The sequence below is a fragment of the Zea mays genome, chromosome 1, assembly GCF_902167145.1.
Source record: "Zea mays cultivar B73 chromosome 1, Zm-B73-REFERENCE-NAM-5.0, whole genome shotgun sequence".
Classification (NCBI taxonomy): domain Eukaryota; kingdom Viridiplantae; phylum Streptophyta; class Magnoliopsida; order Poales; family Poaceae; genus Zea; species Zea mays.
Window position 1 is genome coordinate 188716471 of NC_050096.1, and position 71826 is coordinate 188788296.

The following is a 71826-nucleotide window of genomic DNA, read 5'->3' on the forward strand; positions in this document are numbered from 1 at the left end:
TTGATAAGTCACTTTAGATTAGATCAGATTTAGGTTAGATTGGTGTGACTTGTTTGACTAGATAAGATCTTATTTATTTTAGGCTAGATCATGGTTGTTACACTAGCGTGGGATAAATATGCTTATTGGGGTAAGATGAATCCATAAGGATAAGGTAGAATCTTTTGAGGTCAGATAGATCTATTAGGATAAGATAAATCTATTAAGTTAAGAGAATATCTTTTAAGATAAGAAGGATCTTATGAAGCTAGATATATTTTAATGGAGGATATTCTTAGTTGATCTGGTTATATTATGATTTCTTATGCCTTTATGTATATGCAGATGGAATTGTGGACATTACTCCACAACTCATCACACTCAATCAAAAATCCAAATCAGACAAATATCATAAGAACAAACATTCAAGTGCATAGATAAAATAGTTTTGTTTTTATTCCTATGAGTAGGTCTCCTATTCCTAAAGGTCACTTTAGGCACAGGATTTCAATGTGTGAAATCCACATTGGTCTTTAGAAGGAACAGGTAAGAATAATCAGAGTAAAGCGGAAATAGATGAGAAAAGATTTAAGGAAAGTTTAGAAAGAATCAGAGTGGCAAAGGTAAGTAAAGAATGGTTGTCCAGTTCTATCTAGGTTTCGTCCTACAGTCAACATTCCTCTGATACCACTTCTGTCACACCCGGATTTTAGGGGTCCAAAACCCGGGCGCGAACATAATCACCAGGTGTGCTGGGACCAAGTCTCACACATATGATGAATCATGGCACAGGATCGAATGTCACATCTTTACTACATAACAGGAGTTCTATACAAAATAAATAATTACATTATAAGGAGACAACGGTCCAGCAACCCAAAGTTGACTGGGAGACGACGACCTAGATCTCTCTCACGAACTCATCGCAGCATCCTCCATGCGCCTCATCCTGCGGTACCTGTTCTTGACCTGTGGGGGGTGTGAGACAGCAAGAGTGAGCTCACATACGTTCATCGCTCAACAAGTTGTGGGGAATAATGTGCATGAACTCGCCAAAGGTGGGAGCTCACGTGAAGTGTAAGGCTTACCAAAGAGTATGGTTAGAGCTGAGCATTGCTTTTAAAGTTGGTCAAAATTTTATTAGCAATTACTAAGTATAAGTAAATACCAACCCAATTAAATAGTAGAACAGAAGTAACAACATCACCTGCGATGCAATGCATATGACAAATTGAATTTAAGTTCCATAAATTAATCATGTGAGGGTCCGAGCTACTCATGACCGTGAGCACGGCTAGTATACCAGTTTTACACTCTGCAGAGGTTGCGCATCTTTACCCACAAGTCATGTTACCCATCTGCCAAGGGATCGCAACTTCCCATACACCTCTACCGAGGAGGCGAGGCAGGGTAACACTACGAGGCCTTTACAAAGTTCCACTAGCTTCAGAAAACCCGCTACAGTTTATAGGAAGCTCCAATGCAGGAATCCCTTGCAGGACCGCCATCGCAGCAAAATCCTCCCGAGGGCCTCCCTACACTGACCACTCCCCTACTGCCATTGCCCCTTTCGGGTAAGGTAGTCCTCCACTAGCTTTCCTAATTAATCAGCCAAGGGCGTCCCATTATACCCTTGTGGTAGCACTGTTTTCCCGGGTGGTCGCTCCATGTTCCAATTAACATAATGATCTTACCATGAACAGTAAATAGCAACTGATAACAAAAGTATGAATAATATGTATCTCAATGCCCAAATCCACATATAGCACTAGCAAGTACTACCCAGAAAGTTTAGTGGTAAACAAGGCATAAAGATAGACAAACTAGGGTAACCTATTAGGTCCCATCAAAATTAACCTATGCAGATCATTATGATTAATTAGAACATGAGTGGGTAAAAAGAAATGATCAAGGGCACAACTTGCCTGGGACTTGAGATTCCAGGTACCAACTTGCTCTTCAGATGACACGTGACCTCACTGCTATCGTAGCAATACAAACAAACATGTATAGGCGAAATTAACATCACACCAAACACAAGAATAAACTACATAATAATAATTTACATGTTGTAACGAGATCGTGGGTTCGAAAACTGCTAAATTCGGAGTTATGGTTACGAAGTTATGAATTTCCGAAGTTATTAAGCACCTAGAATAGATTAATTTTAAATGAACAATTTTAATTCAAGTTTTATGGTAAAACAGTGTTACTATTTGATAGATAATATTAAAACAAAATTATTACAACTGGAATGAATCCATTTGTAGCCAAAATGAATTAAATATGGATTTCACAAGTTTCTAGTATTGTTTTTGTATTAAAAATCATTTTCTAAAATATATTATGAATTTCCTCAGGCTTATGGACTGCGGACACCATTTTCCAGAAGCCCAGGGGGCTCTGCATAATTTCTAGGACTAAACGGTAATGGTCTTAACACTAACTTGGACAGCGGGTTAGTTTAAGAAAAGCCGAGGGGCCTACTTGCAACATCGCACGGCCGAAAGGGTACGGGCCAACTGGGGCCGCCCGATGAAGGCTCAAGGGCCCAGATTAGATTCAGAACTTTAAGCGAACCGTTAAGCGTTGGTGGCCGCCCGATCCGAGATCTACGGATCGGATTTAAAATACCCAAGGTGGCTTCGAATGCGCCCGATCCCCATCCAACGGTCCGGATCGACCTCACGCAGAACGTTTACTCAGATCCAATCTAAGCCTTTGATCTACCGATTGGTGGTCACGATTTAACGCAGCAGGAGGTATACACGACTCCAAATCTGGTGCGCCCGTTGAGCATCCAACGGCCGAGGTCGAACCAACCTCCCATTGTCCTGAGTCCGGTGCCGCCGACGACCAGCGCGGTGGTGCCATCGCCGGTGAAGGTCAGGACACGATTCTAGCGCGTAAACTCTCAGAGTATCGGTGTTACATGCGAAGGAGACGATGGCGAACTCAAGAGAGGGGCACTTACCGACTGTGGTGATAGAGACGAGGTCAGCCATGACGATTGGCGGCACCCGAGCTACGGTGAGCAATTCACCGAGACTTGGTTACGCCCCGAGTTCCGATGCCCATTGTAAAGTCTCCACGAAGCTCGAGGATGTCCTTAAACCCGAAAGCAAGAACGCGACGACCGTGTAGGCTTGATTATCCTACGGCGGATCTATGGTGGCGGCGGCGCTCTCGAGGGTTGATGGAGGATGGCTCAGGGGAGATGCCAGGGCTTATATACAAGAGGTGATCTCGCAGCCCGCCCTTCAACAACCCGAGCATTGCGCGAGAGATACGGAAAATCCATTGGGGTTGGGGGTGCGGCATACGGAGTCCGAGCCATGAATACACGCGTTCGGTTGGGTTTGACGGAAGGAAGAAGATACGCCGGACAGACGGGGCCCACATGCCAGCGATACAAACGCACAGCGTGTAACGATCCCGGCCCAAGTGGCCCACCTGGCGGTGAGGGGTACCGAGTGTGAGTGATAAGCCGCAGCACAAGCGACCAGAGGCTGACATGGTGGATCCCACATGTCACAGGCACGAAAGAAAAAGAAAAGGGGAGGGAGTAGAGTGGGCTGGCGCAGGGGAACTTAGCGCAGTGGGCCGAAAACGGCCCAAGGGTTAAGAGAGAGTTCACCCTTTTATTTTCTTTGGATTTCTATTTTCCTTTCTTATTTCCATTTCAAATCAGACCAAGTTTTACATTCTGAATTTCAAATTTATGCACAGAAAAAAAACTCCACATGATGCACAATTTCTACATATTATTTCTTTATTTATTTTATTATTATTTTAATTAGGTAATGTTTTCAACATGAAGTACACACCACATTATAGCAATATATTATTATTTGAGTGTGTGGTCAAATTAAAGGTATATTCAGAAATTCTTCATTTGTTTTGTTAGCAACATTTTTTTTTCCAATGTCTAATCTCTATTATGATTTATTTTAACCATCGTTATTTTATTATGATCATTTACCTTTTAAAAAAAAGTGAATTATAAAGTTTAATTATTTATCAAGGGTACTTTGCTTAGATTTCTTCTTTCAATCCCAAATTCAAAATTTGGGTGTTACACAAAAATGATGTATCCATACATTATTTAAAGAATTTGCAACGAATGCGACATATTTTACATTATACTAAGACTTACCCACAGATCTTGCTTCACCCACTCCGCCTTGTTATTGAATTCCCGGCCGTCCCGGTCTACTGCATCGGGGGCGACGGCGTAGTGGTCGAAGGTGTAGGCTGGACCCGTCACTCTGGCGTACTCAACCAGTCCAGGGAAGTGTTCCCTGCACAGCAGGCCGAGAATGCCATTGGGGAGGCGACGATGACCCCCAGCATAATCCACAACCGTCCAAGACCTATCCAAGTGATAAATAAAAAGTATTAGTTTATATTATGATTTTGAACACATAATATGAACAAGAATGAAGAACATAAAGTTACATGCCTCTCCCCATCCGGCCGAATCAGTGGCCGCCTGTCCCGAAGTATGGGACGCTGAGGGAGACTCACGGGACCTCACAGGTAGATGCTCCTCGAACCTGAGGCGCCAGAACCTGAGGCGGTCTGCTAAGCTTCGTCGTTGTCCTGTTGCTGGTCGTTGTCATCCTACTGCGCCGCCTGCTGCTGGACAAGGTCATCCTGCTGCGCCGCCTGCTGTGCCTCGTCCTGCTCTGCCTCATTCGCTATCCTGCTCCTCCTCCCCCTCCTCCTCAGCCAACTGCCCTGTAAGGAAAATGGACCCCGGGCCATTTGGCTAATTGAGTTTTGGTGTTTGATGAACAACACAATCCATGAACTAATAAGTTTTCTAGTGTTTGTGTTTGTAGTTCACAGGATGCAAGATGTACTTGGACTAAGGAATTGAGGAAAGCAACACCTCAAAAGAAGACATTAAGAAGATCCAAGAAAAGTCCAAGTGTGCTGCTGCGGACTGTCTGTGCGAGGCGCACCGGACTGTCCGGTGGACTATGGAACACCAGCCCAACGGCTAGTTCCAGGTGGCACTCGGAGAGAAGACCACTGGACTGTCCGGTGTGAGCACTAGACTGTCCGGTGTGGAAAAGCCTGCGGCGCCAACGGTCACCTACTCTGACAGAGCAACGGCTAGGCGCACCGGACAGGCTATAGTGCGCTGTCCGGTGCACCACCGGACTGTCTGGTGTGCCGCAGAGAACTGCAGCTTTTGTCCAACGGCTATTTTGGAGTTGGGGCCTATATATACTTCACCTAATCAGCCATTTGAAGGTGTGGGAGCCCAAGCAACATACCAAGGCATATAGTGCATATTTCCAAGAGCTCAAACACCCAAGTTCTTAATAGAATCACTCGGTGATTAGCTTAGGTGCTTTGCGAAGTGCTTAGGTTAGTTAGACCGCTTTAGCGCTTGCTCTAGGTGAACCCTAGTTAGTTGAGTGAGTTTAGACAAACCACACAACCCCTCGGCTCTTGCGTGAGTCGTTGTAATTGTACCGAGTGGGGCGAGAGTCTTGCGAGACCGTGACAACCGCGTTTGTGTCACGGCCGCCACCGTGTACCAGAGGGAACGAGGCACGCGGCGTTTCGGCCGGAAGCTCGATAGTGGAGACGGCGGGGAGCGTCCGAGAGGAGCCGGAAGAGGAGAACCACTTGCGCGTGGAGAAGGCCTGTGGCTCTCTACGGAGTTACTCGACCGTGGTGCTTGGCCCTCGCGTGGGCTTCCCTTTGCGTAGGGGCACCAACGAGGTTTAGTCGGGACCTTGCGTGGTTCCGGATACCTCAGTAAAAATACCAGCGTCATCCACGAGAGTTTGCTTCTCTACTTTGCTCTTTAAGTTTCCGCATTTATATTAAGCATTTAAGTTTCAATCTTGTATTCATACTTATTTAGTGTAGATTGAAACTTAGCCTTTGCGATAGAGATAGCAACACTTAGACAAAACCTAGTTTGCACATTCTAGTTTGATTATTTGCATAGGTTTTGATCTAGGGATTTATTTGTGGCCTAGTTTAGTGAAAGTTTTAGAAGTCCTAATTCACCCCCCCCCTCTTAGGCGTCACCCGTTTCCTACAAGTGGTATCGGAGCCCGGTTTGGCTTATTTGAAACGCTTTAGCTTCACCGCTAAAAGAGCCGACGCTTTTTAGAGGAAGGGATGGATACCCATAGGCCACCACACTTTGACGGCACTAACTTCCCATATTATAGTGCTAGAATGGCTTGTTACCTGGAGGTCGTTGATCTAGGTGTTTGGAGAGTCACTCGTGACGGGATGAAACCCCTCAAGAATCTCGAGAAACCCACCACGAGTGTGGAAAAAGAAATTCATTTAAATGCTAGAGCCAAAAATTTCTTGTATGAATCTCTTAGCATGGATATTTTTAATCAAGTATTTACCTTGAAAACTGCTAATGAGATTTGGCTAAAATTGCATGAGCTCCATGACGGCACATCCAATGTCCGTGAGCAAAAACATTGCCTAGTCTTAAATGAGTATAATTCTTTTGTTATGAAAGATGATGAGCTTGTTAGAGACATGTATTCTCGTTTGAATCTAATTATCAATGAGCTCAATTCTATTGGCATTAATAAGCTAGGTGATGCGGACATTGTGAGGAAGATTATCTCCCTGCTACCACAACAAAGATATGGGAGCATCATCACCATCCTTCACAACATGGAGGACTTGAGCAACATGACCCCGACCATTGTGATTGGGAAAATCGCAGCTTTTGAGATGTCGCGAAAAATGAGTCGGGGAGAGGAGCCAACTTCCTCAAGACCATATGCTTTTGCATGTGATGAAAGGAAGGGCAAAAAGAAGGCTCCCACTCCAAGTTCCTCAAGTGAAGAAGAGGAAGAAGAAAGTGATGATGATGAAGATAATCAACCATGCACATCATCATCCGAGGACGAAGAAACAATCCGACACGTTAGAAAGGTAATGAGGATGATCTGCAAGATTAATCTAATGGGTGTGCCCCTGCAGGTCGAAGATCTTCTCTTTAACATTGACAGGAAAAAGCAAAGGAAGAGAGAATGCTTCGCATGTGGGGAGAAGGGCCACTTCAGGGACAACTATCCAAATATGGCCAAACCCAAAAAGGAGAGGAGCAAAGGCAAGGCGCTAACAAGTGTTAGAACTTGGGATGATTCTTCAAGTGAAGATGAACCTCCAAGGACGCGCAGCCACCGGTCCTCATCCCGGTCATCACACAAATGCCTTATGGCAAGAGGTAACAAAAGCATTCCATCCTCTAGCGATGATAGCAGTAGTGATGATGAAGGTGAGGGAAAGCCCTCCATAGATGAGCTTGTGCAAGCCATTGAATTTTTTCAGGATGATTGCACTAAACAAAAAGCTCAACTCAAAACCTTGAAAAACAAGTTGGTTAGCTCTCAAAATGATTACAAAGGTTTGCTAGAAAAATTTGAAACTTTTGCAAACTTAAATAGTGAGCTACCAACTAAAATTGAGCTATTAGAATCTAGTGCTCCATCCACTGCTACCGATGATAGCCTTATTAAAAAGAATGAAAAACTTAAGGCTAAGTTAGCTAGCTCCCAAGAAGCTATTGAAAATTTGTTAGAGAAAATGGAAATTCTTAGCATACACAATAATGAGCTAACTACTAAGCTAGAAAATATTGGTAGCACCCCAGCAGCATCTTTAGTTGAAATACCTGAAATTATTAAGAAAGATGCTTCTACCTCCTGCTTTGATTTAATTGATGATTCTAACCCCTGCAACCAAGTCGTTGTTGAGAATATTGTTGTAGAGACATGTTCGGATGAGGTTGCAAAGGAAAATGAACAATTAAAGCAAGAAGTGGCTCGCCTTGGCAAGGCTTTGTATGACAAGAAAGGCAAAGCCAAACAAATCCGACCTCCACAGGATAACACCACTGTGGGAGTGAACAAGCCTGTAGAGGGAGAAACTGTGATTTGTAGGCTATGCCACATGGAAAGCCACAAGTCTTTCTAATGCAAGGCGATGACCGGGGATAAACAAAGGCAAAAGCTCAAGCAAAAGCCATCAAGCAAAATCTCCAGCACCCACATCAAAAAGGTGAACAAAAAGGATGCTACACCATATTTGATCAAGAAGAAAAAGAATGGAAAGGTGATAGCAATCAAGGCCAACAAGCAAGCCAACAAAGGAAAGGAGGCCAAACGCATCTGGGTGCCAAAGGAAATAATTTCAACCATGAAAAGCACCAAGAAGGTTTGAATCCCAAAAGGGAAGTGAGGGGACCGAAGGTCATCGGGAAATTTGGAGACTTAGCAAATTTGGGATGTATATCATGGGATACATCATATTGCATCAAGTTTACTTGCCAAGTGGGTTAGTAAAAATTTTGGACCCAAATTTCCCACCCATGACTAAGGTAACTAGATTTATTGTATTTCTTGTTTTTAGATATGCATATCTATTTACCTTGTACTAGTTTACCTTTCTTGCCTAGTATTACATTTGTTATTTACCTTTGTTTTAAATTATGCATACTAGGTGAATCATATGGTAGGATTGCTTGTTTTCAATTCATATACTTAAGCAAACCTACATGGTTTAAAATGTTTAGTTAAAAGCACAGCACATAGCTTCTATATCACTCTATAGTAAATGATGCATCAATTGAAAATTTTGACTTCTACAAGTTGTATCATTTAACTTATATGTGCCAAAGTTCGGATTATAGATAATTTGCCCCTCGATATCAAATCAAAAGTGCAAGTCTCCTACAAGTATTCAAAACTTGTATGCACACCTTCAGGGGGAGGTTACTCTATAATCTAATACTTTGAGACTAACACCTTTCCAAGTCTATTTCATGTGATAGTCTCATTGTAAGGAAAATGAGGTCCCCGGAGAAAGACAACAATCTTCCACTATAAAATCTCCAAGAACTCTCATGTCTCTCAAGCTCGCCATTGAATTTCAATCGGTATCTTTTGAGACTACATCTAGTATCATTTGCATGTCATTTCCAATATTTGATTAGACTATATTTCATATCATATACTTCCATATTGCTAAAAATGCATAAGTAGTTAACTCATATTCTGTTACCTATGCATAAGGGAAGTTAGTCTTTTCAAATCATGTCTTGCACCTCTAATTTTCACATGCTTTTTCCTAATGATCTCTGTCAGGGGGAGCTTTTCTTCATCTCTAAAGGGGGAGAAAACTCTTTCTAAAGGAGAACACTCACTTAGGGGGAGTAATCTTTTGAGGACAAGCTTTTATTTACTTCCTACATGCTTTTAATGTCTTCCTTTTCGGTGGTTGATGCCAAAGGGGGAGAAGTTTAGGGACCAAAGCAATGAAAACTATATCAAACACCAAACACCACAAATTTTAAAATTTTATATCTACAAATGGTTTCTCAAGTGGTTTTGGTTATTTGGTCCTAAAATAGGAAGTAAGTGAATTATGGAGTTAGGGGGAGGCTTAAGTCCATAATTTCACGTTGTGGGGTCAATCATGCATCCTAGCAAGTAGATTGCATATTTTCATTCAAATACTTGTATTATTTGCTTATTTTGATTGTGTTGTCATCAATCACCAAAAAGGTGGAGATTGTAAGGAAAATGGACCCCAAGCCATTTGGCTAATTGAGTTTTGGTGTTTGATGAACAACACAATCCGTGAACTAATAAGTTTTCTAGTGTTTGTGTTTGTAGTTCACAGGATGCAAGATGTACTTGGACTAAGGAATTGAGGAAAGCAACACCTCAAAAGAAGACATTAAGAAGATCCAAGAAAAGTCCAAGTGTGCTGCTGCGGACTGTCTGTGCGAGGCGCACCGGACTGTTCGTTGGATAGAATGGATTCGAAAAAATCGTACTTTTCTTATTTTTTTTATTTTGAGTTCTTTCTTTTGTTATTCGAGTCGAAGAAGTATGAGAATTTTAGAACTACTCAAAAACGACCAATCTTTTCATTGGCATAACTTATTTGTTTATATAGTTAATTGTTTTTGTTACAGAAAAATAGATTAATTCATTAAATTAATTCCACATTTTTTGAGGTTAATAGTTTATTTGTTGGGAAAGAGTGGATCCTTCTCATTTCAGGATTAATCATCTTGAGTTCTCTGTTGAAAATGGAAATTCAATAATAATAATAAATAAGTCTTAAGTAAACTATTTTATTCCTCTTTTTCGAACTATGTTTCATTCATATGATAGAATATGGGTTTAAATAAATTGTATCTTTGCAGAGTGTTCCCCGATAAATACTTATTTCTTTTATCCAATTTTCTCCATAGATAGTGTGACACCCCAGTGTCACCTAGGGTTTCTCTTAAAAAGCCAAACCAAGAACCATTATTTCATGTGAATCAAAGTAAGCATGAGCATCAAATTAACTTAAGTAATAAAGAATTCACCAAGTATATACTTAAAAGTGTCATGATCAAAACAATTGAGACTTTTGAAAGATAAGAATGTGCAACCCTAATTCAAAACCCTAAGTAAACCCCATGAACAAAAATTCAAGAAGATGTGAAAAGAGGGTGAAAAGTTTAAAATTGTGAGTTGAGCCAATTATATAAGTTAAAGTATATTTGTTAAGCAACAAGAAAGATTGAGAAGGCTTAGCCAAAACAACTCAAATAAATCCCCAAATCAGCCCTTGATCAATGAACCCTTAGAGAAATTCAGATTTCTGAATTTCTGAATTTCAGACCTCTTCTCAAAGATCATCTGTGTTCTCTGCTTTTCCAAACTCAAAGCCAGAAGATTCAAATATCAAAGTCGTGCCAAATTACCTTGAACACATTCTGGGAAAGTTTGAACTCAAACCAAATTCATTTGACACGGTTTTGGCGCAGCTCAACCTCGGGACCAGGCATTCTGACACTGGCACCTTGGTGACGCTACAACTCCCTGTCCCTAGCCTAAAACCGTACGTCGTCCATACACAAAAGACAAAGCTTGGTCTGGTGAACAAATCCCTTGCAGTGATCTTGCCCAAATTCGCGAAGATTTGCTCCCAATCGGCGCTTGAACAGGGGCAGAGGCAACGGGAACACGTGTTCGACCGCGGCTCACACCCCTGGTTCACGCCCGTTCGCGCACCGCGCCTTCCCAGTGCACGCCCGCGCGCACTCGCCGGTCCACGACCGCCCGTGCACCGCGCCGTGCCTATAAAGCCTTCCCAGGCGCGCCCCACTTCGCCCCGCACTCACCCTCACCGGCCAGCCACTTCCCCTTAGCTCCGGCGAGCTTAATTCCGCCCGCCATTGCCGCCAGAGCTTCAGCCATCGTGGCCAGCCCACCCCAGCCATCCTCTGGGCAAGCCAGTGCTTCGGCTAGCTCCGCCAGTGGCCCGTGAAGCTTGCCAAGCCCTCGGACCCGACCGGACTTCACCGGAGGCCCGAGATCGACCTCACCGGACTTCGGTCTTCCGCCACCGCGCGTGGACCGAGCTATCCAGTGAGTCTCCGCCCAATTCCTTTCGCTCATGTCTTCTCTGGCATCCCGTGGACCTCCCTGACCTAATTGATTGAACTACCTCGCCGTGACCAGGCCGGTCTCCTCGCCGCCGACGAGCATCCCCGCCTGCGCGCGTGGACCGACCGACTCCGGCCATCTCCGACGGCGTTCCGCACACCGTTGTGATCCCCGCGACCTCCCCTTCACCCTCGACCACTTCACCGGAACAGTCTCGCCGCCGGTAAGCCCCTCCGCCCTTTTCTTTGCCGCGGCTACTGTTTAAGGTAGAAGAAGGACCTCGGGTTAGGTTCTGTAGAACCCGAGGGGTTTTCTGTAATGTCAGCGACTCATGTGAATAGTAACCTAAGGACTGATTCGCGAAGGAAACTTAGAAAACCCGCCAGGGACCCCAGTGCAAAGTGGATTTCCATTTAATCAATTCTGTTATTCTTTTCAAAATGACCAGAGAATTTAGAAAATCCATAACTTGATGAAATCTTAATAAAAAGTTGTCAAACCAATTTTGCTAGCTCCGGAATATTGTAATCTGTCATTTAAAAATAGTGAACCCTATGCTTTCTGTTCTAAATTTTAGAGTTTAAAATTAAAATCAGAAACCCCCTAAACCTTGTTTAATTAAGGAAAATTTGTTTTTCTTTTGTGCTGAGCTTAAGAAAATTTGTAGATGTTTATACCTTATTTAGACACTGTTTAAAAATAGTAGGAACACCAGCATTGGAAAATATGATGTAGTTATTCATTTAAAGCTATTTTGTCCAAAACTTAGAGAAAATCAGAAAGGCATTAGAAATTAATGAACAGTGATTAATAATATTTTTCCTAGTTTACTTATGCAACAGAGAACCTAGGAAAAATACAGAGACCATTAATTTGGACCAGTTTTTAATTAAGATGATTTAATTAACCTTATATGGACTGAAAATCAATTATTCGAATTGCCAAACTATAACCAAAGTGATTAATAAAAATCCAGTGAACTTATAACCACCAGTGCCCCACTACAAAAATACAGAGCACCCCAGCCCAACTCTTTAAGTAAGGAAATTAAATGCAAGGTGATAATAAGGCATTTTCCAACTAAATCATGAACAACCCCAAATAATGTGATAATGGGCAACCAAAAATTAGCTAAGTCCATGATGAGACAGTCCACCAGAGAAAAATGCAAACCCATGAAAAAGAAGTAAACTCATGCCTTTTGCTAGTGATTAAAGAGAAAGACCACTTAATTCAAATAATGCAAACCACCCCTTCCCTTAAGCAAAAAGAAGCCAAACTTCAGAATGATTGCTCTTGCACAAAATACCAACTAAGAAAAATGAGAACTCTGTTGTTTGATGTTTTTCAAATATAGTGGTAGTAGAAAGCACCCATTTGGCTAGAAACTTGAGAAAACCATAGGAAAATAATTAAAAGGTATTAATGACTAGAAATTTGTATCAAGTCATGTTATAATACCTAAAAGCCAGCAAAAATGAGTTTTAAAGAATTACCCACTGTTAAATAATAGTTGTAGTTCAAAGTACCCCTTCTGCCCTAAAATTTGGTAATTTTGTCCAGAGAAAACCATTTACTTTCTGACCCCCAAATTTTGAGGCAAAGAATCATACACCAGTAACAAGCCACTGTAATTTTTGCAGAATTTTTGGAATTTTATAAAAGCAACTTGTAGTTCAAACCCACTCCAAAACCCTTAAGAGAATAAAAGAAAAGGAAAGAAGGAATAAACCTCATCCCAATAAACCTAACTTGAGAACTTATCAATTCTCCCTAAGACTTAAAAGAAATTCAGTGGAACCCCAAAAATAAACCTACCACTTACCTTAGCTAAGTCTAACCCAACTTACCAAGTATACCACTAAAAGGGTTTTACATAAGTAAAGTTAACTTGTTTGAACTCAAAAAGATCATACACCTTTAAAAGTTGTAATTTCTAAAAGCACATATCATATCATGCATATATCTTACGCATTGCATTCATTAGATTGTAATCTTGCCGACGGAGAGTACGTGCTCATCCCCGAGCAAGGACCTGTCCAAGAGGAGGACCAGGAGCAGGCTTCAGAGGCTGCTATTGAGGATCTCCCCGCAGCCCCAGCAATTGAAGGCAAGCCCCGGTTTTATGCATAACCATGTTATTATATGCTACTTTACTACACTTAATGCTTGTAGGATTGCAATGTGCACTTAAGTGTAGGAGTTGCCTGAAACCTCTAGTTGCATGAACTTAGGATTCCTTTTTGAGATGAATACTAGTATGCTAGGTCGAGTTGCTGCTTGCTAATCAGGATCTCGGTAGAAGTCGAGTGATTTTTCTAGCACTCGCGCGAGGTCAGGAATTGATTGTATTCATCTTGATAACGGGATTTATGTTGGTCTATGGACTTGGATCCAGGGAGGATGCCTTGTCCATGAGACGGGGAAAAAATGAATTAAGGATTAATGTGTGGATACCTGAGTCAAGCTTTTGAACGTACTAAGCACATGCCGGGAAAAATGGTAACCGGTAAACCTAGTACCTGAGTGAAGCCGGGCGCGGACTTTATCCCTCATGCGACCTGAGACTGGGTCTCCCATGCTAGCTATGGTGGGTACAAGTGCGGTCACTGCACGGCGGCAGCCGGGGTCAGTGGAGCATTGTATGCCAAGGCGGTGAGGCCTGGACGCGAACGGGGAATCGATGGGGACGGTTGTCATGTGTGGGGTCGGAGTACCCTGACTTGACGTGTGTTTAGGTTTACCTTGCAAGGTTTAAAACTCGATTCGAATCGTCTGCTTCTCGCAGCTAATGAGACTGCTTGATTCCTTGTACTGCATCGAGTAAGAAGTGAAATGTGGTTATATGAGATAACTTGTTGATTGAACTAATTGATTGTTACCATGAATTCTTAGAAGGAGCAAATCTAGCTAAGTTAATGATGGTAGAATTTGAAAAGCTAAAAATTGATTTTAGAAACCGCTAGTGCTTTTGGCAAACCAAACCCCTTAGCCAAACAGCTGCATAGTCTAGAGGTAGAGGAGTAGACTCCTCACATCGGTTAAGTCTAGCTGAGTATTAGTATACTCAGCCTTGCTTGTGGCACCATTTTGCAGGTACCATGCAGGATTTGGTTGATGGTGTGACTTGGCCTACCACCCTGCCACCGGGTTGGACGGTCGAGTGGGATGTGGCTCCGGCAGGAGAGGAGCATGAGGAGTAGTGGGCTAGGCCTTGCCCATTTCCTCATTACCGACGACATCGATTATCCGCTGCACTTTAATTTATGAACTTTATTTGCTACTCAAAAACTCCGATCTATGTAATAATTCAGTACTTAATCTGAGGTTTCCTGTTTTATTGTATTTCTTCTGTGACTCACCTTCGAGTGAGATTGTGGAATTTGATCCTGGTTAAGTGGCTTCATCAGACTAGATCTGAGGGACTGACGGGTTATTCCGATTTAAGTGTGTTACGGCCCCTGAGGCGTGACTTAGGCACTTAAGCTGGAATAATTCGGGTGGTTCTGCCACAGATAGCAGGTTTGAATTAGTATACAAAAGCAATGACTATTCATGATTCCATCCATATTGGATCAATTCTCGATACCATTTTGCAATGAAATTAGAGGAATGTTATGGTAAAACTTCGTTTAAAACGATGTGGTAGAAAGCAACGTGCGACTTGAAGGACATGATCGATTGTGGATTTGCTTATCCATCATTTTCCATAGTAATGAAAATGCTCTTGGCTCGACATAGTCTGTTCTATTCGTCCCGAACCGAATTTTCGCTGGGTTGTTTGTAAGTAAAGTAAATAGTACACGATGGAGCTCGAGAGGACAGAATTTCTTTTTGATCAAGGGAAAGAATCTAGGGTTAGTGAAAACTAATAAATTAGGCCAACTTTGTCAGTCTATCCTTAATATAGAAATCAAAAGGTTAAAATAAGAAAAAGTCTAATTTTGGAAGATTGTAAAAACTTTTTTGATGAAAAGTCTATCTGAATCAATTGTTCATATTTGATTTCTATAGAAGAGTGAAATGCTTTATCGAAGGAAATAAGAAAAAAGAAAGGGTATGTTGCTACTCTTTTGAAAGAAAAAAGAATAGGAGTTCCCGAAGTAATGTCTAAACCCAAGGATTTCACAAATCAAAGATAAAGGATTCCGGAACAAGTAAACACGATTTTCAACCGTCTCAACAATAGAATTAGATCTGAATAAGGAATAAAAGTCAATTTGTTCGAGATCTACCTGCCGGGTTGCCCGCCTAAACCAGAGGCTGTTATAGATGCCCTAACAAAACTTCGTAAGAAGATAGCGCGAGAAATAATTGAGGATCAAACTCTATGTCAAAGTCAAAAGAAAAATAGATCTTTTACTACCCGTCACAAACTTTATGTTCGGTGGAGTACTCACACTGGAACTTACGAACAAGAATTGCTCTATCAATCACCATCTACTTTAGATATATCTTCTGAAACTTTTTTCAAATCCAAAAGTTCAGTATCTTCCTACAAATTAGTGAATTAGGAGGGGTCTGTCCGGTGGCACACCGGACTATCCGGTGCCCACACGCCGGACTGTCCGATGCACTATGGAACACCAGCCCAACAGCTAGTTCCAGGTGGCACTCGGAGAGAAGACCACCGAACTGTCCAGTGTGAGCACCAGACTGTCCGGTGTGGAAAAGCCTGCGACGCCAATGGTCACCTGCTCTAACAGAGCAACGGCTAGGCGCACCGAACAGGCTACAGTGTGTTGTCTGGTGCACCACCGGACTGTCCGGTGTGCCACAGAGAACTGCAGCTTTTCTCCAACGGCTATTTTGGAGTTGGGGCCTATATATACTTCACCCAACCAGCCATTTGAAGGTGTGGGAGCCCAAGCAACATACCAAGGCATATAGTGCACATTTCCAAGAGCTCAAACACCCAAGTGCTTAATAGAATCACTCGGTGATTAGCGTAGGTGCTTTGCGAAGTGCTTAGGTTAGTTAGACTGCTTTAGCGCTTGCTCTAGGTGAACCCTAGTTAGTTGAGTGAGTTTAGACAAACCACACAACCCCTCGGCTCTTGCGTGAGTCGTTGTAATTGTACCGAGTGGGGCGAGAGTCTTGCGAGACCGTGACAACCGCGTTTGTGTCACGGCCGCCACCGTGTACCGGAGGGAACGAGGCCCGCGGCGTTTTGGCCGGAAGCTCGATAGTGGAGACGGCGAGGAGCGTCTGAGAGGAGTCGAAAGCGGAGCCCCACTTGCATGTGGAGAAGGCCTGCGGCTCTCTACGGAGTTACACGACCGCGGTGCTTGGCCCTCGCGTGGGCTTCCCTTTGCGTAGGGGCACCAACGAGGATTAGTCGGGACCTTGCGTGGTTCCGGATACCTTGGTAAAAATACCGGTGTCATCCATGAGAGTTTACTTCTCTACTTTGCTCTTTAAGTTTCCGCATTTATATTAAGCATTTAAGTTTCAATCTTGTATTCATACTTATTTAGTGTAGATTGAAACTTAGCTTTGCGGTAGAGATAGCAACACTTAGACAAAACCTAGTTTGCACATTTTAGTTTGATTATTTGCATAGGTTTTGCTCTAGGGATTTATTTGTGGCCTAGTTTAGTGAAAGTTTTAGAAGTCCTAATTCACCCCCCCCCCCCCCCCTCTTAGGCGTCACCCGTTTCCTACACGCCCACCATATTTGTCCAAAAACCTGCAATTAAGAGTAAACAAATAAGCACATATAAAAGATATATTTAAAAACAGATGCAAAATAAAAAGTCATATAACATTACATCGATTAAAAATAATCTTCATATATGTCGGGGTTAGCCGGATCATAACCCTCATCATCACTATCAACCATTTCATAGTCAACACCATCGGAAGACGCAAGTTTGTCATTAATGTCATTGCCTTTAAGGATTACTAAGTCATTATCATTTTGCACCTCATCATCCTCCTCATCAACAACCATTTCAATATCTACGTCCATTTTGATATCTTCGGTTAAGTCTATCTCAAATCGCCCTTCTAGCCCATCTTCTTGGAAGAACTCTCCATCATATGTGTTCGGGTCTAAGTTATAATCTTCATCGTTAGGAACAGGTAACCTCCTGCACGGCGATACCTTATACACAACATTCCAACCCTTAAGATGTTCTTTCGTTTGGCAAGCATATGGGAGATAATACACTTGTGTGGCTTGTTGGGCCACGATATAGACATCGTCTCCTGCTAAGGTGGAACCTTGTCGAATTTCGACTATCCCAAGATTAGAATGTGTCCGTCTCGTCACTTGAGGGTCAAACCAATGACATTTGAATATCACTGGAGTAAGAGGTTTGGAACCATAAAAATTGAGCTCATATATTTCTTCGATTCGTCCAAAATAATCGACATCGTCAAGGCCGGGCAAAAAGACTCCAGAACACGTTGTTTTCCGATTGGGCCGACTTTTGTCGTAGTTTGTTGTGCGAAAACGATATCCATTGATGTCATACCCAGAATATTTCTTGACCCTATAAGCAAAGCTATTGGCTACTTGTCTCAACTCGGCACTCATAGACGGATCTCTTTGGCCCTGCAAGTATTCGCAAGTTAAAAGACGTTAAATTGAGTTCATAGACGGATCTTTTTGACAAACTAAGTACGTACCTTACGTTTGAACCAGGAAATGAAATCAGACAACCCATTTCTCGCACCCTTTCTAAGAAGAGTGTCATATTCCTGTGGAGTGGGGTCCCTTGATCGACGCCAGAATTCATGAAGAAATTATTCCATGTATGGCGTCACCTCTTCAAGGTTGGTCAATACATATTGCATGATATGCCGCCACTCTTCATGTGTCAGGGTCTTGTTGGTCGAGCCACTTATGCTTCCGAGTTGGCCTCGAAATATGCTAAGGTTCGATTCATTGTCGCCATTATTGTAACGAGGGGGTGGATTATGCACGCTCGGTAGCTTGTCACCATAATAAGTTGTTGTGAAGTTTGACACCTCCTCTAGAATGTATGCCTCTGCAATGGAAGCCTCAATTTTGCATTTATTTCTACATTTCTTTCAAAAAGTCTTTAGACATCTCTCGATTGGATAGCACCAACGTCCCTGCACGGCCCCCCCATTCGTGCCTCATAGGGGAGATGAAGAATCAAATGCTGCATTGGATTGAAGCCGGGTGGAAATATCTTCTCAAGATTACACAGTAACACAGGTGACAATCTTTCCAAATCTGCAACCACGGTCCGAGATAACTCTTTGCACAAAGCTGACGAAAGAAATAGCTCAACTCTGAAAGCGCTAGCCAGACATGCTCAGGGACATAGCCTCGAACCATCGCAGGAAGAATCTGTTCCATCCATAAGTGGAAGTCATGACTCTTCATCCCTAAGACTCGCATAGTAGATAAGTTCACCCCCTACTCAGGTTAGCTGCATACTGTCGGCGTTTCGACCCCGGGGGGGTCCCTGGACCGACGAGTAAATTGTTGCTGCGTGTCCTTGCCCAGATGGGTTGGCGCAGGATAGAACACAAGATGTGGGACAAGCCTTGTATTATCCTGCACCAGGGGTGCCGCTCGCAGTAGGGGTTACAAGCGCATCGCGTGAGGGAGAGAGAGAGAGAGGGACACAGAGCTCGTCCGCCGCTTCCCTCGCGCGAACCTCTCTCAGGGTGGCCCTGGACTTCCCTTTTATAGAGGCAAGGAGAGAGTCTAGGTGTACAACGGGGGGCGTAGCTATGCGCTAACGTGTCCGGCAGTGAAGTGCCTAAGCCCTGTGTACATGCCAACGTGGCCGTTGGGGGAGAGCTTGGGCGTTGTACATGTGATGGCGTGGCCGCCGGAGGAGCACCTGAGTCCTGTAGGAGCACAGTTGGCAGCGCGGCGAGGACCCTGCTGACGTCTCCTTGCTGTCGTAAGGGGCTGAGAGCCACCGGCGTCATGGCGCACGCGGGGCACCATCATTACCCGTCACTGGGGTAAGCCAGATGGGACGCTGGTCTTGTTCCTTGTAGCCTGAGCAGGCTAGGAATAGGGGAATGATACATCCCCTATCAGCACGGTAGGTCCGAGCCCAGGGTCGGTCGAGGCGGAGACTTCTCTTGAGGCCGAGGCCGGGGTCGGGCGCGGACGCGATTCCTCCCGAGACCGGGGTCGAGGCTGAGTCTGGGGGTCGGGCGAGACGGAGACCTCCTCCCGAGGCCAGAGCCTGAGGTCGGGCGAGGCGGAGACCTCCTCCTGAGGCCGGAGCGTGAGGTCGGGCGAGGCGGAGCTTCCTGTTGCACCTGAGGCTTGAACTCGGTGGTTGATCGTGACTTGTTGTCAGTCGTTGCCGGGGTGGCTGACACGGCAGTCGGAGCAGAGCGAGTGGCGCTGTTTTCCTATCATATCGGATAGTAAAGAGGAGGGGTGAAGTGACTGCGGTCACTTCGGCCTGGCCGACTGAGGCGCGTGTGTCAAGATACGGCGTCAGGCATCCCCCGCATTTAATGCGCCTGCGAAGCGGTCGGTTGGTGAGGCGGTATGGCCAAGGTTGCTTCACAATGAAGCCTCCCGAGCCGGGCCTCGGGAGGGCCAAGGGGGCGCCTGTCGTCTGAGGAGGCCCTCGGGCGAGGCGTGAATTCGTCTGGGACCACTGTTCCAACCCGAGGCTAGGCTCAGGTGAGATCGCGTCCTTCAGGTAGACGAAGTCCTGACTTGAACCGTACCCGTCAGTTGGTCTGAGGGTGTTTACCAGCCATGATTAGGAGCGTTGGGGGTACCCCTAATTATGGTACCCGACAGTAGCCCCTAAGCCTCGAAGGGAGTGATGGTACTCTCTTGGAGGCTTTTGCCGCGTTTTCGGTGAGGGGATCGGCCTTTCTCGGTTTTTGCCTTGTTCTGGTGGGTGCGCGCGAGCGCACCCGCCGGGTGTAGCCCCCGAGGCCTTGGAGGAGTGGTTTGACTCCTCTGAGGTCTGGATGCTTTTCGTGGTGCTTCGGCCGGTCTGATCGTTCCCTCATGCGGCACGGCAGTAGCCCGAGTGCGTCGTTGGGTTCCAAGTTATCAGGCTGGTTTGTTGACGCTGTCAACAGTTTTGGCCGTAGCCGGGTGCGAGAGCAGCCCCCGAGCCTCTCCACGGAGCGAGAGGACGATCAAGGACTTTCTCGACTTTCATTATACGCCCCTGCGTCGCCTTTCTGCAAGGAGGAGGGGGGAAAGCGCCATGTTGCCCTCGGAGGGCGCCGAACATGGTGTTTCCAGTTAGCTGCTAATGGGTGATCCGAGTGGACGCCCGTGCCCTGTTCGTTAGGGGTCGGCTGTGGCCTAGAGGCGCGCTCCAAAAGTACCTGCGGGTGATTCGCCGGACCCAGACCCCTTCGAAAGGGTCCGAGGGCTAGATGCCTCCCTCCGGTGGGATTCCGTTACAAATCGTTCCCGCCGGTCTCGGAAATGTCCTAGAGTACCTCGGGAGCGTAGCCTGAGCCTTGGTTATGTATCGAACGTACCCAGAGTCATCCCTCACTCTACATGCTCTGGGGCGACTGTCGAATCCTTCCGAGGGGCCAGCCTACGAACCCCTGATCAGTAGTGGGCATGGAGCCCGGGCGCTCTAGGGCTGCTGTCGAAACCCTTCCGAGGGGCCAGCCTTCGAACCCCTGATCAGTAGGAGGGCTCGAGGCCCGCTTCCTCCGCCGAGAAGGATCCTTTCCACAATGTCCCTTTCCCGGTCCCTGTGGCAAGAGAGAGAGAGAGGAGGAGGGGAAGGATGTGAATTTAAATAAGGTGGTGCACCTTTTTTGACGCGGTCATTATGGCGAAGACGAAGCGACGCCCGCCTCGCCTGCCAGAGGTGTTGCCTGCTCCGTCAGGGAGTTAATGCGACGGGATGGGCGATTCGCGTGGCACCCGTTGCGCGTGTGAGCCGTTCGAGGAACGGGGCATGGGCGCGTCGTCTTCACGCCGTGAGAGAGGGCTCTCCCGTCGCTTCAGGAGGGGACGCGAGCCTGCAGGCGACTTGACTGCTGCCTCCGCTCGTCTGCCGCTGCAGTTACAGACGGCCCACTTTTAACCATGCCAACCATCGTGCCTACCCCGCGGCTGACCGACCCATGGCTGTCACCTTTAATTGGCACTGTTGGGTCATGCGCAGGGGTACCTCGAGTCGCGGTACTGGTCCCGCAGTCAAGGAGGCGCAGCATTGGCGTGAGTGGCGGTGTAGCTTCTTGCACGTCATAACCAGCGCGCCGGTTACATGACATGCGGGCCCGCTTCCTTTGCGCTGGTCCACCGGATGTGGACGGAGCCGAAGGGGCGCACAGTTGTGGTGCAGTTGGATGCTTGTCGCGTGGCAGTCCACCCTTTCGACCACCGGTTTCTGCGAAGATGGGAGAGCGCTTGTAACCGCGGGACGGTTACATGCCTTGCGCGCGGCGGTTCGCCTTCTTCGTGCTTCGGATCAGCTCGTATGACGTGTGGGTCCTAGCCCCCGTGTCGTGGGGGGAGAACCTTGGAGGATGTCAGTGGGGACTTCGCCTGTGATGCTAAGGGGTGCAAGCGAGGAGGTCTGCCTATAAAAGGGGGATCGATCTCATGGGCAGTTGGGGGTCGTCCTTGCTGCGCCGCCGGCTGTTGGGGGGTCGTCCAACACGTCGTACGCCGTGAGGGCGGCGTTCGTGTTCTGGGACGGTCCCGTTCTCGTTCTTGTGGCAAGGGCGGGGGCGAGGACCTGCCGGTGCGCTTTCGGAGCGGACGTCGTACGCCGGTGCGGCGTTGGTGAGCAGGTGGCCGTCGGCGCTGAGGTGGTGGCAGCCGGAGGAGGTTGTCTTTGCCGGCGAGACCGCCAGCGCCGCTCGCACCCCGGACCTCCGTCTCTTTGGCTTGAATGGCTGGTTCTCGTCATTCGTGGGCGAGGGCTTTTCAGCCACAGCGTTTGCCCTAAAGCCATTGCTGCAGCTGTCTTGCCGCCCGAGACGGAGGTCGTTGTCGCTGCTGCTGGAGCGGTTGCCGGTGAGCCGCTTGTAGTTCGTCATCCCGTAGGCCCTCCGATGTGGAGGTTGTTAGTACCCACAGGAACGGAACCGGAGTCCCGTTTGTAATGGCACCTTGGGTGCCAGTGTATGTTCATTGTGGCTGTCGAGGCCTGAACATTTGGGTATTCGAGAACGAAGCTGTGTGTCTTCCTCATTCCGAGCGCTGGGACTCGTCTGTTGGCTGACCAAACCACTTAACCGAGCGTCGGTCGCCTTTCGCGGAAGGTGACGAGTGAGGTGTCCGTATCTCGAAGGCGTAGGAGTCCCTCGGCTCTGTCGGCCTTGCCGCTCTAGGCTTCCCTTGCTCAGTTTTTGGAACCCTCGGCTGCTCTGCGATGAGCCGGAGCCGAAGGCAGCGGTGTTAGCGCGGACAGACGCGGAGTCAGCTCGGAAAGAGACTTCGTCGGCCCGGGAGATGGCGGCTTCCCAGGCCGAAGAAGGTGTGGCAGCAGCCGCTGGAGCTTGGCCAAGACATCTGCTGGCGCGGTGCTGGCGTCCTCCCTTAGGTGGAGGTCCTTTTGCCCGGGTCGCCGTCCGAGGCCGGGCCTGGTTCCGTCGAGGGTGGAATCAACGCCGAGGGTGCTGCTGCTCCCCCTGTCGACGCCAGAACCTGCAGGAATAGTTTGTCCGTAGCATGCGCATGCTTTTTCGCGGCCGCCGAGGCCTAAACACTTTATCGTTGTGTTTAAAAAGCTGCGTCTTCTCTCCTCTTGTTTCGAGCATCACGACTTGTCTATCAATAGCAGAATCGTTTATCCGAACGAGAGTTACTTTTCGCGGAAGGTGATGAGTGAGGTATCCATATCCCGGAGGCGTAGGAGTCCCTCGGCTCGGTCGGCCTTGCCGCTTACGTGCGCTCTCATTTGGTCGAAGGATTCCATTATTGGGACAGTCGAGAAGGCGCGAAAGTCGTTTTCTACCCGAGTGTTAGGACTTGTTCGGTAGAAGGATCGCTTATCCAAGCATGAGTTACTTCTCGCGGAAGGTGATGAGTGAGGTATCCGTATCCCAGAGGCATAGGAGTTCCTCGGCTCGGTCGGCCTTGCCGCTTACGTGTACTCTCGTCGTTCTCAGGATCCCACTATCAATACGGAAGTCGAAAGAACAAAGGTTGTTTTGGTAGAAAATTTTTCCGAGGAAAATTTTGACGCAGAGGGGGTTCCCCCCTTCTAGCCCCCGAGGCAGGGTCGGGCTTTGCTGAGGCAAGGCCGACCCTTCCTTGACGGTTAGACTTTGTGTATGTAAACGAGGTACATGAACGACTTAAAACATCTTAAGGGTAGAAGCGACGTAGCTGTTGGATGTTCCAAGCGTTGCTGTAGACCTCACCTTGGTCGTTGGCCAGCTTGTATGTTCCGGGCTTCAAGATTTTGGCGATGATGAAGGGCCCTTTCCAGGGAGGAGTGAGCTTGTGGCACCCTCGGGCGTCCTGTCGCAGGCGAAGCACCAAGTCTCCCACTTGGAAGCCTCGGGACCGAACGCTTCGGGCGTGGTAGTGCCGCAGCGACTGCTGGTACCGTGCCGAATGTAGTAAGGCGACGTCTCGAGCCTCCTCGAGTTGGTCCAGCGCGTCTTCTCGGCTGGTCTGGTTGCTTCGGTCGTCGTACGCCTTGGTCCTCGGGGAGCCATGTTCTAAGTCCGTGGGGAGGACGGCCTCAGCCCCATAGACTAGAAAGAACGGCGTAAAACCCGTGGCGCGGCTCGGCGTCGTCCTTAGACTCCAGACTACCGAGGGTAGCTCTTTCATCCACCGCTTGTCGAACTTGTTGAGGTTGTTGTAGATCCTCGGTTTGAGCCCCTGCAGAATCATATTGTTGGCACGCTCCACCTGCCCATTCATCATGGGATGAGCTACGGTGGCCCAGTCCACACAGATGTGGTGGTCGTCGCAGAAGTCCAGGAACTTTTTTCTGGTGAACTGCGTGCCATTGTCGGTGATGATTGAGTTTGGGACCCCGAACCGATGAATAATGTTAATGAAGAATGCCACCGCCTGCTCGGACCTGATGCTGTTTAGGGGTCGGACCTCGATCCACTTGGAGAATTTGTCGATAGTGACCAGCAGGTGCGTGAAGCCCCCGGGTGCCTTCTGCAAGGGACCGACGAGGTCCAGACCCCACACAGCAAATGGCCATGTGATGGATATCGTCTGCAAGGCCTGAGCGGGCAGATGCATCTGCTTTGCGTAGAATTGACACCCCCGGCAGGAGCGCACAATCCTAGTGGCGTCGGCCACCGCGGTTGGCCAGTAGAAACCTTGTCGGAAGGCATTCCCCACGAGGGCTCGAGGCGCTACATGGTGGTCGCAAGCCCCCGAGTGTATTTCTTGCAACAGCTCTTGTCCTTGGGCGATAGATATGCATCGTTGAAGGATGCCCGAGGGGCTGCGGTGATAGAGCTCTTTTTCATCACCCAACAGGACAAATGACTTGGCGCGCCGAGCCAGCCGCCGAGCTTTGGTCTTGTCGATGGGAAGCTCTCCTCGGAGGAGATATTCCAGGTACAGGGTCTGCCAGTTCGGATCTGGCGTGACCCCATTCTATTCCTCTTCGACGGGCAAGGCCTCTTCCTCGATGGCCGAGGGTGCCTCGGGTGCGGTCGAGGGTACCTCGGGCTCGGCCGAGGGTGCCTCAGGCTGGGCCGAGGCTTCCTCAGGCTCGGGCGCGTCGTCGATCTTGACGGATGGTTGATGTAGGTCTCTGGAGAAGACGTCCGAGGGAACTGTCGTTCGCCCCGAGGCTATTTTCGCCAGCTCATCCGCAGTCTCGTTGTACCGTCAGGCGATGTGGTTGAGCTCCAGCCCGTAGAACTTGTTCTCCAGGCGTCGGACTTTGTCGCAGTAGGCTTCCATCCTCCGGTCACGACAGTGGGAGTTCTTCATGACTTAGTCAATGACAAGCTGCGAGTTGCCTCGAGCGTCGAGGCGTCGGACCCCTAGCTCGACGGTGATGTGTAGCCCATTAACCAGTGCTTCGTACTCGGCCACGTTGTTTGATGCCGGAAAATGGAGGCGAATGACGTAGCGGAGATGCTTTCCGAGGGGTGAAACGAAGAGCAGGTCAGCGCCCGCTCCTGTTTTCATGAGTGACCCATCGAAGTACATGGTCCAGAGCTCGGGCTGGATTGGAGTTGTCGGTAACTGGGTGTCAGTCCACTCAGCCAGGAAGTCTGCCAAGACCTGGGATTTTATGGCCTTCCGAGGAGCGAATGATAGTATTTTGCCCATAAGCTCCACCACCCACATTGCTATCCTACCCGAGGCCTCGCGGCACTGGATGATCTCCCCCAGGGGGAAGGATGACACCACAGTTACCGGATGAGACTCGAAGTAGTGTCGCAACTTTCGCCATGTCAGGATCACTGCGTAGAGCAGCTTCTAGATCTGTGGGTAGCGAGCTTTGGTCTCGAAAAGTACTTCACTGATGAAGTAGACTAGCCTCTGGACGGGCAGTGCATGCCCTTCTTCTCGTCTCTCGACTATGATCGCGGCACTGACCACCTGAGTAGTCGCGGCTACGTAGATCAAGAGGGCTTCTCCTGCGGCGGGGGGCACCAGGATGGGTGTTTTCGTAAGGAGCGCCTTAAGGTTTCCGAGGGCTTCCTCGGCCTCGGGGGTCCAAGTGAAGCACTTGGCCTTCCTTAAGAGGCGATACAGAGGCAAGCCTTTCTCGCCAAGGCGTGAGATGAAGCGGCTTAGAGCCGCAAGGCATCCCATGACCCTCTGTACTCCTTTCAAATCTTTGATCGGTCCCATGCTGGTGATGGCCACGATTTTCTCCGGGTTGGCCTCGATGCCCCGCTTGGAGACGATGAACCCAAGGAGCATGCCTCGGGGGACTCCGAAGACACACTTCTCGGGATTGAGTTTCACGCCTTTCGCTCTCAGACACTTGAATGTCGTTTCAAGGTCAGAGAGGAGGTCGGAGGCTCTCTTCGTCTTGACAACGATGTCATCGACGTAAGCCTCGACCGTTCTGCCGATGTGTTCTCCGAACACGTGGTTCATGCTTTGTTTAGACCAGTGTAGTCTACACACATCCTTCATTTCCCATCCTTCTTCCTTACAAGAACAGGGTTAGCTAACCATTCAGGATGGAATACCTCTTTGATGAACCCTACCGCGAGTAGCTTGTGGATCTCCTCGCCTATGGCCCTGCGCTTTTCCTCGTCGAAACGGCGTAGGGTTTGCTTCATGGGTCGGGCTCCAGCTCTGATGTCTAGTGAGTGCTCGGCGACATCCCTCGGTATGCCAGGCATGTCCGAGGGACTCCACGCAAAGACTTCGGCGTTTGCACGGAGAAAGTCGACGAGCACTGCTTCCTATTTGGGGTCGAGCTCGGAGCCGATCCGAACTTGCTTGCTGGTGTCGTTGCTGGGGTCGAGAGAGACGGACTTGACCCCCTCAACTGGTTCGAAGTTGCCGGCGTGCCGCTTCGCGTCGGGCGCCTCCTTGGAGAGGCGTTCAAGGTCGGCGATGAGGGCCTCGGACTTGACGAGAGCCTCGGCGTACTCCATGCACTCCACGTCGCATTCGTACACGTGGCGGTACGTGGATCCGATAATGATGATCCCATTCGGGCCTGGCATCTTGAGCTTGAGGTAGGTGTAGTTGGGGACGGCCATGAACTTGGCGTAGCATGGTCTTCCCAACACCGCATGGTAGGTTCCTCGGAACCCGACGACCTCAAAGGTGAGAGCTTCCTTTCGGAAGTTTGAGGGAGTTCCGAAGCATACGGGTAAGTCGATCCGTCCGAGGGGTAGGATTCACTTCCCGGGCGCGATCCCGTGGAAGGGTGCCGCACCGGCCCGGACTTCGGACCGATCAACCCCTAAGAGTTCCAGGGTCTCGGCGTAGATGATGTTAAGGCTGTTGCCTCCATCCATGAGGACCTTGGAGAGCCTAACGTTGCCGTTGATCGGATCGACGACGAGTGGGTACCTTCTCGGGCTCGGCACAAAGTCGGGGTGCTCGCCTTGGTCGAAGGTGATAGGCTTGTCGGACCAGTCTAGGTAGACTGGCGCCGCCACCTTCACCAAGCAGACTTCTCAGCGCTCCTGCTTGCGGTGCCGAGCCGAGGCGTTCGCCGCCTGCCCGCCGTAGATCATGAAGTAGTTATGGACTTCCGGGAATCCCTCTTCCGTGCCTCCCTCCTTCTTGTCGTTGTCATGGCCCTTGCCATCCTCCGCCGAGGGCCGGGTCTTATGGAAGTGGCGTCGGAGCATGACACATTCTTCGAGGGTGTGCTTGACGGGCCCCTGGTGATAGGGGCATGGCTCTTTGAGCATCTTGTCGAACGCGTCGGCCCCTCTAGGTGGTTTCCGAGGGTTCCTGTGCTCGACCGCAGCGACGAGATTCACGTCTGCGGCGTCGCACTTCGCTCGCGACTTGTTTTGGCCTTCTTCATGCCCCGCTGGGTGGACGCCTCAGGGGCGTCTGTCTTCGGCTCCCCCTAAGGCTGCTTGTCCTTCCGGAAGATGGCTTCGACCGCCTCTTGACCCGAGGCGAACTTGGTGGCGACGTCCATCAGTTCGCTCGCGCGGGTAGGAGTCTTGCGCCCCAGTTTGCTCACTAGGTCTCGGCAAGTGGTGCTGGTAAGGAAAGCCCCAATGACATCCGAGTCGGTAACGTTGGGCAGCTTGGTGCGCTGCTTCGAAAACCGCCGGATGTACTCTCGGAGGGACTCCCCTGGCTGCTGGCGGCAGCTTCCGAGGTCCCACGAGTTCCCAGGGCGCACGTACGTGCCTTGGAAGTTCCCCGCGAAAGCTTTGACCAGATCGTCCCAGTCGGAGATCTGCGTAGGAGGCAGATGCTCTAGCCAGGCTCGGGCGGCGTCGGAGAGGAAAAGGGGTAGATTACGGATGATGAGGTTGTCATCATCCGCCCCTCCCAACTGGCAGGCCAGTCGGTAGTCCGCGAGCCACAGCTCTGGCCTCGTCTCCCCCGAGTACTTGGTGATAGTAGTCGGGGCTCGGAAACGGGCAAGGAACGGTGCTCGTCGTATGGCCCGGCTGAAGAATCGTGTGCTAGGTGGTTCGGGTGAAGGACTGCGGTCCTCCTCGCTGTTACAGCGTCCCCCGCGCCTAGGATGGTAGCCTTGGCGCACCTTCTCGTTGAGGTGGGCTCGATGGTCGAGATGGTGGTGCTCGTTGCCGAGGCGTTCCCAGGCGGTGGGCGCCTCGTCCCGTGTATGCTCGGGATGGACCGAGGCTTCCCGAATGCGTCGAGAGGACACCGCGTGATGCTCCGAGGGGTCAGCTCGCCTGCGGGAGGCGGAGCTCTCGGCTCGTCGAACCGCGGTGCCTTCTAGAAGATTCTTGAGTTCGCCCTGGATGAGCCGTCCCTCGGTGGTGGATGGCTCCGGCATGGCCCGAAGCAGCATTGCCGCTGCAGCTAGGTCCTGGCCGGACCCGCTGACGGCCGGAGGCAGCGCTGCCCTGGCATTGTCGACGATGCGGTGCCAGATGTCTTAGGCCCAATGACAGGCTTCTCTGGCGAGTGATCGGCCTAACCACTCCTGCTCGATGTTCTGTCGGAGCTGTACAAGCCGGCCTGCTTCCCCGTCGACACGGGCCTGCATCTCACGGATTTGCTCGAGTTGTATGTCCTAACCCCCCGCAGGGACTGGGACGACAGCTAGCTCCCGCGGGATGTCAACGCGTGATGAGGGCCCAGGGGGATCATCAACCTCTGGCATACCGAGGTGGTTGCCTTCGTTGTGATCTTCCAGATCGACGTGGAAACATTCGCGACTTGGGCCGTACCCTCGTCGTCAAGGTCATGGCCATCGTCAGAACAACCGGAGAGGCAGTGGTCACATGCGGACATGAAGCCCCGCATGGCACCGGGGTCATTGAGGGCAGAGAAATCCCAACCGGAGTTGGGGTCGTCCTCTTCCTCAGAACCCGCCGGTCCGAAGGTTGAGACGGCTGTCAGTCGGTCCTAGGTCGACCACATGTGGTACCCCAGAAGGTTTGGATACGCCTTTACGAAGGCGCTCACCATAGCGGGGTCGCTAGGTGGATCGAAGTTGAACCGAAAAGGTATGGGATGGAAAATGGACGGTACCTCTTAGTCGTTAGACGGTGGTGAAGTCGTGTCGAGGGCGGTGCACACAGTCATCTCAGGTACGAGGGTAACGCCCAGCAGGTCCTTTGCGAGGGTGCTGGCATCATCAGTCCGCTTGGGGCTGACACATCGCGGGGAAGTGACACCCGCCGTCGCCTCAGGTGCGAGGGCAATGTCCGACATGTCCCGCGAGGGAGTGCCGGCGTCGTCGACTCGCTCTGGTGCGACAGCCAACAAGGTGCCGCCTCCTGCGTGGCCATGGTTGCCCTGTCTCCACCTCCTCCAACGAGGAGGGTGGCGGGGACGACTGGAGTGCTCCTCTTACGCCGCGGGGGGAGGAGTACCATGTCGTAGCTTCCGTCGAGGGACATGAACTCAAGACTCCCGAAGCGAAGCACCGTCCCGGGCTGGAGAGGTTGTTGAAGACTCCCCATCTGGATCTCAACGGGAAGGTGTTCGTTAACACGCAGCAGGCCCCTACCTGGCGCGCCAACTGTCAGCATTTTGACCCCGGGGGGGTCCCTGGACCGATGAGTAAATTGTCGCTGCGTGTCCCTGCCCAGATGGGTTGACGCGGGATGGAACACAAGATGTGGGACAAGCCTTGTATTATCCTGCACCAGGGGTGCCGCTCGCAGTAGGGGTTACAAGCACGTCGCGTGAGGGAGAGAGAGAGGGGGACACAGAGCTCGTCCGCCGCTTCCCTCGCACGAACCTCTCTCAGGGTGGCCCTGGACTTCCCTTTTATAGAGGCAAGGAGAGAGTCCAGGTGTACAACGGGGGGCGTAGCTATGCGCTAACGTGTCCGGCAGTGAAGTGACTAAGCCCTGTGTACATGCCAACGTGGCCGTTGGGGGAGAGCTTGGGCACTGTACATGTGATGGCGTGGCTGCCGGAGGAGCGCCTGAGTCCTGTAGGAGCACAGCTGGCAGCGCGGCGAGGACCCTGCTGACGTCTCCTTGCTGTCGTAAGGGGCTGAGAGCCACCGGTGTCATGGCGCACGTGGGGCACCATCATTACCCGTCGCCGGGGTAAGCCAGATGGGACGCCGGTCTTGTTCCTTGTAGCCTGAGCAGGCTAGAAATAGGGGAATGATGCATCCCCTATCAGCACGGTCGGTCCGAGCCCAGGGTCGGTCGAGGCAGAGACTTCTCTTGAGGCCGAGGCCGAGGTCGGGCGAGGATGCGATTCCTCCCGAGACTGGGGTTGAGGCTGAGTCCGGGGGTCGGGTGAGACAGAGACCTCCTCCCGAGGCCGAAGCCTGAGGTCGGGCGAGGCGGAGACCTCCTCCTGAAGCCGGAGCGTGAGGTCAGGCGAGGCAGAGCTTCCTGTTGCGCCCGAGGCTTGAACTCGGTGGTTGATCGTGACTTGTTGTCAGTCGTTGCCGGGGTGGCTGACACGGTAGTCGGAGCGGAGCGAGCGACGTTGTTTTCCTGTCATATCGGACAGTAAAGAGGAGGGGCAAAGTGACTGCGGTTACTTCGGCCTAGCCGACTGAGGCGCGTGTGTCAGGATACGGCGTCAGGCATCCCCCGCATTTAATGCGCCTGCGAAGCGGTCGATTGGTGAGGCGGTATGGCCAAGGTTGCTTCACAACAAAGCGTCCCGAGCCGGGCCTCGGGAGGGCCGAGGGGGCGCCTGCTGTCTGAGGAGGCCCTCAGGCGAGGCGTGAATTTGTCTGGGACCACTGTTCCAACCCGAGGCTGGGCTCGGGTGAGATCGCGTCCTTCGGGTAGATGAAGTCTTGGCTTGAACTGTACCCGTCAGTTGGTCTGAGGGTGTTTACCAGCCATGATTAGGAGCGTTGGGGGTACCCCTAATTATGGTACCCGACACATACCCATCAGGGAACATCAACATCTTGATCCACTGAAGTACTTCCTTCCTATGGGCCCTGCTTAGGACGAAATCGGCCTTAGGCCTTCTCCATGTCTTTCCGCCACTTGGCGGCTTCATCTCTTGGTTTGGTCTATCACATAGCGCTGCCAGATCAACTCTTGCCTTTACGTTATCCTTTGACTTATCAGGAATATTCATAATTGTTGCCCACAGTGCCTCGACAACATTCTTTTCAGTGTGCATCACGTCAATGTTGTGTGGAAGGAGCAGGTCGTCATAATAGGGGAGCCGAGTCAAGCCAGACTTATGTGTCCACATATGCTGCTCACCATATCCCACAAAACCACCTTCTGTATTGGCCACGAGCTCATCTATCTGTTGACGAATTTCGGCACCAGTCACCGTTGCAGGTGGGCGGTCTGTCACTACGACACCTTTCGTAAAGTTCTTGATGTCTAGGCGGAATGGATGGTCAGGAGGGAGAAATTGTTGATGTTTATCGAAGGACGAATATTTGCCACCCTTTTTCAACCAAATGAACCTAAGAGCTTCCTTGCAAACTGGGCATGGGAACTTACCGTGAACACACCAGGCACAGAATAGCCCATACGCCGGTAAGTCATGCATGGAGTACTGGTACCAAACATGCATTCTGAAGTTTGTCTTCGTACCTCAGTCATACGTCCATACCCCTTCCTCCCAGGCACGTACCAATTCATCGATCAAAGGCTCCATGTACACACCCATTTTATTCCCCGAGTGTCTGGGAATTATCAACGACACGAATATATTCTGCCTTTGAAAGCACACACCAGGGGGGGCATTGATTGGGATAACAAACACGGGCCAACATGTGTACGGGGCAGCGCTCATTATATAGGGATTGAACCCATCTGTGGCCAATGCAACACGTACATTACGAGCCTCTTCGGCTTTCTCACGGTGAATGGCATCAAAGTGTTTCCCATCGGATGTGTGCACCATCTTGTCAGGATTGTATCGTTTTCTATTTTTGTGCCATGTCATCTGTTTCGCGGATTCCTCTGTCATGTACAGACGCTGGATCCTCGGTATGAACGGAAGGTGCCGTAGGATTGTCAAGGGGATGTCGAGCTGCCTCTTCTATCCATCAACAGAGTCTACCTCCATGAACCTAGATGATTTACACTTGGGACAGTACTTTGCCTCCGCGTATTCTTTCCTAAATAGCACGCAGCCCTTCAGACAAGCATGAATCTGCTCATACGTCATCTTGAGTGCACGAAGGAGTTTCTGTGCCTCGTACATGCTCTTTGGCAGAACGTGATCATCTAGAAGCAGACTCCCAATAACCGTCAACAAGCCATCGAATGCGTCTCTACTCATGCTGTACTGCGACTTGAACGCCATTACACGCCCAATAGCATCCAGTTGAGAAACCTTTGTCTGGACATGAAGGGGCTTCTGTGCCACGTCGAACATGTCATAGAATGCCTTTGCAATCGGCTCTGGCTCGTCATCCATACATCCTCCCGTGTACTGTGCTTCCTGATAGTCATTCAACATATTCGCTACCCCCGCATCTTCATCATAATCCTTGACACGTTGTCTTAGCACTTCCTCTCTCATACGATGCGCTTCACCATGAAATATCTACCGAGTATAGCCCGGCGTAAATCCATTCTTCCAAAAGTTCTACCATGGCCTTCTTTGGTTTTCTTTTCCGGTTGGCACATTTGCTGCACGGACATGGGACTAGACTCGCTCCTTTAGCAGCTTCGCCATATGCCTGTTCTATGAAATCATCGATCTTTCTAATCCATTCATGGGTCACATCGCTCCTTCCTCTATGGCCCATGTACATCCATTCACGGTCCTCCATCCTCTAACATAAGCCTAACAATAGAAAATTTTGGCAGCACCTCCCCTGCACGGGAAGGTTTATAAAACCTGCAAATAAAAATATCAGCACGATGGCTGACAACCACGTATATTTCAACGACACGATGGCCGACAATCACATTTATATATTCAATCCACTCCATAGCCACATGCAAACTACATTTATATTTTAATCGAATCGTTGCCGAGTGCCGAGTGCTATCACTATCAAACCTAATATCAAACCTAACAATTCCATATAACCATATGTAGACCAACTATATAACTATATGTAATTATTTCATATAACATAATAATAATCGAATCTATCACATGTAATTGCATATAACCATATTAGATCGTATACCTTAGCCGGAGCGGCGGTGGTTGGCGGAGATGGCCGAAGCGGGGAGGATGGCGCGAGATTGACGGGGTGAGGGCCGGAGTGGCGGAGATGGCGCGACGCGCATGGTTGGCAGCGCGTGGGTAGCAGGGCGCAGGGGCGGCGGCACGTGACTCGGCGGCGTGGGGGCGACGCGAGGGCCGGCGGCAGGGCCGTGCTGCGGTGGGGGCGGTGCAGTGTGCTGCGCGCGGTGGGAGATAGAGAGTGAGCGAAGAGAAGAAGAGGAAGACAGCTGGTGTATTATTCAGCGGCTTTGCCGAGTGCCAGATTACGGGCACTCGGCAAAGAATTTCTAAAAAATTTAAAAATATATTTTGCCGAGTGTCGCGGATCTAGCACTCGGCAAAGACCTCTTTGCCGAGTGCCGACTGACAGGCACTCGGCAAAACCTTAACTTATTGTTTTTGCCGAGTGCCCGCCAGCTCGCACTCGGCAAAGACAGCTTTGCCGAGTGTCTTTTCTGGACACTCAGCAAAGTATGTTTTTTATTTTTTTCTTTTCTCAACCAAACTTTTTGTGGTATGTTCCTACACTATGTAGACCTACATGTACCATTTTGGGACAATTATAATAGTGTTTTCAATAGCTAGTAGATTTAATTCGTTTATTTGAATTTCTTCGGAAAATTCAGATTTGAATTGCAAGTCACTCAAAACTTGGAAAACTGTGCATGCAAAAATGATATTTATGTTAGGTAACACAAGTTACGATCGATTTCACGAGCAGACCGGAACCTTCGAGCATCATACTCACTAAACATGACCGTGAACTTACCATACAGTTGTTTGAAAATTGTATAAAACACAAACAAAGTCAGAAAATCATGAAACTTGTCCATGTGTCATGATATCATATATAGAGCCTGTGATAATGACACGTGGACAAGTTTCATGATTTTCTGACTTTGTTTGTGTTTTATACAATTTTTAAACAACTGGATGGAAAGTTCACGGTCATGTTTAGTGAGCATGGTGCTCGAAGGTTCCGGTCTGCTCGTGAAATCGGTCGTAACTTGTGTTACCTAACATAAATATCATTTTTGCATGCACGGTCTTTGGCAGAACGTGATCATCTAGAAGCAGACTCCCAATAACCGTCAACAAGCCATTGAATGCGTCTCTACTCATGCTGTACTGCGACTTGAACGCCATTACACGCCCAATAGCATCCAGTTGAGAAACCTTTGTCTGGACATGAAGGGGCTTCTGTGCCGCGTCGAACATGTCATAGAATGCCTTTGCAGTCGGCTCTGGCTCGTCATCCATACATCCTCCCGTGTACTGTGCTTCCTGATAGTCATTCAACATATCCGCTACCCCCGCATCGGCATCATAATCCTTGACACGTTGTCTTAGCACTTCCTCTCTCATACGATGCGCTTCACCATGAAATATCTACCGAGTATAGCCCGGCGTAAATCCATTCTTCCAAAAGTTCTACCATGGCCTTCTTTGGTTTTCTTTTCCGGTTGGCACATTTGCTGCACGGACATGGGACTAGACTCGCTCCTTTAGCAGCTTCGCCATATGCCCGTTCTATGAAATCATCGGTTTTTCTAATCCATTCATGGGTCACATCGCTCCTTCCTCTATGGCCCATGTACATCCATTCACGGTCCTCCATCCTCTAACATAAGCCTAACAATAGAAAATTTTGGCAGCACCTCCCCTGCACGGGAAGGTTTATAAAACCTGCAAATAAAAATATCAGCACGATGGCTGACAACCACGTATATTTCAACGACACGATGGCCGGCAATCACATTTATATATTCAATCCACTCCATAGCCACATGCAAACTACATTTATATTTTAATCGAATCGTTGCCGAGTGCCGAGTGCTATCACTATCAAACCTAATATCAAACCTAACAATTCCATATAACCATATGTAGACCAACTATATAACTATATGTAATTATTTCATATAACATAATAATAATCGAATCTATCACATGTAACTGCATATAACCATATTAGATCGTATACCTTAACCGGAGCGGCGGTGGTTGGCGGAGATGGACGAAGCGGGGAGGATGGCGCGAGATTGACGGGGTGAGGGCCGGAGTGGCGGAGATGGCGCGACGCGCATGGTTGGCAGCGCGCGGGTAGCAGGGCGCAGGGGCGGCGGCACGCGACCCGGCGGCGTGGGGGCGACGCGAGGGCCGGCGGTAGGGCCGTGCTGCGGTGGGGGCGGCGCAGTGTGCTGCGCGCGGTGGGAGATAGAGAGTGAGCGAAGAGAAGAAGAGGAAGACGGCTGGTGTATTATTCAGCGGCTTTGCCGAGTGCCAGATTACGGGCACTCGGCAAAGAATTTCTAAAAAATTTAAAAATATATTTTGCCGAGTGCCGACTGACAGGCACTCGGCAAAACCTTAACTTATTGTTTTTGCCGAGTGCCCGCCAGCTCGCACTCGGCAAAGACAGCTTTGCCGAGTGTCTTTTCTGGACACTCAGCAAAGTATGTTTTTTATTTTTTTCTTTTCTCAACCAAACTTTTTGTGGTATGTTCCTACACTATGTAGACCTACATGTACCATTTTGGGACAATTATAACAGTGTTTTCAATAGCTAGTAGATTTAATTCGTTTATTTGAATTTCTTCGGAAAATTCAGATTTGAATTGCAAGTCACTCAAAACTTGGAAAACTGTGCATGCAAAAATGATATTTATGTTAGGTAACACAAGTTACGATCGATTTCACGAGCAGATCGAAACCTTCGAGCATCATACTCATTAAACATGACCGTGAACTTACCATCCAGTTGTTTGAAAATTGTATAAAACACAAACAAAGTCAGAAAATCATGAAACTTGTCCATGTGTCATGATATCATATATAGAGCCTGTGATAATGACACGTGGACAAGTTTCATGATTTTCTGACTTTGTTTGTGTTTTATACAATTTTTAAACAACTGGATGGAAAGTTCACGGTCATGTTTAGTGAGCATGGTGCTCGAAGGTTCCGGTCTGCTCGTGAAATCGGTCGTAACTTGTGTTACCTAACATAAATATCATTTTTGCATGCACGGTTTTCTAAGTTTCGAGTGATTTGCAGTTCAAATCTGAATTTTCCGAAGAAATTCAAATAAACGAACTAAATCTACTAGCTATTGAAAACACTGTTATAAATTATAATTGTCCCAAAATGGTACAAGTAGGTCTACATAGTGTAGAAACATACCACAAAAAGTTTGGTTGCCAAAATTTAAAAAATAAAAATATACTTTGCCGAGTGTCCAGAAAAGACACTCGACACAGCTGTCTTTGCCGAGTGCCAGCTGGTGGGCACTCGACAAAGAATCCTCTTTGCCGAGTGACAACCGACGGCCCTCGGCAAAGGTTAACGGCCGTCAGCTTTAGACGGTCGTTGACGGCTCTTTGCCGAGCGCCTTCTTTGCCGAGGGTTCGACACTCGGCATAGAAGTTTTTGCCGAGTGTTCTTCTGCACCGAGTGTCCTGCACTCGGTAAACAACCTCGTTACCGAGTGTAGGACTTTGCCGAGTGTGGCTCTCGGCAAAGCTGTCTTTGCCGAGTGCCCGACTAAAAACACTCGACAAAGCTCCTAGCACTCGACAAATGCCTGGATTCCGGTAGTGATTGGATGGATTTGAATCCCAAACAAGTCAAATTTCTTCTTAATTTTTTCTAATCCCATCCAATCCATGTGTATTGGGAATAACCGAACAAGACCTACCATGGTGGCAGCACAGCAAGGATAGCGTCTGAGTTGAAAAGAAAATATGCTATATGTTATTTATATATTGATTTTGGTGATTAATGATCAACACAATACTGTAATCTAACTAGTTTGTTAAGTAAGTGAATACAACTTCATAAGAATAAGATTGATGCATTCAATGAGAAAGATAGCTCAAACATAGGTCAGAAGAGGTAAAACTTTGATAAGTTGAAATATGAGTAGTTTTATAAGTTTAGATAAGTTCTAAATGACCTTAGTAATATTTTTGAGCACCTTAGTAAGATTGAGAAGTCGGATTATTTTTGGAAAAAAGTGCTTGTGGTGCTAAGAGTATCTCCAATAGATCTCTTGAAAATGACTTCTCAAAATCAGTTTTAATGGACATTTAAAAAATTAGTGGGGTTAGATTTTAATTATTTTTCTAACAGATCCCTTAAAACGATAGATTATTTCTAAGAAGCCCAAAAAACCTCTTACTTGTAGCTACAAATTAAAGAGTTTTAAGGGATATGAAAAATTTAGGAGTGTTTTAGGGAAACTGTTGAAGACACGTTTTTTGTTTTTCCTAAAAAATTTAATTTAGGAGAAACTTTTAAAAAGCTCTAGGAGATGCTCTAAGTTTGAGGTAGATTAAGAATATAAGGAGGTGTTTGAATGCACTAGAGATAATAATTATGGCTAAAATTAGCTAGAGACATCCAAACACCCTTTAGCTATTAGCTATTTTTAGTAAATTAACTACTAGTTAGCTAACTATTTGTTAGCTAGCTAATTCTATTAGTATATTTTTAGCTAACTAATTAGAGCATCTTCAAGAGACTAGCTAAATGACTCGCTAAGCCAAATTTTAGCTACTCAATAGTGAATTAAATCTCCAACAGACTAGCTATCTGACTCGCAAGCTATCTGACTCTGTAAATTGGCTCTCTCACTAGCTAAATTTGGCTAGTCACCTGACTAGCCAAACTAAATAGATAGTCTGTTGGACTGAGATGCTATATATAGAATGTAATCTTTATGAAAACGTAAATAGATAGTCAAATAGAGAGAAAAAATGAAGAGTCTCTCGGAGATGCTCTTATTAGCTTTAGTGCATTCAAACATACTCTAAGTCAGAGATTAAAGAAAGATAAAAAAACTATGACTTAAGGGGTGTTTGAATGCACTAGAACTAATAGTTAGTTGACTAAAAATTGTTAGTAAAATTAGCTAGCTAACAAATAACTACCCAACTATTAACTAATTTACCAAAAATAGCTAAGTTATTTGGATGTCTCAACTAATTTTAGTCACTAACTATTATTCAAACACCTCCTTAGATTATTAATAGGTCGTGTATCGGTCGACCCGTTTGGCATCTGCAGTGGTGGGCGTAAAATATATCCCGTCAGCCATGACGCAGATCGACGGAACACGAACGGCGCACTCAACTGCTCATAGAACCAAAACCCCTCTCCGTCACCGCGGTGGCAACCTGCCGTCATCGCCATCGCCGCGTGCGTTCTCGAACGTTCTTGTGGCCTAGAAATACACGTTTCCCAGGCCGGCGACGCCGACGCCGACGCGGTCACGCCTTTTTTTTCAGCCGGCTGGTTCACGTGCTCGACGACGGCGAGCGTCTGTCTAGGTGCGTACAGGACGGCGGGCGCTCAATACGTCCACCCGCAATTTCGATTTGCTCAGTTGAAGTATTTAAATCGATTCAGCGACTGTTTCTGTGACGGGATGATGGTTCTCGTTCCTGGCGAGGCGAATTTTGTCATCTCGTTCGTATCGGGGCTAGATTTAGTTGTTTGGCTATAGTTTGGCTGAAGGGTAATTTGTTAGATATAAAACCGGATTGCCCATTTTAGTCCATGATGATGATTGACTATATTATGTTGATTAATCCTACTAGATCAGATGCGCTTGAGGTTTCGAGTTCTTTTTTTTTTTGCATGACCAATTCCATATGTTCCGTGCGTGCCTGACTGATAACCTAATCAGTAGCACTATCACATGCTTTTTTGGTAATCCGAGGAATTGATAGCATGAGGTGGGTCTTGTATCAGGAGCAAGATGGATGGGAACAGGATAGCTCGGTTTTCGGTCACCTGGAGGGGCAGCCAACTTGATGTGGATGCGGATCCAAGTTGTACCGTGAAAGAGTTTGGGCAACTGTTGCAGGACTTGACTAGTGTTAGGCCAGAGACGTTGAAGCTCATTGTTCCACGATCTACAAACAAAGGCTCCAAGCTGATCATGCCATTTTCGGATGCACATTCGAGATTGACACTGAATGGAGTGGGTATTAGCGAGGTAAGATGTGGCTAGCGTGTGCCATTCGCATACTCGTTAGTATATCACTTGACAGTGGATATTATAACGGCAGATGGCGTATGAAATCGTTGTGACTGAAGTTTTTCTTACTACAGGGAAAACCTATCCGAATGATGGGAGTTTATGATGATGAAATCGAGGAGGTATCCGACAATGGCAAAAGACCTGACCAACGCATTATTGGATTTGATGAAGAAGAACAGCGGCTTAGGCAAAGATCATTAGGCAGGCCACAGATTTCACTCAAACTTCCCCAGGGACAATACATCTTCTGCGATTTTCGGACGCTTCACTTACCTGGGATTGAGGTTAGTCAACCTCCCTTCTCCTACCTGCTTTGTAGTGCCTAGTGCCCTGCAGATGTTCCAGTTTCCTGTACCTTGCTTGAATTATGTACACTCTTCACCTCAATAAGTTCATTCAGTATGCACCTTAAATATTTGCTAATGGTTTAAGGAACTACATCAGTGTATTTTTGCACAAAGTTCTGTCTGGGACTGCTTGTTTTGGGCTCGGAGTTGCAAAAAGTGTTAATTGCTTTATAGTGTCAACAATTATGATTTTTATTGTAAAACCTCGCCTAGAACATGCTAGTACAAGTACACACATTTCTAATTTGTATGTCCTTGGATGTGCAATGGGGTTGTTTTGACTTAATCTGCTGTACCTGTTTACTTACCTTTTCCCTGCTAGCTGAATCCTCCACCTTCGGAAGCTCTGAAACGAATGCACATGCTTGCATGCGACCCTGGTGTAATTGCGATCATGAAAAAGGTAATTGCCTTAAAGAAGTGATCATATGCTTACTAAGGGAGGTCCATTTTTATTTGACTTTGTTGTTGTTTTCAGCATAAATGGAGAGTCGGAATCATGACTGAGATGGCTCCTGTTGGATATGTAGGCATCAGTCCAAAATGTATTTTAGGTTTCAATAAGGTGAACATAAGCTGTCACAATTTATATGCAATAGATTGCTAGAAAAAGTAACACATTAGTTTCTGAAATATACCTGTGGGTCATATTATTCATGCAGAACATGGGAGAGGAGATATCTCTTCGCCTGCGAACTGATGATTTGAAGGGATTCAGGAAGTATGAAAGTATCAAGAAAACTCTACTTCATGAGCTTGTATGTTTTTTTTGGTTTTTTAAAGATTTCCCATAGTTTTTGTTCACTGCATGGGGTCTTTTTTATCTTACACTAAAGATATCTCTTTGCCTGTATTGCAATTGCAGGCACATATGGTGCACTCTGAACATGATGCAAACTTTTTTGCCCTTAATAAGCAGGTGTTTCCTAGATATTCCCATCACATTCGGTTGCCTATCTTGTTACATTTGCGTTTATTTGATCTTAATTTTGCTTTTTAATTTTTGGCAGTTGAACGAGGAAGCTGCTTCCATGGACTGGACCAAGTCTACAGGTCATATGTTGAGTGGTCGTAAAATCTTCGATTCATATGAAGAGGAATTTGTTCTAGAACCAGAGATAACTGTTGCTGGTCACAGGCTCGGGGGAGAGTCAAGTTCGCTTGCTAGCGCTCGTGCGTTGTCTGGAGCTGCTGCTTACCAGCGTTTTCTGAATGCATCTGCAAATGTGGATCATGCTTCAGGCACTAAAATTGAATATAGTTCTGATGATGTTCCTCGAGGTTTTGTTCATGAAACTGTGAAGGTAGAGCCAGATCCAGATTATGCTATGCATGTGGATTCAGCAGCTGGGCTATCATTTGCAGGGCAGCATACTATTGGTTACTCTGATCCTAATCCTGACGATGTTGGCAAGCAAAGTTTTGATAGATGCCTAGAACCTGATCCTGATGATTCCTCAAATGCTAATAATCTGAACCAGGAGCTGAGGTTTGATGTAAGACACCTTAGTGAACCTGACCCTGATGATGGTAGTAATGAAGTTCTGGAACATGGAAACACGATGGAAATGGATAGTGAACTGACAAACCACATCACAGTTGTGAAGTATGAACTTGACCCTGCTGATTCCTCAAATGCTAACCAGGAGTTGATCATTGATGGGAAGCATGGTGAAGAACCTGATCCTGATGATACTTGTCAAGATGTTTTAAAATCTGGTAATGGGACAGAAATGATAACAGAACAGAGTGGAAATTCCATGGTTCTGAAAGCTGAACCTGATCCTGACGATCATGTTGGTGACTCAAACATCAATGAGCTGCAAAGGGTTGAAGAACCAGTGAGAGCCCTCTGTTCACGACTCCAGAAGTCCATTAAGATGCTTCGGTTGCAAGCAACACCTGTAGAGGCAGAGTCTGCTATTCAAACTCTCTTTAAGATTATCAAGAATGTTATAGAGCATCCAAATGACATTAAGTATAAGAGATTGCGTAAGGTATACTTATTTGTTCTTGTTTTTCATTATCCTTGCATATTATGATGCATCATTCATTTGATAAAGCTATTTTTTCCAAATCCTTACCATTTCCCACATCTGCAGTCCAATCCACATTTCCAAAGGAGCTTAGCAAACTATAAAGGTATTACTGTTTGCTCCATCACTTGCCACTTCTTACTGAATTCCTGAAATGAATCTATACTAAATGTTTAGTCTCTTTTACTGCAAAACCAGCTGCAATGGAGGTTCTTGAATTGATTGGTTTCTGCGAGGATGTAATCTCAGATGAGGTTGGGCGTGCTGAGACTTACCTGGTATTGAAAAGGAATGATCCTGGATTGCTATGGCTGGCAAAGTCCTCCCTTGAGGTCTCTCTGGCTTGATAAAATTTGATACATCATTCATGGTTGCTATTTTTCGTCGTGAATATATTTGATTGTTTGTACAAGAGAGCTAGCTATTGGCATGCACCATTCTCCTGTATGGGGACTGTTGTATACTTGCATATGAATACACAAGAATGTAATGCCACATTCAACTTTATGCTCTTTGTTTGCGTTATCTGTGCCTTCGTCTTGGATGGCTTTCACTCCCATAGTCCCATGTGATGCACAACAATGTACCGAGTGTGACTGATTCAGGAGTTCATTGTACTTGAATTTCCAGATTATGCTGCGTTTGAAGCAGACAGAAGGAGCATTTTTTTTCACTGCGAGTTTCCTATATTCCATCTCTTCTGCTCTTGATAAGCAGACACTTGGTATTTGTAATGCAATTTTTTCCAGTGTTGCTTGGGACTAAAAGGCTATGTTGATGTTGATGTTTATGTTGATGATGTCTGGTTGCCTCTTGCAAGATTTTAATCTGCGTAGTTTTTGAGAGGGATGAGAGGAGGGAATGGTGTAAATGGCCACCATTCTTAGAGAGGCCTCTCAAACAGCAATGCCCTGCTGGTCTTCCTCCATTTTGATTTCTTGTTTCTCCATCTTGAAGCAACTACTGTTGCCTCTTGTTTTTACCCCCCCTTTCCAGTTTGTTTTAATAACCGAGGAAGATGGGTTGGCTCGTTGTCCGGACAATCTGTGTTTCTTCCCCATCCACAGATTGTGGTTGACGATGCCTACATTTCGAGCAACCAGCCTGAAGTACATGGTTCGTATAGGCTTGGGAACTGGTATAAGTTTTCTGGTATCAGTTCTGAAATGCAGGACGTGTCTACAGTAGGAGACCATAGTGAATAGAATAGGGTGGAGTGGCAAAGAAATAGTTACAGTTGACCAACAAACATCACAGCACAAGGTACACAAAGCCCACAACAATTTTATTAGGTTTGGAGATCTAAGAACCATATATAGCAGCTAAAGATTTCCATAACAATATCCAAAGGAGAATAACGTGTTTCATATTTTTTCGTGTGACTTGTGACTTTATCTTTAGAGAGCAATTAATACCATGCAACAAAGATATTAGTGAAAGAACTATACCTACATAAAGTTCTATACAGAAGGCCACAGATAATTTTGGTAGAGCTCACATCATTGGTGGTAGGGGTCATGGTATCATGTTTTAAAGGAGTTATATTATTGAATGTTGTGGCAATCAAGAAATCAAAGGTAGTAGTACAAAGAGAAATCAATGAAGCTGCAGTTTCTTCTCAAGCTAACCATAGAAGGCAGAAGTACCGCTGGTAGTTTATGAATTCATTTCAAACCCACTTTGTCGTCACCTTCACATTGAAGGACCCATATCACTACCATGGGATGATCGACTAAGGATAGCAACCGAAGTTGCCAAAAGCTCTATCCTATCTACATTTGGTTGCTTCAATGTCCAATGGTTCATAGAGGTATTAAGTCTGCAAACATCTTGATGATGCTTTGACAGTGACAGCAAAATGTTTCAGATTTTGGAGCTTCTAGATACATCCCCACTGTTTCAGACAGGAGTGACTACGTCAGTTCGTGGAACAATGGGTTATTTGGATCTATCATCACATGGATCGGTCAACAGACAAGAGTAATGTTTTCAGTTGTGATGTTCTTGTAGAATTGCTTACTCGAAAAAAACCATGTGTCTATAAGTCAGTCAGTCAACAAGGGTTTGGAGGAAGATGGGCAAGACAGGAAATTTCATGTCAGCAGCAGGTAAGAAGACTTCAAATACGATGCCACAACAGCAGCTGCACAAGGAACTATGGAACAAGTCGGCAAAGTGCAACCATCGGCGGGTGAGCTGCTTGTGTCAATGGAGACTGGGACACCAGATGGTCCATGGTGAACGGCGTCCAGTTTGATCGGATGGCTATCCATAACCCACTCTTCTTCTGCCAAATGTTCCTCTTCCTGTGAACATTTGGCTCGCATATGCGGCACCGCCGACTCATCTCTGGAGGGTGGCGTGCAGCAGGCCACACTTCTCGACCGCCAGTCCTCAACAAAGGTACACCCCTGGTTCACCCGTCGTGACTCATGAGTAGTTCACTGGCCCAAAAAATCTGGAGTAGTTGATTGCTCGTTAGCTGAATTTAGAAGAGAAATTTCATTGTGGGCTGTTCTTGTAGTGCCTAGCTATGTTACCTGTTTTTTTCATGCATTATTCTGTTGAGGTAGTTGTATCGTCGATTCTCCGGCGATGATGGACCTGTGAATGGTTTTGATGCCATGGCTTAACCGGCTTTCTCCTAGGATTGCATTTCCATACTAACCTAACAGATGAACTAGATTCTGGCTCTTAGCTTAATTTTTTTAAAGTCTCCTGTGCTCGTTTGTTTCTGAGGTGGTCTGCTGTTCACATTCCCTGCGCTATTTTTACTCATCCATCTGCGTCTGTGCTGGAAATGCTTTTTGCCAGACATATAAAATGTTTCAAGGTAGATGATCCCCATCTACCTCTTTCTGCAAACCAGGAATTGGGGGAATTTTGGCATGCTTTGAAGTGTTCCAAAGCTGGGTTGGACTGAAATTTTGTCATAGACTCTAGAGCCTACTTGGCGTAGCATTCGGGGTTTTAAATCTGACACATGGGCACCCTATATATATTAGATGTTTTGTCCCCATCCCTTGTGAGATCGGCTAGCTTTATTATACTGACTTACTCTGTACTTCTCTGCTCGCCATCTTTTTCTCTTTCCTTTCCCTGTGTCTCTGCTTAGGCTTGTTTACTGTTGACCCTTGGATTTTCTTAGACCCATAGTGATACAAAACAAACTTAGGTCGGATGACCCACTAATATGTACCGATAGAGGTGGCTTTCTGTTCTCATTTCATATTCGGCATGTCTGTCCTTGTCGTCGACGTCTTCTATTGTTAAGTATAGCCTTACAGTCAAGTATATATTTGTTTGACCCTTTAATTGTAACCTAACCCCACATGACCAAACAGACTCAGCATTCTAAGTACACACGATCTTGCTTTCTCAGAGATCTACTGACTGATGTGCGCACAAAGACTGATAAATGTGTGTTAGCTTTCACTGTGACTGTTATTTATTAGAGCTCAAAGTTGAATAACCTCTCCAATGTATTATTTTTCCATCTTTGTATTTGGTTATTTGTTTCTGTACCTGCTTCACTGCTACCTTTTAAGTTTTAAGGCTCTCTAAATGATAACGATGTCTCCGAAGGCAACACAAACATTTCTAGTCACTCTCAATCTGTCACCTAATGACAGCTGCAATAGTGCTATCTAGCCAAGGGATTTTGAGTTCTTGTTTATGGCTTGTTTGCATAGACCAGGTCAGCGAAGACTTATGGTCATTACTTGTATACACTAGGTCGTCTTCAACAACTTGTCCTTGTGCCCTGTGGAACGATGTAGTACACACTTGCCACACCAGCTCTGAACTAGTTGCAATTTCTATTTTGAGGCTTCAGATGATTAACTTTCCATCAATTTCAACAGCTCCCTAGACCGTAGTAGCTTGTTGCAAGGATTTGCTTCCTATCTTTGACTATCTGTCTCTCAGCTGTGCCTCCCTGTGTTTTAAGGCTAACCTACTGACAGACAATAAACTTCTGTCAATACAATATGTATACTATCACGCCTTACTTGAAATATCACCTAATGACATCAGTAACAGCGTAGCTATAGCAAGCAGAGACTTCCCAACTCTTCGTGTGATTTGCATTGACCAGGGCGGCCGCACAGGCTGTATATGAGGGTTCATTGCTTATATATGTAGCATGAACTCGTGCATCCCATTCCCAGCAACTAAGCCTAACCATCTGCTCCACCACTTCTGTTCCTTGTATACCTTAGTCAACAATGCACACACTTGCCATAGCAGCTCTGCACCTGTTGCAGCTTCTAGCAACAATACCAACACTATCCTCACAAGACACAGAGGCAATTCCCGGTTGCACCTCCAGATGCCACAACATAAGCATACCTTACCCCTTCGGTATCGGCGATGAGCGATGCTACTTACATGAGGGGTTCAAGCTCGCGTGCAAGACGGAAGAACAGCCTCCGGTGCTGTACATGAACAGCGCTGGATATCGAGTTGTGAAAATTAAGCTGAACCCTAGGGTCGTGTACCTCGACACTCGTTTCCACCAGCTGTTGGGGAAAAGCAGCTATGGCGAGAGCTGGAACCTCAGCCTGGACAACAGCCTCTACCGCTTATCAGCCGCCCAGAATGTGTTCGTCGCCCTGGGGTGTGGTTTCAGGTTCTCGGTCAGTCTCCCGGGAGCAGGAGCCAACGCCAGCGCCAGCACCTGTGACTCCAGCTGCCAGCATGGGTACCCCAAGGTACCCACCGATGGCACATGCTCTGGCACTGGCTGCTGCTACACGGAGGTTTCACAAGACAGCAACAGCTACGCGATCAAGCTTGTTCCCCACGACGAAGCAGCAGCGAACTCGACCATGCCTGGCGCAAGGGGTCCGTTCAACGCCACGTACATCGTGGAGAAGGGCGAGTACTGGAAGAGGACAGGATTCGCCGTACCGCTGCAGCAGTACGCGGCCGCGCCAGAATCTGTCCCGCCAGTGCCAACCCACACAGTGGTCTACTGGATGTTTGGCAACTCGTCCTGTGCAGAAGCTCGGAGCTCCAATGCCTCTGGCTGCCTCAGTGACGAGAGTGAGTGCCACGATGAGCCTCCGCGAGGGTATAGATGCCAGTGTGGCCAAGGCTATGTTGGGAACCCCTACATGCCGAACGGTTGCCAAGGTACGCATCTTCCGGTTCAGGTTCAACTTGTACCATGTGATTACTTTGCACTAATTAGTAATAACTTGTTTTTACTCATGGTAATAGATGTTAATGAGTGCACACAGACAGATCCACCGCCATGCTTTGGGCAATGCATAAATACAATAGGATCATATGATTGCATCTGCCCATCTGGCACCTCGGGCAACCCCAGAGTAAAAGATGGGTGTAGTCCAAGCAAATTGAAATTATCAGGTAACAATAAAAAAATCATGATATCTCTTGTTTATATTCTAAGGAACTAAGCCTAGCTTAGTTTGCCATGAGGGTGGATGTACACCAATATCGCCCAAACTCAAGTTCTCATCGAGACGAATTTGGGTGCCTATTTCTTCTTAATTAAGTCACCTAGTTCCTCCTACATTGGTCGATTATTTTACCAACACTCTTGTAGTGTAGCGATGGACTTTCCTTTCTTATTTTTATTAATATAATGATGGGTACATCTCCTACCGTTTCCATAAAAGAAAAGGTTCGTCGAAGTAAATAATCTGAATTCCATTTTTTCACAAATTACCCAGGATTGATCATTGCAATCGGACTTGGAAGTGGTATTGCCATTCTGCTGTTTGTTTTCGCCATTGTCGTCATAAGGAGAAAGGTCAAGGCTCGGAAAGCTAGAATAACGAAAGAGTTTTTCTTCAAGCAAAACAGAGGCCTTCTGCTGCAGCAGCTGGTAGACAGGGACATCGCCGAAAGGATGATCTTCAGACTAGAAGAGCTCGAGCGGGCCACAAACAGTTTCGACGAAACCCGAAAGCTCGGCGGCGGAGGCCACGGGACCGTGTACAAAGGTATCTTGTCTGACCAGCGGGTTGTCGCTATAAAGAAGTCAAGGCACGCAGTCAAGAGGGAGATCGACGATTTTATCAACGAGGTCGCCATACTCTCCCAAGTGAACCACAGGAACGTAGTGAACCTTTTCGGATGTTGCCTCGAGACAGAAGTCCCGCTGCTGGTCTACGAGTTCATTTCAAACGGGACGCTCCACGAGCACCTTCATGTCAGTGCTCCACAGTCCTTGTCATGGAAGGAGCGCAAGAGGATCGCCCTTGAGATCGCGAGGTCTCTTGCTTACCTGCATTCTTCTGCTTCCATGTCGATAATCCACAGAGACATAAAGACAGCCAACATACTGCTAGATGATCGGCTAGTAGCCAAAGTGGCAGACTTTGGGGCTTCTCGAGGCATCCCCATCTATGAGACTTCTGTGACGACGACCATTCAAGGAACCTTCGGGTATCTGGATCCAGAGTACTACCAAACAGGCCGGCTCACCGAGAAAAGCGACGTGTACAGCTTCGGCGTGATACTGGTGGAGCTGCTGATGCGCAGGAAGCCCTCGTCGTACGTCTCGCCTGAAGGCTCCAACCTGGTCTCGCACTTCTCGTCGGCGGTGAGCGAGGACAAGCTCCGGGAGGTCCTGGACTCTCAAGTCATCGAGGAGGCAGAAGAAGAAGAGACCAGGGAAATGGCCGCCATCGCAGTGACGTGCCTGAACTCCAAGGGGGAGGACAGGCCCTCGATGAGGCAGGTCGAGATGAGACTGCAAGCGTTGCAGAGTCCGGCGGACAGTACTGGAAGGAACCAGAACCAGAGGATCGAGGAAGGTGCGGCGGGGCCCAACGGCCGTCGACCTGTCCAGGGCGGCGACTCTTCCTACGCCGGTGATCACAGCAACTTGAGCAGGCCGTATAGCATGGAGCAGGAGTTCTGGTCGTCGATGAGCTTTCCTCGTTGATCACTATGGTTGCTATTTTTCGTTGTGAATATATTTGATTGTTTGTACAGGAGAACCAGCTATTGGCATGCACCATTCTCCTGTATGGGGACTGTTGTATACTTGCATATGAGTACACAAGCACGTAATGCCGCATTCAACTTTGTGCTTTTTGTTTGCCTTATCTGTGCCTGTCTTGGGATGACTTTCACTCCCATGTGATGTACACCAAGGTACCGATTTTGACTGATTCAGGAGTTCATTGTACTTGAATTTCCAGATTATGCTGCACCTGAAGCAGACACAAGGAGCATTTTTTTTCCCACTGCGAGTTTGCTATATTCCATCTCTTCTGCTCTTGATAAGCAGACACTTGGTATTTGTAATGCAGCTATTTTTTTCCAGTGTCTGGTCGACCCTCAAGTTATGTATGGGTGAGAAAGGTGGAGAAATCCAAGAAGCAGCCATCAAATTTGAAGGGAGAAGATAGCCTACAATGATGGGAGTGGAAATTTCAATGTCAACAGAAGGTAAGAGAAGACGAGGAACTATGGAACGAGTCGGCAAAACTCGTTCAGAGCGACTGTGCTGTTCGGTGCCCGCAGTGGCACTACCACGGGATGGTCGGTTGGTCACCACGTCGACACGAGGTAGCAGGCTGCTGGCAGAGCGTGCCCGAGACGGAAAGCTCGCCATCTAAAAAAAACTTTCTTCTCTGTCTTCCCTATGGATGTATACGAACAGTGGAAACATGATCTCGCCTTGCATGGAGATCAAAGCCGGGTAAGACGGTGAAACTAGCAATTGAATATTTCACGAGCCAAACAAACAGTGGCGGGGATATATATTCTTGATAATGACAGACAAACACCGTCCATCTCTAGTTTTAGCCGAAACTCTATCTAGGTTTTAACGCCCAACAAGCCCAAGAAACCGTCTGCATATTGGTTGGTTTTGAGGCCCGAACCATACACTCTGATCTCTGATCTTGTCACCGTTGGTCCACGACAGACCAAACAATAAGCCCAACATAGGCACATAGCTAGAGATCAACCGGCTTGCAGGAGGACTACCGTTTACTCAGTCTATATACATTTTTTTAGATAACGGGATAGAGTGTTCCCAGCCTACATCACGAAGATGACGGCCTGTCACGCCAACACAATACCAACAAATCCAACTCAAAGAGCCACAAGCGGCGATACAAACCCCAAACGCAGTTGGGTGGACAGCAAAAAGTAAAAACAAAGCTCACAGAGCGATCCTATTACTAAACTGCCACCCATGAAAAGCGAAGATCTGCATCACTGTCGTCTCAAGCTTCCTGCAGGCCTCCCTGATGACCTTGGCGTCTTCCTCATGCCTTTGAAGTTGCGCCCAGAAACGACACCAGTAGGTTCCTCTGTAAAGTACCTGCATGTAAGTTTTGATCAGACTTTTATTAAAAACCACATCATTCCTACTTAGCCAAATTGCCCAGCATATGGCTATAGCCCCTACTAGAATCTTTAGTCTATCCTTGGGGGAGAATCCCCGGGCCCATAGATTAAAAAAAATCATAAACGCTATAAGGTGTCCTTAACCCAAAGGTAAGACTCACCGCCCGCCACATGAATTTGGCAAAATGACACTCAAAGAACAGATGTTGTATGGATTCATTGCAATAACAGAAAACACAATATTTAGGACCGTTCCAATTACGCTTAGTGAAAGGGAAATAGGGTCAAACCTTTTCCTAATTGATTTTGGTGGTTGAATTGCCCAACACAAATAATTGGACTAACTAGTTTGTTCAAGATCATACAATTTTACAGGTGCCAACGGTTCAACACAAACCAATCAAAAGAACAAGTTAGGTCTCAAAAGAAAGGAGCAAAAGGAAACCGAAGGCTGCCCTGGTCTGGCGCACCGGACAGTCCGGTGTGCCACCGGACAGTGTCCGGTGCACCAGGATGAATCAGCTTGAACTCTTCACCTTCGGGTTTCCCAGGCGCAGCTCCGCTATAATTCACCGGACTGTCCGGTGAGCCATCGGACAGTGTCCGGTGCACCAGCGGAGCAACGGCTATCTGCGTGCAACGGTCGACTCTGACGGATGAACAGTGCCGTGGCAGAAGTCAGAGCAGCGGTCAGAGCACCGGACTGTCCGGTGTGACACCGGACTGTCCGGTGCCACATGAGGACAAAGTCTCCAATGGTCGACCAGCTCAGAGACCTAACGACAGGGTGACGTGGCGGCACACCGGACACTGTCCGGTGGTGCACCGGACTGTCCGGTGCGTCCATCGCCAGTAGCCTTCTCCAACGACTAGAATTTGGTTGGTGGCTATAAATACCACCCCAACCAGCCACTTCAAGTGGTGGGAGCCCAAGCAACATTCCAAGTCATCTAGTTGACATACTCAAGCCCTCCCAACCACATATATTCATTGATCCATCCTATACACAAGATTTAGACCACTACAACCAACACAAGTGCCACATATATTTGAGTTTAGCACTAGTGCCTTGTGAGATTCATTGAGAGATAGTGTGTGCTACATCTTTTTGTTCATTTGCGCATGGAGTTTTGACTCCCATTGAACTTCCTCCAAAGTTTTGGAGGCTTGTAAAAGCTAGCAAGAGACACCAAAGAGTGTGGTGGTCCTTGTGGGGTCTTAAGTGATCCTTGAGAAGAAGAGCTCGTCGATCTTGAGTGATCGGTGGAGAGAGGGAAAGGGTTGAAAAAGATCCGTCCTTAGTGGACTCCTCAATGGGGACTAGGCCTTCGAGGGCCGAACCTCGGTAAAACAAATCACCCGTGTCTCGTGTGCTTATTGCTTGTGATTTGTTTGTCCTTTCCCTTCTAAGTTTTTCTTGCACTACTCTTTGCTAATTCTATTTGGTGTTGCTTTAAGTTAAATTCTCATTTAGTGAAGCAACACATTGTAAGAGGGAACTTGTGTTATTGCTCTTCTTGCCTAAGCCCTCTTGCTTTATTCTCATAGACTTATTAGTAGTATTGATTTATCAATTCCGCATTATTTGAAAGCAATACTCTTTACAAGCAAGGACTTAGTTTTTATACTCCGATAATTATATATCTTGTTCTAACCACTAATCAAGGGATCTAGTTGGGGGATAAAGTTTTAATATTCAGGTTTCGCCTATCCACCCTCCTCTAGGCGACTTACAATTGGTATCAGAGCAAGGCACTTCATATTGAGTCTAACAACTCGAAGTGATGGCTCAAAGAAGATCCCAAAAGAACAAGAACACAACTCGGAAGGAGGTAACTCTTGAGATATTATTTTCCGATTGTTCTAACTATGATTCATGGTCTACTAGTGTACTAAATGCTTTTAGAACTCTAGATCCTCGATTAGAACAAATTATAGACAAGAGTATCATACATGAAAGTCGTCTAGAGGGGGGGTGAATAGGGCGAAACTGAAATTTACAAAGTTTATCACAACTACAAGCCGGGTTAGCGTTAGAAATATAAATGAGTCCGAGAGAGAGGGTGCAAAACAAATCGCAAGCGAATAAAGAGTGTGACACGCGGATTTGTTTTACCGAGGTTCGGTTTTTGCAAACCTACTCCCCGTTGAGGTGGTCACAAAGACCGTTTCTCTTTCAACCCTTTCCCTCTCTCAAATGGTCCCTTGGACCGAGTGAGCTTTTCTTCTCAATCAATTGGAACACAAAGTTCCCACAAGGACCACCACACGATTGGTGTCTCTTGCCTCAATTACAAGTGAGTTTGATCGCAAGAAAGAATGAGAAAGAAAACAATCCAAGCGCAAGAGCTCAAAAGAACACAACAAATCTCTCTCACTTAACACTAAAGCTTTTGTGGAGTTGGGAGAGGATTTGATCACTTGGGTGTGTCTAGAATTGAATGCTAGAGCTCTTGTAAGTGTTTGAAAGTTGGAAAACTTGGATGACTTGAATGTGGGGTGGTTGGGGGTATTTATAACCCCAACCACCAAACTAGCCGTTTGGTGGAGGCTGCTGTCGCATGGCGCACCGGACAGTCTGGTGCGCCACCGGACACTGTCCGGTGCGCCAGTCACGTCACCAGGCCGTTCGAGTTCTGACTTGTGGGCCCGCCTGGCTGTCTGGTGGTGCACCGGACAAGTCCTGTAGACTGTCCGGTGTGCCACCCGCGTGTGCTCTGCTCCTCTGCGTGCGCTGGCGCGCATTTAATGCATTGCAGTCGACCGTTGGCGCGAAGTAGTCGTTGCTCCGCTGGCTCACCGGACAGTCCGGTGTGCACCGGACATGTCCGGTGAATTATAGCGGAGTGAAAATCCGAAGCTAGCGAGTTCAGAGCCGCTCTCCTCTGGAGCACCGGACACTGTCCGGTGGTACACCAGACAGTCCGGTGAATTATAGTGAAGTGTCCCTGAGAATTCCCGAAGGTGTGAAGTTTGGCTTGAAGTCCCCTGGTACACTGGACACTGTCCGGTGGTGCACCGGACAGTCCGGTGTGCCAGACCAGGGCAGCCTTCGGTTATCCCTTTGCTATTTTTGTTGAACCCTTTTCTTGGTCTTTTTATTGGCTTAAATGTGAACCTTTGGCACCTGTATAACTTATAGACTAGATCAAACTAGTTAGTCCAATTATTTGTGTTGGGCAATTCAATCACCAAAATCAATTAGGAACTAGGTGTAAGCCTAATTCCCTTTCAATCTCCCCTATTGGTGATTGATGCCAACACAAACCAAAACAAGTATAGAAGTGCATAGTTGAACTAGTTTGCATAATGTAAGGCAAAGGTTACTTAGAATTGAGCCAATATGAAACTTATAAGATATGCATGGATTGTTTCTTTGATTTTTGACATTTTGGACCACGCTTGCACCACTTGTTTTGTTTTTCCAAATTCTTTTGTAAATCCTTTTCAAAGTCCTTTTGCAAATAGTCAAAGGTAAATGAATAAGATTCTGCGAAGCATTTTCAAGATTTGAAATTTTCTCCCCCTGTTTCAAATGCTTTTCCTTTGACTAAACAGAACTTCCCCTTAATAAAATTTTCCTCTTAGTGTTCAAGAGGGTTTTAAGATATCAATTTTAAAATACTGCTTTCTCCCCCTTTTGAGCACACTAAGATACTATTTTGAAATTTACCAATTGAAAATCCTTAGTTTTAAAATTAGGTGGTGGTGCAGTCCTTTTGCTTTGGGCTCATGCTCTCTCCCCCTTTGGCATAAATCGCCAAAAACGGAGTTATTAGAGCCCTTTTAACTACTTTCTCCCCTTTGGCAAAATAAAACATGAGTGAAGATTATACCAAGGTTGGAGAGATGCTCGGAGCGACGGCGAAGGATGAGTTGCGGAGTGGAAGCCTTTGTCTTCGCCGAAGATTCCAATTCCCTTTCAATACACTTATGGCTTGGTTTGAAATTCACTTGAAAACACATTAGTCATAGCATATAAAAGAGATATGATCAAAGGTATACTTATGAGCTATGTGAGCAAGACATCAAAAGAAATTCCTAGAATCAAGAATATTTAGCTCATGCCTAAGTTTGTTAAAAGTTTGTTCATCAAGTGGCTTGGTAAAGATATCGGCTAATTGATCTTTAGTGTTAATATATGCAATCTCGATATCTCCCTTTTGTTGGTGATCCCTTAGAAAATGATACTGAATGGCTATGTGTTTAGTGCGGCTATGCTCAACGGGATTACCCGCCATGCGGATTGCACTCTCATTATCACATAGAAGAGAAACTTTGGTTAATTTGTAACCGTAGTCCCTAAGGGTTTGCCTCATCCAAAGTAGTTGCGCGCAACAATGGCCTGCGGCAATATACTCGGCTTCGGCGGTAGAAAGAGCTACGGGATTTTGCTTCTTTGAAGCCCAAGACACCAAGGATCTTCCCAAGAACTGGCAAGTCCCCGATGTGCTCTTCCTATTAATTTTACACCCCGCCCAATCGGCATCAGAATAACCAATTAAATCAAATGTGGATCCCCTAGGATACCAAAGCCCAAACTTAAGAGTATAAGCCAAATATCTCAAGATTCATTTTACGACCGTAAGGTGAGCTTCCTTAGGGTCGGCTTGGAATCTTGCACACCTGCATACGAAAAGCATAATATCCGGTCGAGATGCACATAAATAGAGTAAAGAACCTATCATCGACTGGTATACCTTTTGATCCACGGACTTACCTTCTGTGTCGAGGTCGAGATGCCCATTGGTTCCCATGGATGTCTTGATGGGTTTGGCATCCTTCATCCCAAACTTGCTTAGGATATCTTGAGTATACTTTGTTTGGCTAATGAAGGTGCCCTCTTGGAGTTGCTTTACTTGAAATCCTAAGAAGTACTTCAACTCCCCCATCATTGACATCTCGAATTTTTGTGTCATGATCCTACTAAACTCTTCACATATAGATTCGTTAGTAGACCCAAATATAATATCATCAACATAAATTTGGCATACAAACAAATCATTTTCAAGTGTTTTGGTAAAGAGTGTAGGATCCGCTTTTCCGACTTTGAATCCATTAGTGATATGGAAATCTCTAAGGCATTCATACCATGCTCTTGGGGCTTGCTTGAGCCCATAAAGCGCCTTAGAGAGCTTATATACATGGTTAGGGTACTCACTATCTTCAAAGCCGGGAGGTTGCTCAACATAGACCTCTTCCTTGATTGGTCCATTGAGGAAGGCGCTCTTCACGTCCATTTGATAAAGCTTGAAGCCATGGTAAGTAGCATAGGCTAATAATATACGAATTGACTCAAGCCTAGCTACGGGTGCATAGGTTTCACCGAAATCCAAACCTTCGACTTGGGAGTATCCTTTGGCCACAAGTCGAGCTTTGTTCCTTGTCACCACACCATGCTCGTCTTGCTTGTTGCGGAAGACCCATTTGGTTCCTACAACATTTTGATTAGGACGTGGAACTAAGTGCCATACCTCATTTCTAGTGAAGTTGTTGAGCTCTTCTTGCATCGCCACCACCCAATCCGAATCTTGTAGTGCTTCCTCTACCCTGTGTGGCTCAATAGAGGAAACAAAAGAGTAATGCTCACAAAAATGTGCAACACGAGATCTAGTGGTTACCCCCTTATGGATGTCGCCGAGGATGGTGTCGACGGGGTGATCTCGTTGAATTGCTTGGTGGACTCTTGGGTGTGGCGGCCTTGGTTCTTCATCCTCCTTGTCTTGATCATTTGCATCTCCCCCTTGATCATTGCCGTCATCTTGAGGTGTCTCATTTGCTTGATCTTCTCCTTCATCAACTTGAGCCTCATCCTCATTTTGAGTTGGTGGAGATACTTGCGTGGAGGAGGATGGTTGATCTTGTGCACTTGGAGGCTCTTCGGATTCCTTAGGACACACATCCCCAATGGACATGTTCCTTAGCGTGATGCACGGAGCCTCTTCATCACCTATCTCATCAAGATCAACTTGCTCTACTTGAGAGCCGTTAGTCTCATCAAACACAACGTCACAAGAAACTTCAACTAGTCCCGAGGACTTGTTAAAGACTCTATATGCCCTTGTGTTTGAATCATATCCTAGTAAAAAGCCTTCTACAGTCTTAGGAGCAAATTTAGATTTTCTACCTCTTTTAACAAGAATAAAACATTTGCTACCAAAGACTCTAAAATATGAAATATTGGGCTTTTTACCGGTTAGGAGTTCGTATGATGTCTTCTTGAGGATTCGGTGTAGATATAATCAGTTGATGGCGTAGCAAGCGGTGTTGACCGCCTCGGCCCAAAACCGATCCGAAGTCTTGTACTCATCAAGCATGGTTCTTGCAATGTCCAATAGAGTTCGATTCTTCCTCTCCACTACACCATTTTGTTGTGGCGTGTAGGGAGAAGAGAACTCATGCTTGATGCCCTCCTCCTCAAGGAAGCCTTCTATTTGTGAGTTCTTGAACTCCGTCCCGTTGTCGCTTCTAATTTTCTTGATCCTTAAGCCGAACTCGTTTTGAGCCCGTCTCAAGAATCCTTTTAAGGTCTCTTGGGTATGAGATTTTTCCTGCAAAAAGAACACCCAAGTGAAGCGAGAATAATCATCCACAATAACTAGACAGTACTTACTCCCGCCGATGCTTATATAAGCTATCGGGCCGAATAGATCCATGTGTAGGAGCTCCAGTGGCCTGTCAGTCGTCATGATGTTCTTGTGTGGATGATGGGCACCAACTTGCTTCCCTGCTTGGCATGCGCTACAAATCATGTCTTTCTCAAAATGGACATTTGTTAATCCTAAAATGTGCTCTCCCTTTAGAAGCTTATGAAGATTCTTCATCCCAACATGGGCGAGTCGGCGGTGCCAGAGCCAAGCCATGTTAGTCTTAGCAATTAAGCACGTGTCGAGTTCAGCTCTATCAAAATCTACTAAGTACAGCTGACCCTCTAACACACCCTTAAATGCTATTGAATCATCACTTCTTCTAAAGACGGTGACACCTACATTAGTAAAAAGACAGTTGTAGCCCATTTTGCATAATTGAGAAACGGAAAGCAAATTGTAATCTAATGAATCTACAAGAAAAACATTAGAAATAGAATGGTCAGGAGATATAGCAATTTTACCCAATCCTTTGACCAAACCTTGGTTACCATCCCCGAATGTGATAGCTTGTTGGGGATCTTGGTTTTTCTCGTAGAAGGAGAACATCTTCTTCTCCCCAGTCATGTGGTTTGTGCACCCGCTATCGATGATCCAACTTGAGCCCCCGGATGCATAAACCTACAAAACAATTTTAGTTCTTGACTTTAGGTACCCAAATGGTTTTGGGTCCTTTGGCATTAGACACAAGAACTTTGGGTACCCAAACACAAGTCTTTGATCCCTTGTGTTTGCCCCCAACATACTTGGCAACTACTTTGCCGGATTTGTTAGTTAACACATAAGAAGCATCAAAAGTTTTAAATGAAATGCTATGGTCATTTGATGCACTAGGAGTTTTCTTCTTAGGCAACTTAGCACGGGTTGGTTGCCTAGAGCTAGATGTCTCACCCTTATACATAAAAGCATGGTTAGGTCCATAGTGAGACTTCCTAGAATGAATTCTCCTAATTTTGCTCTCAGGATAGCCGGCAGGGTACAAAATGTAACCCTCGTTATCCTGAGGCATAGGAGCCTTGCCCTTAACAAAGTTGGACAATTTCTTAGGAGGGGCATTAAGTTTGACATTGTCCCCCTTTTGGAAGCCAATGCCATCCTTGATGCCAGGGCGTCTCCCATTATAAAGCATACTACGAGCAAATTTAAATTTTTCATTTTCAAGTTCATGCTCGGCAATTTTAGCATCTAGTTTAGCTATATGATCATTTTGTTGTTTAATTAAAGCCATGCGATCATGTATAGCATTAATATCAATATCTCTACATTTAGTGCAAACAGAAGTATGTTCAACGATAGATGTAGAGGGTTTGCAAGATTTTAATTCTACAACCTTAGCATGCAATATATCATTTTTACTTCTAAGGTCGGAAATGGTAGCATTGCAAACATCAAAATCTTTAGCCTTAGCAAACAATTTTTCATTTTCATCTCTAAGGCTAGCAAGAGAAATGTTCAATTCTTCAATCTTAGCAAGCAAATCATCATTATCATTTCTAGGATTGGGAATTGAAACATTACAACCATTTGAATCAACCTTAGCTAGTAAATTAGCATTTTCATTTCTAAGGTTGTCAATAGTCTCATGGCAAGTGCTTAGCTCACTAGATAATTTTTCGCACTTTTCAACTTCTAGAGCATCAGCATTTTTAACCTTAACATCCTTCTCATGGATAGCACTAATCAATTCATTTAATTTTTCCTTTTGTTGCATGTTTAGGTTGGCAAAAAGTGTATGCAAATTATCTTCCTCATCACTAGCATTATCATCGCTAGAGGACTCATATCTAGTGGAGGATTTGGATTTAACCTTCTTCTTTTTGTCGTCTTTTGCCATGAGGCACTTGTGGCCGACGTTGGGGAAGAGAAGGCCCTTGTTGATGGTGATGTTGGCGGCGTCCTCGTCGGAGGAGGAGTCGGAGGAGCTCTCGTCCGAGTCCCACTTGCGACATACATGGGCGTCACCACCCTTCTTCTTGTAGTATTTCTTCTTCTCCTTTCTTCTCCCCTTCTTCTCGTCGCCCCTGTCACTATCACTAGACAATGGACATTTTGCGATAAAATGACCGGGCTTACATTTGTAGCACACTTTCTTGGAGCGGGGTTTGTAGTCCTTCCCCCTCTTTTGTTTGAGGATTTGGCAGAAGCTCTTGATGACGAGCGCCATTTCCTCATTGTCGAGCTTTGAGGCGTCGATTGGTTGTCTACTTGATGTAGACTCCTCCTTCTTCTCCTCCGTTGCCTTGAATGCAACCGGTTGTGCTTCGGATGTGGAGGGATCATCTAGCTCATTGATTTTCTTTGAGCCCTTGATCATATACTCAAAGCTCACAAAATTCCCGATTACTTCCTCGGGAGTCATTAGTGTATATCTAGGATTGCCACGAATTAATTGAACTTGAGTAGGGTTAAGGAAAATAAGTGATCTAAGAATAACCTTAACCATCTCGTGGTCATCCCACTTTTTGCTCCCGAGGTTGCGCACTTGGTTCACCAAGGTTTTGAGCCGGTTGTACATGTCTTATGGCTCTTCTCCTTTGCGAAGCCGGAAGCGACCGAGCTCCCCCTCGATTGTCTCCCGCTTGGTGATCTTGGTTAGCTCATCTCCCTCGTGCGCGGTCTTGAGCACGTTCCAAACTTCCTTGGCGCTCTTTAATCCTTGCACCTTGTTATACTCCTCTCGACTTAGAGAGGCGAGGAGTATAGTTGTGGCTTGGGAGTTGAAGTGCTCAATTTGGGCAACCTCGTCCTCATCATAATCCTCATCCCCTACGGAAGGTACCTGTACACCAAACTCAACAACATCCCATATACTTTTGTGGAGTGAAGTTAGATGAAATCGCATTAAATCACTCCACCTAGCATAGTCTTCACCATCAAATGTTGGTGGTTTGTCTAATGGGACGGAAAGTAAAGGCGTATGTTTAGGAATGTGAGGATAGCGTAGGGAGATCTTACTAAACTTCTTACGCTCATGGCGCTTAGAAGTGATGGATGGCGCGTCGGAGCCGGATGTGGAAGGTGACGAAGTATCGGTCTCGTAGTAGACCACCTTCCTCATCTTCTTTTTCTTGTCGCCACTCCGATGCGACTTGTGGGAAGAGGATTTATTTTCCTTCCCTTTCTTTTTGTTGCGGGACTCTTCCGATGAAGCCTTCCCGTGACTTGTAGTGGGCTTGTCGCCGATGGGCTTGTCACCGGTCTCCATCTCCCTCTTGGCGTGTTCTCCCGACATCACTTTGAGCGATTAAGCTCTAATGAAGCACCGAGTTCTAATACCAATTGAAAGTCACCTAGAGGGGGGTGAATAGGGCGAAACTGAAATTTACAAAGTTTATCACAACTACAAGCCGGGTTAGCGTTAGAAATATAAATGAGTCCGAGAGAGAGGGTGCAAAACAAATCGCAAGCGAATAAAGAGTGTGACACACGGATTTGTTTTACCGAGGTTCGGTTTTTGCAAACCTACTCCCCGTTGAGGTGGTCACAAAGACCGTGTCTCTTTCAACCCTTTCCCTCTCTCAAATGGTCCCTTGGACCGAGTGAGCTTTTCTTCTCAATCAATTGGAACACAACGTTCCCACAAGGACCACCACACGATTGGTGTCTCTTGCCTCAATTACAAGTGAGTTTGATCGCAAGAAAGAATGAGAAAGAAAGCAATCCAAGCGCAAGAGCTCAAAAGAACACAACAAATCTCTCTCACTTAACACTAAAGCTTTTGTGGAGTTGGGAGAGGATTTGATCACTTGGGTGTGTCTAGAATTGAATGCTAGAGCTCTTGTAAGTGGTTGAAAGTTGGAAAACTTGGATGACTTGAATGTGGGGTGGTTGGGGGTATTTATAACCCCAACCACCAAACTAGCCGTTTGGTGGAGGCTGCTGTCGCATGGCGCACCGGACAGTCCGGTGCGCCACCGGACACTGTCCGGTGCGCCAGCCACGTCACCAGGCCGTTGGGTTCCGACCGTTGGAGTTCTGACTTGTGGGCCCGCCTGGCTGTCTGGTGGTGCACCGGACAAGTCCTGTAGACTGTCCGGTGTGCCACCCGCACGTGCTCCGCTCCTCTGCGCGCGCTGGCGCGCATTTAATGCGTTGCAGTCGACCGTTGGCGCGAAGTAGTCGTTGCTCCGCTGGCTCACCGGACAGTCCGGTGAATTATAGCGAAGTGGAAATCCGAAGCTAGCGAGTTCAGAGCCGCTCTCTTCTGGAGCACCGGACACTGTCCGGTGGTACACTGGACAGTCCGGTGAATTATAGTGAAGCGTCCCTGAGAATTCCCGAAGGTGTGAAGTTTGGCTTGAAGTCCCCTGGTACACCGTACACTGTCCGGTGGTGCACCGGACACTGTCCGATGGCACACCGGACAGTCCGGTGTGCCAGACTAGGGCAGCCTTCGGTTATCCCTTTGCTCTTTTTGTTGAACCCTTTTCTTGGTCTTTTTATTGGCTTAATGTGAACCTTTGGCACCTGTATAACTTATAGACTAGATCAAACTAGTTAGTCCAATTATTTGTGTTGGGCAATTCAATCACCAAAATCAATTAGGAACTAGGTGTAAGCCTAATTCCCTTTCAAAACCCTCTGATTATGATGCTTCCGAGGAAGATCAAAGATGTATACGCTTAAACCATCTAGCTATTGATATCTTAGGTAATTCTCTTAGCAAAGAAGATTATCATGCCTTCATTACAAATTATGATGAACATATTCCTGATGCGCATGATATTTGGACTAGGATTAAAAATAAATTTGATGAGTCCAAATATGATAGTTCATTTTGTGCTTCTACTTCCTTTGGTCCTTGTGATACTAACCCTTGCAAGGAAGAAGAAGAAAATGACCGATGGAGACCAAACGATGAATCCACCTCTCCAAGAGGTTTGTCTTCCCATTTCGATTCCCACATGTGTTGTGTGGCTAATGAAAATGATAGTGGAAGCACAAACGAGGATGAGGAGAAAGAAAGAAGCTCCGTGCAACTCTACGCTCGCCTAAGCCAAGAAGATAAGGCGGTCATGCTCAAACTTCTAGAAAGAGCAAGAGAGCAAAGCGAAGCTCGTCAAAGACTAGAGAATGTTCTCTCCATGAAAATGCAATGCTTTGACAAGTTGACTAAAGAACATGAGGAGCTAAAACGCTCTCATGTTGATTTGGTCCAAAGGTATGAAACTATTTCAATTGAGCAAGATAACGCTTTAAATTGTATCTCTCAATTAGTAAATAGGAATACCTTGCTTAAGGACCAAGTAGAAAAGCTAAAAAATGAAAATCTAGCTTTTCAAGAAAAATATGATATGCTTCTATGCTCTCATGAAAATCTTATGGATAATCATGTCATATTAAATATTGCTCATGAGGTTGTGATAGAAAACTTGAAATCACAACAACCTCACTCATGCGCATGTATTCAAATTGAACCTATATTACCATGTGCTAATGCTTGTTGTCCGTCGACAAGCAAATCTTCCCTTGAGCTAGAATTTGCAGGAACAAACGATAATACATATCAAAAGCTCAAAGAAGAAAATGAGAGGCTAAAAATGAGCTTGACACAACTAAAAGGGAAGTGCATTGCTCAACCTTCTCAAGATAACCGTGATCACATGGTGAAGAAGCTTGAGATGGGAACAACCGTGGAATACACTAAATCCCTTGAAGAAAATGTCAAAGACTTGAGGATTGCCAAGAGGAGGAAACAAAAGAAGAAAATCAATACCTCTTACAAAAGCCTCAACCATGCCTCCATAAAAGGTAACATCTAAGGTAATAATCAAGTCACACTTCACACTAAGGGAAGTAAGAAGTGTAGTGAATGCTTTGAAAAGGGGCACTTGATTAGGTCATGTCCCTATATTAAAAATGACTTGATTATTAACAAGGATGATAAACTTTGTTTTAAATGCTCCAAGAAGGGACACTTGTTTAGGTCTGGTCCCCATTTGAAACAAAAGGGCATAGTGTTAGAAAAGAAAATATTCACTAACCATGTAGCAAGCAAGAAACAAGGAAAGAAGAAATCTTCAAGACTTGAGGATCGCCTATGCTACATATGCCGAAAGAAAGGACATCAATGCAAGGATTGTCCCATGGGTAACTATCCCACCTCTAGCTTGTCAATTAATTCTCATGTAACTAGGCAACCCAAAATTGCAACTTGTGCTAGAAAGGTAATGAGTTTACCTAGCGCTAACACAAAGGACATTTGGGTTCCTAGATCTTTGTTGACTAACCGTGATGGACCCATCAAGCGATGGGTACCAAAATATGCTTGACAAGCTTTACAGGAAAAGAAGATGATATGAAGCTTTGGAATGCTTGAGAAAATCAATTCAAGTTTTATTTAACTCAAGCTATCAATCTTCAATGATCTATATCCAAGATTGATCCAAGGTTATTTTAAATTGTTATATCTAAAACTCATATCATCTCGGGAAGATACTAATGTTGTAGGAAATAAAGAATTAATCCCATGCCGAAAAATCAAGGCCTACAACATGGAGGAAAGCCAAAGGATGGTAACAATTATACTTTTAAGTGCAAGTATCATAAATTATCATTTCTTATGTGTCTTGTGTAGTCACATAGAAAAAGAAAAGCACTTACAATGTCTTTAAATTATGTTACCATTCCTTGAAGAAATTCCTCTCATTTGGTAGATTGTGTATTCATCATTTCTATATTATGACAATCTACATACTTTAAATTGTTGGAAGTACCCATGGCATGTTTTACACTATTATTGCCATGTTCTAGATATAGAGAGATATTCCATGTTCTTAAAAGAATAAGGTGTCAATTAAGGAATTCAATTCCTTAGGACACTTATAAAGGGAATCTCTCTTTATATCTAGAAATCGTGAGACTAATGTTTTTGTCTAAATAACCCAAGTAGCCTCACATATAGAGAATAAGTTGCGTAATTTAACATAAAAAGAAAAGTCAATCCAATGATTTATGTTGTTTTGCTTCTTGCTTATATTGGATATGATTCTTCTACATTTATCGCTCTCCATGTTATGAATTAGATTTATTCCCATAATCCTAAAGGGCTAACTATGCTTGTTCCATAAGTTAAAACTGAGCATACTTCAAGGAATAACCTAGTTCATATTATAAAGTTTCCATGCTTTAATAATCTATTTTCCATTCTTTATCAAAATGATTACACAAGGGGAAACTAGTGCTTGTGTTACTAATGACATATCCTTTGAGCTTTCTTATAAAAATCTACAAGAGAGCAAGTGCAAGCCGCAAGCCACAAGGGTTACTCTTCACCCAAAGGAAGAAAGGTAAAAGCAAAGGTATGGGAACTCATCTTCTTAATCAAATATAGTTCCCATCAATAGTTGTTTACTCTAATCTATCATATACTAGCTATGTGAAGAATAGATTCTTTATTGGACTTAATTTTTACTAAGTGTGCATTCAATCTCATTCTCATAAAATGCACTTAGAATCTAATTCATGCCTTTGCTATATCTGTTCTCATATTGACTTGCTTCTAAGTAATAATTAATAAATTCAATATGAAGAAGTAAATTTCCTATGATTGATCAAATGTTTAATAGTGCCTACTCCTTTTTAAAATTATGCACTAATGTTAAGAAGTTTACTTCATGTCTATGTGACTTATGGATGATGAATCGTCTTTATTTTCTATCTAAAGAAATCATCGTTCATCATATACTCCCTTGCACCATTAACATCTCTCTTGAGTATTTTCAATAAGCTTGGAAGGAAAAAGAGTCAACTACAAGGGAGGAAACTCAAATAAAAAAGGGAGGACATCAAGAACAACAACACCTACTTGGATAATAAGATCTTCAAAACATCAATGGTGTGGTTGTAAGCACTCTAAAACTTTTTCATTAAGAATACTAGGCATAAATTGTTTATTGCAAATATTATAAGCCTTGATAAAGATGAATGATGCTTCTTCCTATTTGTTTCTAAAGTTGAATGCATCTATTCTTTTCATTCCAATTCTTTGATGCATATCTCTAGGGGGAGCCTTTTTCTATATCTTGATCATATCGAAACTATCGCTTTATCCTAGTAATCTTATATAGTCTCTTGCACGAGAATAAGTTTCTCATGATGTATGCTACTACATATCAATCCAACTTGTTAAAACAATGTCGCTCTTATCAAGGAGTGTTGCTTTCATTGCTAAAGTAGCATATTTATTGGATTCTCCTATTTTTGAGCTTATTTGATAATCTAATGCATATGTTTTTCTTTTGATCACATCTGTTATTTGTTTGATCATTGAATAACTTCAATTAACACTTATGTCTCTTAGTGCCGCATGTTCTATCAATCGATATCTCTCTTGATATGCACTAAGTTAAAAGGAGAATTCATGATATATTTATGCAACTTGTGATCTACTTGATATATAATAAACACTGACTTAGAAAAGGATCACTAGTTGTAGAACTCTCTCTTGTGCAAAATATTTCCATATATTGTCTTGAGTATAGGTCATAAGCAACTATGACTAAGGACAAAGCACAATGAAGGGAGCGTCTTTATGTGAAGGTACAAAAGGGTAAAATAACTTCATTTCACTTTTCCCTGTACCTAAATCTTCCTTTTTCATACTTTCTTTGCATATCTTGTATAAAAGGAAGAGAAAGCATGTTCATGCATTAACCCTGCTTAATACCAAGTTTAACTTCTCAATTACTCATTCTTGCATCTTTGCTAAAACTGGGTGAAGTAATTTTATTGTCAAAGAGCTTAAAGCTTAAACTTGTAACGAGGATAAGCTGCCTTTGTTCCAAAAGGTGGATGGTCCTTAAGACTCTTTGAAATCCTTAAGGGTGAATGCTTGAGATGCTTATAACATGCTTTCATAAGTGCATAAACTGTCATGAGCATCACACTTATACTATGACACAATGCACTTCACATTCTCTATGATATAGACATGATCTCATTAACCTAATTATGTGCACTTGGCATTTAAGACCAAAAATTTGTATTCCTCTCTATGAACATATTTAGGGGGAGCAATCTATATTATATATAATTGTTTAAGCTTAATTGACATATCCTTTTAATCATATCTCTTTCCTTTGGTACATTTGCATATTTCCTATCTACATTATACCAAGGCTAAGACTAATATGTTTTCATGAGCATCTCATGTATTAAGTCTTAGATTGAAAGGGAAATGGAGTATTCGGCAAAGACATAGCTTCCACTCTACATCTTTGGTATTACCCTTCCTTGTTGGTATTCCGCCAGCTCTCCAATTTGGTATAATCTTCACTCATATATTGTTTGCCAAAGGGGGGAGAAAATAGTTACAAAGGGCTTATATTTCACTCAAGTATCCGTTTTTGGCGATTCATGCCAAAGGGGGAGAAAGTATTAGCCCAAAGCAAAAGGACCGCACCACCACCAATTTTCAAATTTTCAAAATTGAAGAAAAGATTTTAAAATGATGAATTTTTCAATTGATATCCTATTGTATTCAAAAGGGGGAGAAAGTAGTATTTTCAAAATTGGTATCTTAAAACCCTCTTGAACACTAAGAGAAGGATTTTATTGAGGGGGAGTTTTGTTTAGTCAAAGGACAAGCATTTGAAACAGGGGGAAAAAATTTCAAATCTTGAAAATGCTTCTCAAAATCTTATTCATATACCTTTGACTATTTTGCAAAAGACTTTGAAAAGATCTTCTAAAAGAGTTTGCAAAAACAAAACAAATGGTGCAAGCATGGTCCAAAACATTAAATATGAAGAAAGCTTTCATGCAAATCTTATGAAATAATAGATTGGTTTAATTCCAAGCAATCTTTGCACATATATTATGCAAACTAGTTCAATTATGCACTTATATATTTGCTTTGGTTTGTGTTGGCATCAATCACCAAAAACGGGGAGATTGAAAGGGAAATATGGTCAAACCTTTTCCTAATTGATTTTGGTGGTTGAATTGCCCAACACAAATAATTGGACTAACTAGTTTGTTCAAGATCATACAATTTTACAGGTGCCAAAGGTTCAACACAAACCAATCAAAAGAACAAGTTAGGTCTCAAAAGAAAGGAGCAAAAGGAAACCGAAGGCTGCCCTGGTCTGGCGCACCGGACAGTCTGGTGCGCCACCGGACAGTGTCCGGTGCACCAGGGTGAATCAGCTTGAACTCTTCACCTTCGGGTTTCCCAGACGCAGCTCCGCTATAATTCACCGGACTGTCCGGTGCACCAGCGGAGCAACGACTATCTGCATGCAACGGTCGACTCTGACGGATGAACAGTGCCGCGGCAGAAGTCAGAGCAGCGGTCAGAGGGGCACCGGACTGTCCGGTGTGACACCGGACTGTCCGGTGCCACATGAGGACAAAGTCTCCAACGGTCGACCAGCTCAGAGACCTAACGGTAGGGTGACGTGGTGCACACCGGACACTGTCCGGTGCGCCCATCGCCAGCAGCCTTCTCCAACGGCTAGAATTTGGTTGGTGGCTATAAATACCACCCCAACCGGCCACTTCAAGTGGTGGGAGCCCAAGCAACATTCCAAGTCATCTAGTTGACATACTCAAGCCCTCCCAACCACATATATTCATTGATCCATCCTATACACAAGATTTAGACCACTACAACCAACACAAGTGCCACAAAAGAGAGAGCAAGAAAAAGAGAGCTACTCATTTGAGTTTAGCACTAGTGCCTTGTGAGATTCATTGAGAGATAGTGTGTGCTACATCTTTGTGTTCATTTGCGCGTGGAGTTTTGACTCCCATTGAACTTCCTCCAAAGTTTTGGAGGCTTGTAAAAGCTAGCAAGAGACACCAAAGAGTGTGGTGGTCCTTGTGGGGTCATAAGTGATCCTTGAGAAGAAGAAGAGCTCGCCGATCTTGAGTGATCGGTGGAGAGAGGGAAAGGGTTGAAAAAGACCCGTCCTTAGTGGACTCCTCAACGGGGACTAGGCCTTCGAGGGCCGAACCTCGGTAAAACAAATCACCCGTGTCTCGTGTGCTTATTGCTTGTGATTTGTTTGTCCTTTCCCTTCTAAGTTTTTCTTGCACTACTCTTTGCTAATTCTATTTGGTGTTGCTTTAAGTTAAATTCTCATTTAGTGAAGCAACACATTGCAAGAGGGAACTTGTGTTATTGCTCTTCTTGCCTAAGCCCTCTTGCTTTATTCTCATAGACTTATTAGTAGTATTGATTTATCAATTCCGCATTATTTGAAAGCAATACTCTTTACAAGCAAGGACTTACTTTTTATACTCCGATAATTATATATCTTGTTCTAACCACTAATCAAGGGATCTAGTTGGGGGATAAAGTTTTAATATTCAGGTTTCGCCTATCCACCCCCCTCTAGGCGACTTACACTTAGCCAAGTTGTCTCTCGTGAGAGTGACCCCCCTTCTCAAATACCACACGAAAATCTTAAGTTTCATCGGTATTTTCATCTTCCAAATTGTATGGTCCTGCCGGCCTTGTCCACTGCAAATCATTACAGAGTATAACGATTGCACTGTGTACTCTCCGTTCTGGGTCAGATTCCAATGGAAGTGATCTTTCTCAAGGTTGAGGGACACATCAAGTACCAAGGCCACTAGTGAGTTCCACTGCCTCAACGTATCACCTTGTAGACCTCTACGAAAAGAGACATTAAGGGGAGTAGAGCTGAGAACATTGGCCACTGTAGCATGCTTTCACCTAGTAATGTAGTAAAGGGAAGGAAATCTGTGCTCTAGTGAAAAATCCCCTAGCCACTTATCTTCCTAGAATCTAACGTTTATCCCTCTATTGGTCACAAACCGCCCATGTGAGAGAAAAAGCTCTTTTATTTTCATAAGACCCGACCAAAAATGAGAGTCTCCAGGTTTCACCTGCACCTCTCCAATAGTCTTGTTACGAAAGTATTTTCTCTTTAAGATTTGTTGCCACATTCCCTCTTCGTTGGCTAGCTTGAACAACCACTTAACTAACAAACACTTATTCTGGGAATCAATATTCTTAATCCCGATCCCCCCTACCTCTTTTGGTTGGCAGAGGACGCCCCACTTTGCCAACCTATATTTTTTTCTTTTCATCCTCTGATTGCTAGTAAAAACGAGATCTAAGAAAGTCAATCTTTTCTAGAACCTTACGGGGTATTTCAAAGAAAGATAACATGTATACCGGGAGACTAGAAAGAACCGAGTTAATAAGGACTAAGCGTCCTCCCACCGAGAGATGCTTTCCTTTCCAGCTACTCAGTTTCTTTTCTATTCTCTCTATAACACTATTCCACTCCGCATTCCTAAGTTTTCTTAAGTGCATAGGAATCCCCAAATATGTGAAGGGGTACGCCCCCGCTTTACACCCGAAAAGGTCTGAATAGGCCTGCTCATGTTCTTTGGCATCCCCGAAACAGAAGATCTCGCTCTTATGAAAATTTATCTTGAGACCGGACAGTTGCTCAAACACACATAAAATGAGTTTGAGATTTCGAGCTATGTCAAGATCATGATCCATAAAGAGTATTGTATCGTCTGCGTATTGGAGGATGGAAAGATCATCGTCCAGCAGGTGAGGGATAACTCCCTCAATATGCCCCTCTCTCTTGGCACGGTTGATAAGAGTAACCAGCATGTCAACAATGACATTAAACAGGACTGGAGATAACGGGTCACCTTGTCTTAGACCTTTCTTTGTTTGAAAGTTATTGGTGAGCTGGTCATTAATCTTTATGTTCATGTGACCTCTTTGGGTGAAGGCCTCAATCCAATCACACCACTTGTTCGAGAAACCTTTCATCAGCAAAGTTTGTCTAACAAAAGACCACCGTACTTTGTCGTAAGCTTTCTCAAAATCAATCTTAAACACTACCCCATTTTGCTTCTTACGATGTAATTCGTGTAAGGTCTCATGAAGAATCACAACACCTTCCATGATATTATGACCGGGAAGGAAAGCAGTCTGGGTAGGGCTAATAACCTTGTGGGCCACTGTCATTAGCCTATTCATAACCGTCTTGGTAAAAATTTTAAAGCTAACATTCAGCAGACAAATTGGTCTATATTGCTCTATCCGGGATGCATCATTTGACTTTGGCAGCAGAATAATCGTGCCAAAATTCAAGCTATGCATCGGAAGGCAACCTAGACCAAATTCTCTGAATAAAGCCATCAAATCGTCCTTAATTTCTTCCCAAAAAAATTGATAAAATTGAGCCGGAAACCCATCGGGCCTAGGCACCTTGTTTTGTTCCATTTGGAAGATAGCCTCCTTAACCTCCTCCATAGTAAAATCTGCCGTCAGCAAGTCGTTTTCCTCCGAGGAGATTTGAGGAATATCTTCTACTCTGGAACTGTCCAGAGTGATCGTTGGATCTTCGGTGCTGCCAAACAAGGATTTATAATATGAGGTAATATGCTGCTTAAGCGCAACATCACCCGAAATTTCCTTATCCCCGTCATGTAATTTGAAGATCCTTGTTTTCCATTTGCCACTAAATGGAAAAACTTGGTGTTTGCATCACCCTCCAACAAACATTTCGTTTTCGCTCTTTGATACCATTTTAATTCTTCTTCTCTGAGTAGGGCCGCCAGCCTGTTACGCATAAAATTCCGCCAATCTAATTCTTCAGTAGTAAGAAGGCAACTTTCTGCTTTCTTATCAAGAATATCAAGGTCTTGGATAATGCGTTTTTTTCCTTTTTATTTGTACCACTGACATTTTTTGCCCAACCCCTTAAAAATTGCCTAACCTTCCTTATCTTGTTTTGCCATTTTTCCATGGCCGATACCCCACCATTATCCCTACACCACAGACTTGACACCTTCTCCCTAAAACCCTCCCTTAAGAACCAACCCAGCTCTAATTTGAAACTGGGAGGGGAGTAGGTTGAAGTGTCAATGCCGGTGCTTAGGATTAGAGGTGTGTGATCGGACACATCCATAGAGTGGGCCACTACGTTAGATCGGGGATACCGTAATTCCCACTCAGTGGAAACCAATACCCTATCTAATTTTTCGTAAGTGGGAACCGCTCTCACATTAGCCTAAGTATATTGTCTACCCGAGAGAGCCAACTCCCTTAGGCAAAGTCCGTCAATAACGGCATTAAAGAGAAAAAGGCCACCTCGGATTGTAATTGTCATTGTTCTTCTCGGACGCATTGCGCAGCAAGTTGAAATCCCCTCCAACCATGACAGGTTCAGTGATTTTACTAACCATGTTCACAAGTTCCGCTAAAAACTGTTCCTTAAGGTGGTCTTGGGCGGGACCATAAACGCAGACCAAAGACCACCTAAACCCATCATGCTTATTTCTTAACAAAAAATGGACATAGAAATCTCCTTCATCTATGGCACCTATGTCAAAAACCGAGAGTTCGATCCCCATAAGAATACCTCCCGACCGACCTCTAGGTTCTTTACAATGCCATAGAAAGTCCTTGCCCGCACACAAATTTTTGAGAAAAGTGGTCGAGAACTCTTTTTTAACAGTTTCGGACAGCGTAATAAAACTAAGATTAAACTCCTTAGTTAAATCCGCAACAAAACGATGCTTCTTAGGGTCTCCAAAACCATCACAATTCCAAAACACCCCTTTCATTTTAACTTTTGTTTTTGCACGATAACTTCTTCTTTCTTTTTTTCGATCTAACTTTCTTCCTATGTGTATCACTACCTGGATCCACTGGATTTTGACAATCCGCCTTGTTGTCAACTCCGTTATCCATTAAGTCATCCATGATACCCCCACAAAGATTATTAAGAGTAAGTCTGTCTAATTCCTCATCTGACTCCTCATACACTATGTCATAAACAGTCCCTTCTACCACGCCATCCTGACCCACCTGACTCACCATA

At 45.7% G+C, this 71826-nt stretch overlaps 2 protein-coding genes and 1 pseudogene across 3 annotated transcripts; all 3 read left to right on the forward strand.

Moving 5' to 3' along the window:
* Window positions 1–38718: 38718 nt before the first annotated feature.
* LOC100275609 (uncharacterized) lies at window positions 38719–42689 on the forward strand. Its single transcript, NM_001365910.1, has 10 exons — window positions 38719–38918; window positions 39343–39589; window positions 39706–39918; window positions 40304–40384; window positions 40460–40546; window positions 40644–40739; window positions 40847–40900; window positions 40992–41978; window positions 42084–42123; window positions 42216–42689. Exons 2-10 carry the CDS (start codon window positions 39350–39352, stop codon window positions 42362–42364), a joined length of 1947 nt encoding a protein of 648 aa, NP_001352839.1. The 5' UTR covers window positions 38719–38918; window positions 39343–39349; the 3' UTR covers window positions 42365–42689.
* Window positions 42648–49079, forward strand: LOC109943478 (wall-associated receptor kinase 5). 2 transcript variants are annotated; one of them, XM_020546590.2, is made up of 3 exons: window positions 42648–47153; window positions 47241–47390; window positions 47717–49079. In XM_020546590.2, exons 1-3 carry the CDS (start codon window positions 46244–46246, stop codon window positions 48934–48936), a joined length of 2280 nt encoding a protein of 759 aa, XP_020402179.1. In that variant the 5' UTR covers window positions 42648–46243; the 3' UTR covers window positions 48937–49079. The 2 variants fall into 2 exon arrangements, with proteins under 2 accessions (XP_020402179.1, XP_020402180.1); XM_020546591.2 differs by lacking the exon at window positions 47241–47390 and having other exon boundaries at window positions 45006–47153.
* Window positions 43517–44235, forward strand: LOC109941688 (wall-associated receptor kinase-like 2; annotated as a pseudogene).
* Window positions 49080–71826: the final 22747 nt, after the last annotated feature.

Excerpts from the sequence above, each read along its gene's own strand:
- LOC109943478 (XM_020546590.2), top strand. The coding sequence starts at position 46,244 with ATGCACACACTTGCCATAGCAGCTCTGCACCTGTTGCAGCTTCTAGCA. Across the intron at positions 47,154-47,240 it reads CATGCCGAACGGTTGCCAAG|ATGTTAATGAGTGCACACAG; the intron begins GTACGCATCTTC and ends TCATGGTAATAG. Across the intron at positions 47,391-47,716 it reads AAGCAAATTGAAATTATCAG|GATTGATCATTGCAATCGGA; the intron begins GTAACAATAAAA and ends CAAATTACCCAG.
- LOC100275609 (NM_001365910.1), top strand. The coding sequence starts at position 39,350 with ATGGATGGGAACAGGATAGCTCGGTTTTCGGTCACCTGGAGGGGCAGC. Across the intron at positions 39,590-39,705 it reads ATGGAGTGGGTATTAGCGAG|GGAAAACCTATCCGAATGAT; the intron begins GTAAGATGTGGC and ends TTCTTACTACAG. Across the intron at positions 40,547-40,643 it reads GTATTTTAGGTTTCAATAAG|AACATGGGAGAGGAGATATC; the intron begins GTGAACATAAGC and ends TTATTCATGCAG.